This window comes from Scyliorhinus canicula, chromosome 5 (genome assembly GCF_902713615.1).
Source record: "Scyliorhinus canicula chromosome 5, sScyCan1.1, whole genome shotgun sequence".
NCBI classification, from domain to species: Eukaryota; Metazoa; Chordata; class Chondrichthyes; order Carcharhiniformes; family Scyliorhinidae; genus Scyliorhinus; species Scyliorhinus canicula.
The window spans coordinates 176642639-176714727 of record NC_052150.1 but is presented as its reverse complement, the minus strand read 5'-3'; the positions used below and the strand labels follow the sequence as shown (position 1 = coordinate 176714727).

The following is a 72089-nucleotide window of genomic DNA, read 5'->3' as shown; positions in this document are numbered from 1 at the left end:
TGCAAGTAGAGGTTATTCTACCATTGCATAATCACATTATTTTTCCTCACTTTGCTACCCAGTGACTTTTGCTGCAAAATGTGCAGGAGGAATAATATTTGAGGGCCTAGATCTTAAACACGAGCACCTGCAAGAACAGAAGTACCACCAGCGGTGCCTTGGCAAATTCTCCAAATCCAGTGACAAGAGAGGCTGTGCAACAGTATCAGCCTTTCTGAAGCCAAACTGCCCAACATCAAAGTGTCAGTCATTCAAATCCAGGGTCGGGATTCTCCCCTACCCGGAGGGGCGGGGAGTCCTGGCATGTCAGAGTGGCGTGAACCACTCCGGCGTCGGGCCGCCCCAAAGGTGCGGAATTCTCCACACGTTTTGGGGCTAAGCCCTCACATTGAGGGGCTAGGCCCGCGCCGGAGTGGTTCCCACGCCGCAGGCTGGCGTGAACGGCCTTTGGTGCCATGCCAGCCGGGGCCGAAAGGACTTCGCCGGCCATGAAGACCATGGCGAAGGCGGAAGAAAAAGAGTGCCCCCACAGCACAGGCCCACCCGCCGATCGGTGGGCCCCGATCGCGGGCCAGGCCACCGTAGGGGCACCCCCTGAGGTCAGATCTCCCCGCGCCCCCCCCCCCCCAGGACCCCGGAGCCCGCCTGCGCCGCCAATCCCGCCGGTCAGGTAGGTGGTTTAAACCACGCTGGCGGGAGAGGACTGTCAGCAGCGGGACTTCGGCCCATCACGACGCGGCGCGATTCCCTCCTCCGCCAAATCCCGGGGGGCGGAGAATTCGAGACACGGCGGGGGCGGGATTGACGCCGGCCCCGGGGGGTCGGAGAATCCCACCCCAGCTCCACCGGATGGGACGCGTTGTTCGTGTTCCTGACACCAGACTCTCCTGCGCTCTACTCGGACCTCGGTCACCGCAGGAGGCTCCCAGGAGGACAGCAGAAACGGTTTATGGACGTCCTCAAAGCAACCCTGAAGAAGTTAAACATTTGCACCTCCCCCCCCCCCCCCTCCCCAAAACTCCTGGGAGACCATGGCTTGTGACCGGCCAAAATGGAGAAGGCTCGTTCAGGAAAGCACCAAACACGTCGAGGGGCTTCGGCGGGATTGTGCAGAGAAGTCAAGTTATCAGAGAGAGCGCATAACCTCCAAACAACCCATCCACCAGACCTTTGAAGCACCACCTGCCCCACTTATGGCAGAGTACACAGATCACATAGAAGACTCAGAAGCCTTCACAGAACCCGTCGAACTGAAGTGGAGGCAAGTCATTCTCAATCCCAAGGTACTGCCAAAAGGAAGAGCAAGATTGTAGTAATCCACGGGAGGCAGGAGTTCCGTCACCACACCAATATTTATTTACAATAACGATATTACAGGAGCAGCTACAGACAGTGCTGCTAGCAGTCCAGTCAACTTAAGACTGGCTCACAAAGCCTACACAGGTGATTATATGGGCCCCCTCAATGAGCTATCATTGAGGGAGCTCATACTCCATTTAGCCAACCAATAAAGACAATTCGAGTTCATTACAAAGATGGTACAGAATGAAAGTTCCAACTGTATTGGCTTATTTTGCACAACTGCTGGCTATGTTCAACAAAATATGTTGTTTTACTTGCATCTATTACAGTGATCTCCAACCTTTTTAAGCACAAGATCAATTTTAGAATCTAAATGTAGCACAAGATCTACTCTTAAAAATACAATTTTACTAAAACCCCTAAAAATGTACACTGTGCATAACACTCACCCATTCTTAGTGTGACAGCTTGCACATGATCTGTGAGTGCTGTGAAGCCTGGGTCTTGGTTTGAGATGACCATTCTCATACTGTCCATCAGATGGGCATCTGTGAGACGAGTGCGATACTTGGACTTGATGATTTTATCTGGGAAAAAGCCACCTCACAGAGGTTTGTGGAACCAAAGTAGGCCTTCGCCTTGAGTGTGCAGGATGTCAGAAGAGGGAACGTCTCTCTTCTACAAGTCCTCAAAGACCTTTGTCTCTTGACCTAGCTTTGAATGTCGGCAACATTGCCCAGACGCTGGCCAATGTGGCACAGGCACAGAGGGAGGTGGCCCAGTCCCAGAGGGAGATGGCGCAGTCATTGGCTGATGTGACACAGATCCAGAAGATGCTGGCACAGTCACTGTGTGATGTGGCGTAGTCCCAGATGGAGATGGTTCACGCCCTGTGCTCCATGGCCAGGAGCATGCTGACCCTGGTCGAGACCAGAGCGGGCCTCCAGGACTGGCAGCGCCAGGTGATGGTGGGCCTTAAAGGATTGCTCAGCTCACACCCCCGTCCATTGGAGTAGCCTGGGGGCCACCAGGCAGCCCAAGAGAGGAGGAGGTGATGGGGTCTGTGTCGGTGACTCCGCAGGGGAGGTGCCGGAACACTGCAGCACCTTGGACTCTCCCCCACTGTCCCTGGGCAGAATGAGGCAGCACCACGCAACCCAGGACATCCGAGGAGCGGCCGGGCCCATCCAGGCTCGGTCACCTCAGAAGGCAGCCGCCAACGGGGACCCAGATCTCAGGGCAGGAGTCACAGCAGGCCGCCTCCTCTCCAGCTGTACTGCCTGGGGATCCACCTAGACATAGTGCTAAGGCCAGAAAGCTAGACACTAGTTAAGTTTGCACAGGTGCAGGGCACAGGTTTGTTATAGGGGCTAGGGCACAACTCTGTAAATATGTTGCCACATTAAAGACCTGTTCACCCTGTTACAACCTGTCTTGGTGCTCTGTCAGATGGCTGTGAGGGGTGGGCTGCTCTGTGCTGACCAAAGAGGGGGTGCAGGGCGGGGAGGTGGGGGGGCGTTAATGGGCGGACATTGTGGATTGTGGATAGCCTGGTCTCCCCACCCTCCCCCTTCGATCGTCCACACCACTGTCACTCCAGGGATTCAATGGGACGTGTGATGGCATGAGCAGCTCTCATGCAGGGATCACCCAGCTGGACTGTGGAAAGTTCTACCATGGGCAGGAGTCAGACGTTGTCAAATGATGCGGAGTACCAGAGGTCATCATAGAGCGGGTTGTCATCATCCTCCATCCAATGGACTAGACCCGGCGTTACTGCCAACCCAGGGCCCACACCCTATTGTGCAGCACGTATGTATCCCAGAGGGGGTCATCCTCCTCATCAGAGGAGGTCTGGCATTCATCCTCCTCCTCCAGCACATCGCCCCTCTGTTGTGTGATGATGTGGAAGACGCAGCAGACCGCCATAATGCGGGCGACCCTCTCAGCATCAAACTAGAGGTCGCCTCCGGAGTGGTCCAGGCACCTGAAGCACATCTTTAGGAGGCCAAAGCACTGCTCGAACACACTGCTGATCGCTGTATGAGCATCGTTATAGCGGGTCTCCACATCGGCCTGTGGCCCCCAGGTAGGTGACACCAGCCACGACTGCAGTGAATAACCCCTGTGGCCCAGGAGCCAAATCCCCAGCCGGGGGGCATCTCAAACATTTCAGGAATTGTCGAGTGTGCAGGATGAAGGCGTTGTGCACCCTGCCCGGGTATTGAACGCAGACATTTATGATGCGCAGCTGATGGTCACATAGCAGCTGGACGTTCATCAAGTGGATTCCCTTTCAGTTTGTGTTGAGCGACCTGTCATCTGCAGATGCCCGTAGAGGGACACACATCTCATCGATCATCCCCTGGTCCCAGGGCATGTTGGCAATGGCTGTGAACCCCACTGCTCAGGCATCATGGTGGGCTCGATCTACATTGAAATGGTTGTATTGAGCCGACTGGACATATAGGGCCTCCAGGTTGACACGGCTGCACCTGTGCACCGAGGTCTGTGAGATTCCAGACTCGCCGTCTGGAAGGACCCCGTCGCATAAAAGTTTAGGGTGACCGTTATCTTGACAACCACCAGGATCGGGTGTCCTCCTCCATACCCCCCGCGGTGCCAGGTATGCCATGATCTGGCAGATATGTTGCACTGTCTCCCTGCTCAGCCGGAGTCTTCGAATGCCCGGTCCAGTAAGTCCTTGAATGGCGGGCGTTGCCAATGCGCACGAAACATCATGCGGAGCTTCCTTTGCACCTCCTCCTCCTCGGCCTGTAGGATGGCCAGCTGTCCATCCTGGGCGGCTGCCTCCTGTTCCTCTGGGGCAGGCTCTGCTGCTGCAGCTTCCTCCTCCTCCTCGGCCTGTAGGATGGCCAGCTGTCCATCCTGGGCGGCTGCCTCCTGTTCCTCTGGGGCAGGCTCTGCTGCTGCAGCTTCCTCCTCCTCCTCGGCCTGTAGGACGGCCAGCTGTCCATCCTGGGCGGCTGCCTCCTGTTCCTCTGGGGCAGGCTCTGCTGCTGCAGCTTCCTCCTCCTCCTCGGCCTGTAGGACGGCCAGCTGTCCATCCTGGGCGGCTGCCTCCTGTTCCTCTGGGGCAGGCTCTGCTGCTGCAGCTTCCTCCTCCTCCTCGAGCAGCTCCAGCTCAAACAGCCGCAGGGCATCCCTCAGGGCTGTGGCGACCAGCAGGAAGGCCACCATTGCTGGTTGAATTCCAATATCCATTGTCTGCAGGAAGGTGAAAGGCCAACATGTTAGTATGGTGCATACCCCCATGCCCAACCAGGTCCACGGGGCTACATGGTGGCCTTGGTTGGAACCACGGGCTCTGCCCCCACATGTCCTCCTCACATCTCCTCACCCTTGACCTCATCAATACCCAGCACCATCTGGCCCTGGCGCCCATCCAGTTGGCCAGAGGTACTGTCGGCTGGCATTGCCTTTGCCATGGGTACACTCCGTGGCCCCCGCCCACCGCCCCCCCCATAGGGGCTACAGTGGGCACTGCCCTTGATTGGCCACCTGATGCCCTACCGGAGGGTGGCAGCCTGGTTGGATGGGTGGGGGGTGGGGCACCCATATGGCCAGTGTCACTCTGCAGAACTAGGGGCCAAGGTGGGTGGTCAGTGGGGTGACCTTGGTGGCTGCCTTGAAGACCGCGGCAATAGCACTCCATGCCTGGACACCGCCCCAGTCCTGTAGAGGGTATAATGTTCTTGTTGGATGGCCTGATTTATATTACACGAACACTTGTAGCTAAAGCTATAAACACTTTATTAATATTAGATGTTGGTTACATGGAGGCTGGATACGACTCTCATGGCCGATAATGCATTCTGCGAGCGGATAATACAGACCATAGGTGGGTACGTTACCAACAACCAGAATGGGGAGGTCTCACCCTCCACTTTCTGGGAGGCATTGAAGGCAGTGATAAAGGGGGAAATTATTGCGCACAAGGCGTGCAAAGAAAGGAAGGAGAGAGCGATGAGGCAAGAACTGGTCACCTCCATGCTGGAGGTAGACTGGCAGTACTCCACTGCCCCAACCGTGGAGCTACTGGTGGAGGGGAAGAAGCTGCAAATGGACTTTGGCATGCTCTCCACAGGGAAAGCAGTGTACCAACTCCGTCAGACATGTGGAGCCTTCTACAAGCACAGAGACAAAGTCAGCTGCCTGCTGGCTCAGCAGCTGAGAGAGCAGGCAACCATGAGCGAAATAGCTTAGGTTAGGGAGAGCAATGACAGACTAGTTGCCATGCTGGAAAGTGTCAACGAGGCCTTTGCGGCTTTCAACCAGGGGCTGTACACCTCCAAGGCCCCCCAGGGAGACTAAGGGATGAAACAGTTCCTTGACGGACTGGACATGCTTGTCATGGGGGAAGATAAGAGATGGGGCCTGGAAGCACCATTAGAACTGGGAGAAGTCATGGAGAGTATCAACTCCACGCAGGCAGGGAAGGTGCTGGGGAAGTGAAAAATAGGAGGAAGAACTAGGCATAGAAGTAGGGAAAGGACTCTGGATCGAAACACTACACAGGGTGAACTCCACCTCCACATGGACAGGGTTTAGCCTAATGCAGTTAAAGGTGGTGTAAGGAGCGCACTTAACCAGAACCCGAATGAGCAGGTTCTTTCCAGAGGTGGAGGACGAATGTGAATGATGCCAGGGAGGGCCAGCCGACCACGCCCACATGTTCTGGGCCTGCCCCAGACTTGTCGGGTACAGGACGACCTTCTTTGAGGCGATGCCCAGGGTTGTGGGAGTGAGAGTGAAGCCATGCCCAAAAGTGGAGGTCTTTGGGGTGGGGGGGAACAGATCGCTAGCCACTACCTCCCTGATCATCCTGCTCGGCTGGCGAACGGCAGCATCACCCAAAGCTGCAGACTGACTGTCCGACCTGGTGGACTTTCTCAAGCCGGAGAAGAGAGCTTCCACAGGACCAATTTGTTCCAAGATCTGTTCGTAGTCAGCAACCAGTAGAGTAAGGGGCTGGAGGTTAGAGGGGGTGGGGCAGGGGAGACTCAAACGGTCCAGGGGACAAGGTGGGGGAACCGGGGAGGGGGGGGGGGGGGGGGGGGGGAGGAAGGAGCGAAGGCACGCAAAGAAAATGAGAGACTGGGGGCAACACCACAAGAGATTGGTCTGAGGGCAAGCTTAAGCCCGTATTAAACTATAAATAGACTATAAATAGACAATAAATAAAGTATAGTAAATACGTGCTGTGGCCACACTGGGGACTATAACAGATGTAGGCTGACTAAAGGGAATGCACGGTCACAGTGGGAGGGAAGACAAATGGCTAAAATATGTGTGCTGATTTCTGTTTGTCGTATTTTGCTCGTTTATTTTTCCCTTGTGTAGTTATGCCGTGTGTAACTTGTGAACTGTGAAATATAAGATATAAAACCCAATAAAAACACTTTTAAAAAATGTTTCACCAGCAGATGACCAATAGGAAAGGGAACCTCTTTACTGGCCTTGCCTTTAGGTTTTAAAAAGAGTGGCTGTTGTTGAGCTTTCTAAATTCCCTTCGACTCCCTAACTTTTTTTGTCCCATTGATGCAGTTTAAAGGGAAATGTTCTTGGAATTTTGCATAAATTGTCTTGTGATGCCATTTCAAATTACCTCTTTTACTCAAGGCTATGCTGTGTTGGCAAATGAAACAAATGATCTTGCCTTTGACATTCATAAAGAGGAATTTGTTTTCCCATCCCTAGTGGAAATGGTAGGCTTTTTGCCCTCTTGAAGGTCCCAGGCTATCCGTTCATCAATTTGTCTTCAGCCAGCTTATTATAGGGTTTGGTGCCTGCAAAGGTCTCACTGCACGAGTCTCACAGAGTCTCCCCCGCAGGGTCGGAGAATGACCCGGGGCCAGCGTAAATCCCACCCCCGCCGTGGCCAGAATTCTCCGCAACCCGGGAATCGGCGGGAGCGGGAAACGCGCTGCGCCGATCGCGATGGGGCAAAGTCCCGCCACTGAGAGGCCTCTCCCGCCGACGTGGTTTCAACCACCTCTGGTGGTGGCGGGATTGGTGGCGCGAGCGGGCACCGGGGTCCTGGGGGGGGGCGCAGGGCGATCGGACCCTGGGGGGTGCCCCCCACGGTGGCCTGGCCAACGATCGGGGCCCACCGATCAGCGGGCGGGCCAGTGCCGTGGGGGCATTCTTTTTCTTCCGCCGCCGCCATGGCCTCCACCATGGTGGAGGCAGAAGAGACCCCCTCCTACCGCCATGCGCCGGTGGTGACGTCAGCGGCCGCTGACGCACGGCGCATGCGCGAACCGGCGAAGGTCTTTCGGCCAGCTCCGACGCCAGCCGGCGGGCGTCAAAGGCCGTTGGCGCCAATTGCCGCCAACCACTCCGGCGCGGGCTTAGCCCCTAAAGGTGCGTAACTCCGCACCTTTGGGGAGGCCCGACGCCGGAGTGGTTGGCGCCACTCCACTACGCCGGGACCCCCCGCCCCGCCGGGTAGGGGAGAATCCCGGCCCTGATCTATTCTCAAATCCATAGTTGGACAGGAGGAGTTTCAATTCTACATTTAATTAATCATATTTTGCAAACCATTATTCTTACTTGGTCCCATGATTTTATGATTTCTTGGGCCCTGACAATATCATGAATACAAAAACCTCCTCGGAAGGCACGGTTGCACAGTGGTTAGCACAATTGCTTCACAGCTCCAGGGTCCCAGGTTCGATTCCCGGCTTGGGTCACTGTCTGGCCTCCCTCTGCGCTGTAAATACTGTGATTCTACATGAAACCAACTTCTCTGTTACAGTAAATGTAATCTAAAGATCATCTGAAAAGATGCCTCATTCTGGTAGCACAATAGCGCAATGGTCCACACTGCTGCCTCACAGCTCCAGGGACCGGGGTTCAATTCCGGCTACGGGTGGCTGTGCGGAGTCTGCAAGTTCTCCCTGTGCCTGCGTGGGTTTCCTCCAGGTGCTCCGGTTTCCTCCCACTGTCCAAAGATGTGCAGGTTAAGTGGATTGCCATGCTAAATTGTTCCTCAGTGTCCAACAGGTCAGGTGGGGTTACTGGGTTATGGGGATAGGGTGGAGGCGTGGGCTTAAGTAGGGTGCTCTTTCCAAGGGCTGGTGCAGACTCGATGGGCCGAATGGCCTCTTTCTGCACTGTAAAGTCTATGATTTGGGGCAGCACGGTAGCATAGTGGTTAGCACAAATGCTTCACAGCTCCAGGGTCCCAGGTTCGATTCCCGGCTTGGGTCACTGTCTGTGTGGAGACTGCACGTTCTCTCCATGTGTGCATGGGTTTCCTCCGGGTGCTCCGGTTCCTCCAGCAGTCCGAAGATGTGCAGGTTAGGTGGATTGGCCATGCTAAATTGCCCTTAGGGTCCAAATTGCCCTTAGTGTGAGGTGGGGCTACTGGGATATGGGGATAGGGTGGAGGTATGGGCTTGGGTAGGGTGCTCTTTCCAAGAGCTGGTGCAGACTCGATGGGCCGAATGGCCTCCTTCTGCACTGTAAATTCTATGAAATTTGACTTTCAAATAATGCTGACTGCACCCATCACATCCCCACCCACCCTGCAACCACCAGCCCCTGGTCCTCCAAGTGTTGCAGGATAGCACAATGGTGCAAGTGGTGAAGCACATCAGTCCTGGACCACTGCTAAAGTTTTGAACTTAGCAGGGTTGTTCAAGTAATTTAAGCATTTAAGCACCTTTAGTCGGCTAAAGGCAAAACTGAAGAGACAGGTTCGGGGCAAAAATAGGAGGTTCTGGGCAGTCCTGAGAAAAATGTTGCAGCTGCCCACTATGTATACAGACTGTCATTGAGTCATTATTACATTGAATTCCATCGAGTGTACAACACAAAAAAGGGCCATTTGGTCTGATGTGACCATCAATTCACTCGGAACACGATTGGAAGTAAACTGTGGTTTAATAGACTTACAACTGAGCCTGCCTGCGACCAGAAGAACTGAGGGCAGGCTCACACGGCTGCAGCACTTTATACTTCCGGTAGTGGGAGGGGCCATGGGCGGAGCCATGGGCGGAGCCGAGGGTGGAGCCCTGTACAAGCTCCTCATCTCCCCCTGTGGGCAGAGCCGCGCAACAGCTCACCGGCAGAGCCCACAAGGACACAATACAATACAGTGTGAATTACATTCACCACATGGTCCAACTGCTTTCTTCCAGCATCCGGGAAGAAGTCTTTACCCTGAAGACTGCCCTGCAATTCAATTATTATCCTAAATATCGCTCCCTGTTTATCATGTTGTTGTTTGCTTGATGCTGTTTATTTTTCCTACAGGGAAGTGTGTGTTATGGGAGTGATGGCCTGTACCATTGATAACCCTGATTCACGTTTAGTCAAATATGGAAAGTGGAATTTGTACATAGTTTTAATTCTAAAGGTAATCAATGCTTTATTGCTCCTTATTGTCCTTGTGCTTCAGGGTGGGGAGGAGTGGGCTGTTCTTTATCTTCACCCTCCTGTCTCGTTTAGTGGGAAGTTGAGTGGAGCCGGAGCCGGGAGAGGGGTGGCAGATTGGCGTCGGTAGGGTTGGTTCATCCTCGCTGTGATTGAAGAACTAATCCATTTCTAGGGTTTTTTCTCACTTGTTTCTTTTTGATTTTAACTTAAGAATCCACGCTTTTATCCTTCATTTCGCAGTCCTGGGGAGAACTGGCTTCTGTCTGACTCTTCCCTCAGATCTTTTTTCCTCACACGGGTCTTCTCTTTATCTGTTTTTCAGTACTATCGAAGCTGATAGTGTGTCTTACCTGTTATTAGAGCAGTCTGTGTTGGAATCTTTATCCACGGATGGGGGGTGATAGTGCCCCTCCATTGTATGGAGGAGGCTTCGTCAAATTGGTTTTGGTGCCCACTATACTGGGATTTTTCATTTATTCTTTTCTCTAGGTAAGGATGATGCTCGTCCTGTTTTGGGGTATGGCCTGGTGGAATGGGGTGGGGGAGCTGCTCTTGGGGGAGGGGGACCAACCCTTCCTCCCAGGGCGCCCAATTGGTGGGTGCCTTGACAGTTCTTCTTCCTCCTGGCTAGGATGGAGTGCTAGCCTTCCTTTCCTTGTGTGAATGTGTCTGGTGCCCAGCCTTAGATGGGGCTGGATAGGTGGAGGCTCGGCGAAGTATAGGTTTGGGGTTGTGTGAGACTTCCTGCGGTATAATTTCATTTGTTTTTTGTCACCTTGCTGGGGTAGGCCAAGCACAAGGCACGACACTGTGTTCGGTGTCCTGGGGTCCCCAGAGATCGGGGTTGCCCTCTTCTGGGAGGGTGGTCTGGTGGGCGAGGTTCGACCCGTTGGGTGTGTGGGAAATTGGTTGGGCTGAATGCTGCACTGAGTTGACATCCTGCTTTTTTCCTGGGGGTAGGTGAGATACCCTCTTTTTGACAGAGTGGCATGGGTTGTGTAATTGCCCGAGATGTGTGGGGTTTGGATTGGCTGCTGTTTCCCTGCTTTCCCTGTGGTTTGCTCTGATGGACCTTACTTTTTAGTCATAGAGTCCTACAGCACAGAAAAGACCCTTCAGCCCATCACGTCTGCATTGATCAAATTGTCCAGCAGTTGGCCCATACCCGTGTATGCCTTGGCATCGCAAGTGTACAACTAAATGCTTCTTAAATGTTATGAGGGTCTCTGCCTCCACCACCCTCTCAGGCAGTGAGTTCCAAACCCCCACCACCCTCTGGGTAAAAAACTTTGTCCTCAGATCCCTCTAAACCTCCTGCCCCTTACCTTAAATCTATGGCCCCTTGGTCATTGATCCCTTCACCAAGGGGAAATGTTTCTTCCTGTCTACTCTATCTATGCCCCTTATAATTTTATACTTCTTAACCCCCCTCAGTCTCCTCTGCTCCAAGGAAAATAACCCCAGTCTATTCAATCTCTCTTCATAACTAAAACTCTCCAGCCCAGCCAACATCCTGGGAAATCTCCTCTGCACCCTTTCCAGTGTTTTCACAACCCTCGAATAACATGGATTCCTGAATTGTGCACAATGCTCTAGCTGTGGCCTAACCAACATTTCGTACAGTCCCAGCATAACCTCCCTGCTCTTAAACTCTATGCCTCGGCTAATAAAGGCAAGTATACCATATGCCTTCTTAACCACTGTATCCTTGGATCCCATGGACTCTTACCTTCACTGTCAGTCTCCCATGTGGGACCTTATCAAAAGCCTTGCTAAAGTCCAAGTAGACCACACCAAATGCATTTTCTCACCTACAAACCCGGTCACCTCTTCGAAAAATTCAATCGAGTTGCTCAGACATGACCTCTCCTTAACAAAACCATGCTGACTGTTCGTGATTAATCCCTGCCTCTCCAAATGCAGATTAATTCTATCTCTCACAATTGCTTCCAATAGTTTATCCACTTTTGAAGTTAGACTGACTGGTCTATAGTTTCCTGGTTTATCGCTTCCTTCCTTTTTGAATAATGCTACCACCTTGGCTATCCTCCAGTCCTTCAGCACCTCTCCTGTGGCCAGAGAGAAATCAACATTTATTGCCAGCACCTCTTCTATTTCCTCCCTTACCTCCCTCAACGGCCTGGGATACATTTCATCTGGCCCTGGAGATTTGTTTACTTTTAAGCCTGCCACACAACTCGGAACCTCCTCTCTGAATGTTAATTCCTATTTTCTTCCTTATCCTCCTTTCTTCTTTATTTTCTCGTCTTGGATATCTCGAAGGCCGAGCCCTCCTCTGCGTCTCTCACTTTGCCTTTGCTTTCCCCTTGAGCTATTGGGAGGTGCAGCTCAATCCTGGCTGAATTTCGGTGTTCGGAGTGTCTCGGAGTGGTTCACCTTGAATGTTCCATTTTAGGTGATGTTGGCTTTTCTCCTAGTTGATGGGGTGGGTTGCCTGGTGCGAGTGGGGGGGAAGGGGGGGGGGGGGGGCTTGGTCAGCCCTCTGGTCAGCTCTCCCTCGCATGGCATCCTTTTGAGGGGTGTCTTGACAGACCCCCTTCTCCCCGAGGCATGGCCCCCCTTTTGACTGGGCTCAGAATTATTATCCTTTCTTAAGTTATGGGCTTTGTGTGTATCTTGTTGTTCCCCTTGGGAGCGCGTTGTCTGCTTGTCAGTTGAGTAGTCAATTCCCATTTAGCTTATGGCCCCTCCACAAGTACTGTTATGAGTCAGGACCTTGGCTGGTTCCTGAGCTCTTATTATCCGGAGGGTCGGTACTGGTAGCTCTGGGCTTTTCTCGCTTCTTCTTCTGTGGGAGACCCGGTGTCTGAGCATTACTGGGACTTGTTGCTGCCGGTTGTCCCTTCAATATTTGTTAACTGTATGATTGATATTAATACTCTCTTGGGCCTGGGTGCTGGCTTGATTGCATTTTGGATGCGCATGTAACTTCCCCCTAGAGCTGGAATTTTCACAAACTTTATTTTGCTGTGCAGGGCATGATGTGTCTTCTTGGTTTTTGCACGGGTGCAGTTGGGTCTGATATCCGAGAGAGATGGCTGGGTTGGGTTGCTGATACCTGTGGTGCAGTCGGAACTGGCTGCGAGTAGTGAGGTGTGGGAGGGTGTGTACCACCCTGCCATGTCATGTCTTTATGACTTCAATCTATTCCTCCCTTAGGGCGAAATTCTCTGACCCCCACAACGGGTCGGAGAATAGCGGGAGGGCCTTCCCGACATTTTTCCCGCCCTCCCGCTATTCTCCCCCCGCCCCCGCCCAACTCCCGACACGAATCGCTGCTGCCGTTTTTTTACGGCCGGCAGCGATTCACTGCTGTTCGATGGGCCGAAGTCCCAGCCCTTTACGCTGTTTTTACGAACGGCAAACAGACCTGGTCTGGCCGTTCGTAAAAACGGCGGGAACAACTCGCTTTTTATAACCATGGCACCGATTGGCACGGCAGTACCACGGCCGTGCCAAGGGTGCCATGGGCCCGCGATCAGTGGGCACCGATCGCGGGCAGCGGGCCCGATGCCCGCGCACTATTTGTCCTTCCGCCGCTCCGCAGTATCCATTCGTGGGGCGGCTGAGGGGCATCCCGGCCCGCGCATGCGCGGGTTTCGCGCAAATACGCGATGACGTCATCCGCGCATGCGCGGGTTGGAGTCTTCCAATCCGCGCATGCGCGGCTGACGTCATATGACGCGTCAGCCGGCGCTAACTCCGGCAAGCGAGCTTAACGAAATTCGTTAAGCCCGTGATGCCGGAGCTTGCGGCGTCGGGCTGCTAGCCCCGACCGGGGACCAGAATCGGTTCCCGGTCGGGAAGGGGCGCGCTGGCGTCAAACCCGCCCGGGTTTGACGCCAGCCTTACGATTTCTCCCGTTTTGGGAGAATCGCGCCCTTAGTCTTTGGGAATATCCGGTTTTGCTCAGTGATTGTACTGAGCCAATTGTGACGTTCTCCTATTCCATTTTGTCCCCATGATTGTTGAGCCTTTTATTCTGCTCTCCTCGTGTATAGTATCATTTTGTAATTATGTCACGTCTGTTTCTAAAATGTAAAATTACAATAGATACACATTTTTCAAAATGCACCACCTAACATTTAATTATATTGATGTTAATTTTCCAATTACATGCCCATTCTGCAAGTTTATTATCTTTCTGTGCTTTGTCACATTCTCCTTTATAATAACTGCACTCCCCAGTATGGTAGCATCTGCACCTTTTGAAATTGTGCTTCCAGTTTCTGGGTCCCAATCCATAATGTGAATGATGAAGAGTTTGAACAACACTACTTCCTCCACTGTGCCAGTCTGAGTAACTATATTTAACCCATACACTCTGTTTTCTGTTGTGTAGCTAGCTTGCTATCCATTCTGCTTGTCCTTGGACTACACATGCCCTGACCTCCTAATGCTGTACCTTATTGAAGGCCTTTTTAAACATCCAGTCTCAAAACACGAGGAATCTTCTGATGAATGGTCACTAACTTGAAATGAAATGAAATGAAATGAAAATCGCTTATTGTCACGAGTAGGCTTCAATGAAGTTACTGTGAAAAGCCCCTAGTCGCCACATTCTGGTGCCTGTCCGGGGAGGCTGGTACGGGAATCGAACCGTGCTGCTGGCCTGCTTGGTCTGCTTTAAAAGCCAGCGATTTAGCCAAGTGAGCTAAACCAGCCCCTGTTGGAGCATCGGGTGCGATTCAGTGACCGTGCTGTGCCCTGCATGGATCCGAGGGCAACAGGTGAATCGCGCAAGAGTCCCAAACGCCGGATTCACCCAGCGCCCAGGAGTCAATGGCTCCACCTGCAAGACCTCGCCGAGGCGCCATCTAGTACTGATTTACACAAACGTGAGCAGGTACATCATCACCTCAGGGGGTCTCACGAACCATTAGATACCCCCTAGTGGTCAGGGAAAGGCCAGAGCAGCACTGCCAGGGTGGCTGTGTGGCACTGTCAGGGTGCCGGACTACCCTGGTACCAGGGTGGCACTGCAAGGGTTCGGACGCAGGGGGGAGGCCTTGCCCATTGGAGGGGCCTCGCCAAGATTGGTGGGGGGGGTGTGAAGAGGGTGTCAATAAATTCGGGAGGGGGCCTTAAAGGTGGAGGGGTGACATCAAAATGGCCATTCAAAATCGATGTTCAAAATGGCGCTCCGATCTGCGAGCAGCCTTTCCCGCTGGTGAGATCAGCTCGCCAACAGGAAATCTCTCTGTGGCCTTGGCGGGGCGAAACTCCCCCAAGGTCAAAACAAATGGCAAGGTGCCGGTGAAAAGTGGGGTGAATCTCGGCGCTGCAGCAGCCGAGAAACACCCCAAACACGCCCAAAAGCAGACTTAAACATTTGTCCACTGAATCGGGCCCATCAACTCGGTTTTTCCTCTCTGCACCGGTGCTTTCAGGCCTGCTGAGTATTTTCAGGTTTAAACATCTCACTTGAAATATAGCACTTCTAACAAAGTACCACTCCCTAATCCCTACGATGGAGTTTCAACCTACATTATGTGCTGAAGTCTGAAGCAGAGAGCTAAAGCCTGACTCAGAGATAAGGTTGTTGCTCAACAGGACCAAAGTGGAAGTCTGCGCCGCCACAGTGAAAACCGATATGGCCAGCTTTCTTAAGGGATCTGGTATTATAATGGTTAAAAGACTGATGTAGCTCTCCAGAAAGTGTGAGGTCAAAACCCACCTGGTAATTTAAAAAAAATTAGTTAAACCAGTAATTTGTAGAGTGACATCATAAAAAATGGTTATGAAAACAGCCAGAAAGATATGACATCCATAGTGAAAAAGAGACTGTTAGGGTCAGAAATGTGGAACTGATTAAAGCTGCAAAGTTCATCACCAGAGCAGTGCATATAGATCGGAAGTGACTGGACAAGAGGAGAAAAGAAGTAATGTCCAGATGAGAGGAAACAAGTTCCATGAGTCAGGAATAGGCTGAAAGAATAGATCTACAAAGTTGGTCTTGTTTATTCACATTGGGTAGGAGGTCGAAGCAGGCTGCCTGGCCTTTGGGGTCTATGAGGTTGTGCATCATGGTGAGGAGACTCCAGAAGAGATAAGGGGCGCGATTCTCCCAACGGGAGACAAATGCGACGAGTCGTAAAGGCTGCCATGAAACTGGCTGTGTTTCACGACAGCCTCCGCGCCCCCTCCCAGGACCCGATTCTCCCCCCCCCCCCCGGGCGGGGCTAGCAGCGCGGCCCCGTGAAGCACGGCATCGCGGGCTTAGCGACCATCGCTAAGTCCGTGCGCCAAGCGTCACGGCGGCTGACACGCACGATTATGTCAGCCGTGCATGCGCGGGTTGGACGGCTCCAACCCACGCATGCGCGGATGACGTCATCACGCAGATGCGTCAAACCCGCGCATGCGCGGGCCGTCATGCCCCTCAGCCGCCCCCTGATCCTGCGGGGCGGTGGAAGAACAAATAGTGCGCGGGTATCGGACCCGCTGCCCGTGATCGGTAGCCACCGATCGCAGGCCCATGCCACCCTTGGCACGGCCGTGGTGCGGCCGTGCCAATCGGTGCCATGGTTGTCCGGGACGGCACTTTGCGGCTATTTTCACGAACGGTGAGAGCAGGTGTTATTGCGTTCGTGAAAACGGCCGTAAAGGCCTGGGAACTCGGCCTATCGGCCTGGGGAGAATCGCTGTTCGGCGTAAAAAACGGCAAGCAGCGATTCGTGTCGTGGGGCGGGTGTGGGGGGGGGAGAATAGCGGGAGGGCGGGAAAATTGTCGGGAAGGCCCTCCCGCTAGTCTCCAACCCATCGTGGGCAGCGGAGAATCGCGCCCTAAGTGCCGACGCCGGAGTGAAACCTGGAGTGTAACCCGGAGTGTTACCCGGCAGGGCTAGGAGCGGCGGCGCGTGAATTCCAAACGGCCGGCCTTGACGCTTGCGTCAAAGCGGCACGCCGGGAATGACACGGCCGGCGGCGCCGAAGTGACGTCAGCCGCGCATGCGCAGGTTGGCCGGCGCCAACCCGTGCATGCGCGGTTGCCATCTTCCCCTCCGCTGACCTGCAAGACATGGCGGCTTGATCTTGCGGGGCGGCGGAGGGAAAAGAGTGCGTCTTTTAGAGACGCCGGCCCGACGATCGGTAGGCACCGATCACGGGCCAGACATCTGCTGAGCACGCCCGTGGTGCTCGATCCTCCCTCCGCCCCCCCCACAGGCCCCACACTCACCGGTTGCCCGCTGTTCACGCCGGCAGCGACCAGGTGTGGTTGGCACCGGCGTGAACCGGTCGGGTTCGGCAGGCCGCTCGGCCCATCCAGGCCGGAGAATCGCCGGTCGCCGTGAGAAACGGCGAGCGGCGTTTCTCCGAGCGGCCTGTCGAAAAACGCGACCTGCCATTTTTGGGGAGTTGGGAGAATCGCGGGGGGTGCCAGGGCGGCGTGGCATGGTTCGCCCGGCCCTCACACGATTCTCCCACCCGGCGTGGGGTGCGGAGAATCGCGCCCAAGGTCGTGACTCTCTGCAAGGTGATTGCTTGATGCTTAGTCCTTAAATCAGGGCCAGGAGGAGTTGTAAAAAAAGTTCACAATTAATCTTGTCAGAGTACAGTTGTTTTTATTACACAACAGCACTTTCCAATCTTGTCAACGAGGTTGTTAACAATGTCAGGCTTGGACCTTGTCACAACTGGTCCTAGGGCAGGAAAAGCAGAGGGTAGCCAGGGGCAGCATTGGCAGGTTTTCGTGTGGTACTTTTAAACTAATGAAGAAAATAAATGTAAGGGGCAGGTCCCACTGCTTAGCTCTCCTTCCCTCCAACCATGCACTCCCCCTCCTCCCACCATGGAGGTTCCCCCTCCCCCACCATGGAACCCTGCCCCCCCAAAGAAACTAATACCAACTAATGCCCACGACCTGAATACAATTAATATACCATTAACAATAGAGACCTAGAAAAGATTCAAATGAGAGCCACTTGATTAACACCTTGTTTAAAAACCCTTAATTATCACAGTGTGCTCAGGGAGCTGGAACCTCTGACCCTTCCTAAGTGTGGACTTCAGGGAGACTTTGATGGTTTAAAATGATGAAGGCGCTGGAATGTGAACACATAGAGCAATTATCTACACTAGATACACGAGGGAGAACAAGGGTCCAAATGTACAAACTCTGTAACCTAGGTTTTACTTTTCCCAGATGAATCATGGGCCTTTCAAATAGATTGTCAGCTTGTGAAACAGGTCCAGCAATTGCTACAAATATTCAAAATGGAACTGGACACGTTTCTGGAGGAGGCTGATATCACATCCCCCAAATACACAGCTACACCAGGCAATCTTGATCCATCCAATACACAAAACTGACAGACAATCCTGAACCTCCCAATACTCAAACACCAGGCAGTTCTAATCTGTCACACACCCACTGATGGCAGGTTGTCCCAATAGCTAATACTCATGAATGCTGTGTGACCCCCCCTCATGCCCACATAAGCCGGGTTTTATATTTCTTCCTAAGAATTAGTACACTATTATTTTCTTGTAGGCAATTATTTGCTCCTATCTTTAGATTACATTCACAGAAGATATAAACATTTATCTTAAGCATAAAATTGCAGTCAGAGTGACCTTTGATTCTCAACCAATAAGCAATAAAGGTTCTGTAGATTAATGAAAAACACACCAAACTGAGTACAACAGGGAGTTAAAGCATGGTCCTCTTCCGTTTGGGAGAGTGGCTGGAATCCAGATTAGCCAAGGGTTGAAAGTCTTTTCTTTCTTTTAATTATTGAGGGGTGAAATAAAATGAATCGGATCTACTGCAATCAGAAATGATTTCACACCACAAGAGCTGACTTCATATTTTACAACAGTTAGCACTGTCCAACTATCCTTTGAGCAATAGCATGATTCTAACACCATTGGGCGGCATGATAGCACAGTGCTAAGCACTGTTGCTTCACAGCCCCAGATTCGATTCCGGCTTGAGTCACTGTCTGTGCAGAGTCTACACGTTCCCCCTGTGTCTGCCTGGGTTTCCTCCGGGTGCTCCAGTTTCCTCTCACAAGTCCCGAATGACATGGGGCTGGATTCTCCAATTCTGAGGCTATGTCCCCACACCGGTGTGGGAACGGTGGCAGGAAAACTGGCGTAAAACGGCCACCAATTCCCCATTTTGCTGGGGGGCTAAAGTAGATGGCAGAGTAGAGCACACGGCTCTAGCTGCCAATACATCCCCGAGAATTGCCGGGTCCATGGCATGACTGCGGCCTGCAGCGGCCGTGCCGTGCTTCATGGCAGAGGCCGCTCGTGGACCCCGCCCGCGAAATAGTCCCCCCCTTCGGCCGTCTTGTGCGCCCCGGACTGCCGCACCACAGTGTCCCCAGCCCCGAATAATGTCCCCCCGACCCGCGGATCGGCCCTCCCCCGACTGTGGTGGTGCTGGACTGAGTCCGGTCGGTCAGGGGCGGAGCATCGGGGTGCGGGCCTCAGGCAATGGCCTGAGGCCCTCGATACGGCATGCGGCGCTTTGGAGGGGGTAGAGCATCGCGAAAGTGGCGCCGCCCCGATTCGATCAGGAAATGTGATTCTCCGGCCATTTGCCGAACGCGGTTTGGGCATCAGCAACTGGAGAATCTAGCCCGTGCTGTTGGTAATTTGGACATTCCAAATTCTCACTCTGTGTACCTGAACAGGTGCCAGAATGTGGAAACTCAGAACTTTTCACAGTAACTTCATTGCAGTGTTAATGTAAGCCTACTTGTTACAAAAAAAATTATTATTATAAGATATATGGGCAGAATTAGGTGGTGCTATGTATTTTTGTCCGACGTCATTTCGTCCAACGACACTTCGTCCACGTCTTTTGGTCCAACGTCTTTTTGTCCGCCCGTCTTTTGGTCCAACGTCATTTTGTCCGATGATTTTTTTCGTCAAAGACTTTTTGTGACTTGTTACGTTTTTTTGTCGGATGATTTTTTTTGTCAAAGACTTTTTGTAACTTGACTTATATTGCCAGAGTTGATCTCTGCGTGGATTATTGAAATAGGGATTATATAAACAGAACATTTAATCAGTCTAAATTTGATCCGGCTCTGTAGCTAGCAGTGGGGACATCACTGAAAACCGATGCTGCAATTTGTCATAATCACGCCATTCCTTGTGATACACCTTTCGTATGTGTTTTCTACAAGAGGGGTGTTTGCACTTTACCTAGCAGAGGGTTGAAATCTTATATTGAATAATGTATATTCCGATCATGTACGGATTGATTCAGATTTTGCTGTGTTAGTGTACTTAAGGGAACCGAGTTCCTTCCGACAATCAGTTTAATATCTGCGAATCGCAAAGCTGTCATTTCACATTTTGCAAAGACCTTTGCATTAAAATATGCCAGGCGCCAGTGCCCCAAATGATGGATATATTTTAAAATGTCAATCACCGGAATTGACATTTCGGTGTCACCCTGCATATGCCTCCCTTAATGAACTATCAAACGTTCATTTAACAGAAGTTCACAGGCGTGAGTGACAACGCTCTGCATGTCCCTCGCAGATTTTTTAAAATAAATTAAATCGGCTACATTTTATGAAGTTTTGTGGGAAAGGGTTGGTCCCGTTGATCAGACATTGGCCTTTCACCTAAACGCAACCCCAGTGCTGTCAGATGTAATGAGCTTGTAAGGGGCCAGGCTAAAGAGAGTTTGGGCAGTCTCCATTCAGTATCCAGTTGGCACGGACGTGTACCACAAAACTGTCTCTAATTGGGCACTAATTGGCAGCTCATTCCGAGAAGCCATGAATTTTAGTGTGGGAAATGGAGAAACTAATAATCTTCGTGCAAATACTTTCTAGTTTCATGCACTTAACAGTCAAATAAGAGCATTCGAACTCTAAACAAGTATTTCTAACAATGTTTGCAATGTTTTCCATATTGTCTGTGTTACTGCACTACATCGAAGATAATTTGCAGTTATTTCTAGTTAAGAAAAATCACCAGGTAAGTCCAGCTAAATTTGTAATTGGATAATTGGACAAAAAGACGTTGGACCAAAAGACGTGCGGACAAAAAGACGTTGGACCAAAAGACGTGGACGAAGTGTCGTTGGACGAAGTGATGTCGGACGAAAAGACGCGACACGGAATTAGACATTTGGGCCCATCGAGTCTGCTCTGCTATTCATTCATGGCTGATATGTTCCTTAGCCCATTCCCCTGCCATCTCCCCATAATCCTGATTTCCTTATTAATCAAGAAATCCCCTTATTAATCAAGAACACCAGATTTGTGATTACGATGCTGTTACCTACAGGGCTACAGACCAAGAGATGGAAGCTGGAATTAGACAGAATAGTTATTTCTTAGAACATAAGAACTAGTAGCAGGTGAAGGCAATTTAGCCTCTGGAGCATGCCCCACCATTCTCCGTAACTCTTTAACCCATTACGAATGAAAAACGTGTCTAACCCCTTAAATTTATTCCTGTCCCAGCATCCACCGCACTCTGGGGTAGCGAATTCTACAGATTTGTGACCATTTGGGAGAAGTAGATACTCCTCATCTCTGTTTTAAATTTGCTATCTCTTATCCTTAAACTATGACCTCTTGTTCTAGAATGCCCCACAAGAGGAAGCATCCACTCCACGTCTACTTCATCCATACCTTTTAATCATCTTATCTAACTCAATATGATCTCCCCTCATTCTTGTAAACTCTAGAGAGTAATGGCCTAAACTGCTCAATCTCGCTTCATAAGCCTCATCTCTGGAATCAATCTGATGAACCTCCTCTGAACTACATCTTTCCTCAAATAAGGGGACCAACCTGTGCACAATACTCCAGATGCGATCTCACCAATGTCTTGTATAGTTGTAACAACACTTCCTTACCCTTATACTCTATTCTTTTAGGTATAAATGCCAACATTCCATTTGTTTTCCTTATTATCTGCTGTACCTGCATGCATTTTCTCTGACTTATGCTCGAGGACACCCAGATCCATCATCATCAGAACACCCGAAGTCTCTCCCCATTTAGATAATAAGTTGCCTTTTCATTTTTCCGACTAAAATGGATGACCTCACATTTATCCATGCTGAACTCCATCTGCCACATTTTGGCCCACTCACCTAATCTATCTATATTCATTTGTAAGGTTCTTATTTCCTCATTGCTACTTACTGTCCCACCTATTTTAATGCCATCTGAAGATTTGGCTATAGAATGTTCTATCCCTGTATCCAAGTAATTGATATAGATTGTAAATAGTTGGGACTCATGGACCGAACCCTGTGGTACCCCAGTAGTTACATTTATCCCAACTCTCTGTCCATCAGCCAATCTTCCACCCAAGCCAGTAAATTACCCCTAACCCTATGTGATCTGACCTTGTGAATTAACCTTCTGTGTGGCACATTATCAAATGCCTTCTGGAAGTCCAGGGGCGGCATTCTCCCCTACCCGGCGTGACGGAGGGTCCCGGAGTAGGGGAGTGGCGCCAACCACTCAGGGGTCGGGCCTCCCCAAAGGTGGGGAATTCTCCCCACCTTTGGGGGCTAGCCCCGCGCCGGAGCGGTTGGCACCAGAAGACTGGCGCAAAAAACCGGCGCCCCCGGCAGCGGGGCTGGCCGAAAGGCTTTCGCCAGTCCGCGCATGCGCCGGCAGTGACGTCAGCGGCAGCTGGCCGCTGACGTCATTGCCGGCGCATGCGCGATGTGGGGTTCTCTTCCGCTTCCACCATGGCGGAGGCCGTGGCGGCCGCGGAAGAAAATAGAGCAGCCAGGGCACTGGCCCGGAGTCTGAGCGGGGGGCCCCGATCGCGGGCCAGGCCACCGTGGGGGCACCCCCCGGGTTTTGATCGCCCCCTGCCCCCCCAGGACCCCGGGGGCCTGCTTGCGCCGCTGAGCCCGCCGTTCCAGAGGTGGTTTAAACCTCGACAGCGGGAGAGGCCTCCCAGTGGCGGGACTTCGGCCCATCCGGGCCGGAGAATCGCCACAGTGGCCTCTCCGATTGGAGTGGCGAGATTCCGCCGTCGCCACTTCCCGGGTGGTGGAGAATCTCTGCCATGGCGGGGGCGGGATTTTAGGCGCCCCCAGGCGATTCTCCGACCCTGCTGGGGGTCGGAGAATTTCTCCCATGATATATTACATTTGCAGGATCCCCATTATCCACTTGGCTTGTTACATCTTCGAAGAACTCGAGCAAATTAGTCAAAAAATTTACCCTTCATAAAACCATGCTGACTCTGATGGATTGCATTTTGACTTCCTTAATAATGGATTCTAACAATTTCCCAACAACTGATGTTAAACTAACTGGTCTGTAATTTTTTGAATAAGGTCATTTTGGGCGCGATTCTCCGCAAATGCGGAGAGTCGTAAAGGCTGCCGTGAAACTGGCCATGTTTCACGGCAGCCTCCGCGCCCCCTCCCGGCACCCGATTCTCCCCCCCGGGCGGGGCTAGCAGCGCGGCCCCGCGAAACACGGCATCGCGGGCTTAGCGACCGTCGCTAGCGAGCTTAGCGACCGCCGCGCACGATGACGTCAGCCGCGCATGCGCGGGTTGGGCGGCTCCAACCCGCGCATGCGCGGATGACGTCATCACGCATATGCATCAAACCTGCGCATGCGCGGGCCGTCATGCCCCTCAGCCGCCCCGCGGACTGATCCTGCAGGGCGGCGGAGGAACAAAGAGTGCGCGGGTACCGGACCCGCTGCCCGCGATCGGTGCCCACCGATCGCGGGCCCATGCCACCCTTGGCACGGGCAAATTTGAGCCTTTTTTCAATCCACTGCAACCTTTTCTGTGTCCAGGGAATTTTGGAATATTATAACCAATGGATCCAATATCTCCGCTGTCACTTCCTTTGACACCCGAGGATGTAGGCCATCAGTTCTGGGACACTTGTCTGCCTTCAATTCCAAAGGTTTGTTGAGTACTGCTTCCCTGTTGATGCTGATTGTTCCAAGTTCCACCCTTTCTATTACCTCTGAATTACCCGTTCCTGTAGGAATGGTACTAGTGTGCTCCAGCATGAAAACAGGCAAAATATTGATTTAGCATCTCTGCCATTTCTATGTTCCCCACTATTACCTCTTCAGTTTCATCTTCCAAGGGACCAACATTCACTTTCGTGACTCTCTTCCCTTTTATGTACTTATATACTTACAAAGGAAGATGGTTGTGGTGGTCGGAGGTCAATCATCTCAGCTCCAGGTCATCACTGCAGGAGTTCCTTAGGGTAGCTTTTGCTATCCTCCAGCCTGCCATTGGCCTTTGCAACATGGCATATCTTTGTTTTTGTCTTTATAGTGTCTTTTTAAAAATAAATTTAGAATACCCAATTATTTTTTTCCAATTAAGGCAATTTAACTTGGCAAATCCACCTAGCCTGCACATCTCTGGGTTGTAGGGGTGAAACCCATGCAAATACGGGGAGAATGTGCAAACTCCACAGGGACAGTGACCCAAAGCCCGGATTGAACCCGCGTCCTCGGGGCCGTAGGCAGCAGTACTAACCACTGTGCCACCATGCCGCCCGTCGTTATATTGTCCTTAACTTCCTTGCTTAGCCATGGATACCCCTCTTACCACCGTTCTTCCTCTTTGGAATATATTTTAGTTGTGAGGAATTGAGTATCTCCTTAAACAACAGCCACTGCTCATTAGCTGTCCTACTCTTCAGCCTTTCTACCCATGTTTGGTTCACAATGGGAAAACTCCCCACTGTTTGGAGTCATACTTGGAACAAAGGAAGATGGTTGTGGTGGTCAGAGGTCAATCATCTCAGCTTCAGGTCATCATTGCAGGAGTTTCTTAGGATAGCGTCCTAGGCCCAACCATCTTGTGCTGCTTCATCAATGACCACCCTTCCATCATAAGGTCAGAAGGGGTAAGTTCACAGATGACTACACAATGTTTAGCACCATTCCCGACTCCTCAGATAATGAAGCAGTCCATGTCCAAATGCAGCAAGACCTGGACAATATCTAGGCTTGGGCTGATAAGTGGCAAATTGCCTTTGTGCCACACAAGTGGCAGGCAATTACCATCTCAGGCAATGACAAGAGAGGATTGAACCATCACCCCTTGACATTACCAATGCTGAATCCCCCAATATCAACATCGTGGGGGTTACCACTGATCAGAAACTGAGCTGAACTAGCAATATTAATACTGTGCCTACGGGGCAAATTAAAGGCATCATATGGCGAGTAACTCATCTCCTGACAACCCCCCCCCCCCCCCTCCCCCCAACGTCTGTCCACCATCTATAAGGCACAAGTCACGAGTGTAATAGAACACTGTCCACTTGCCTGGATGAGTGCAGCTCCAATAACACTCAGGAAGCTCAACACCATCCAAGACAAAGCAGCCTTCTTGATTGGTCCCCCTTCCACAAACATTTAAATCCTCCACCGATGAACAGTGGCAGCCATGTGTACCATCTACAAGGTGCACTGCAGTAACTCACCAAGGTTCCTTAGACAACAACTTCCAAACCCACGACCATGACCATCTAGAAGGACAAGAGCAGCAGATACCTGGGAACCCCACCACCTGGAGGTTCCCCTCCAAGTCACTCACCACCCTGACTTGGAAATATATCGCCGTTCCTTCACTGTCGCTGGGGCAACTACCTGGAAATCCCTCCCTAACAGCACAGTGGGTGTACCTACACCTCAGGGGCTGCAGCGATTCAAGAAGGCAACTTACCACCATCTTCTGAAGCACAACTAGGGATGAACAATAATTGCTGACCTAACCAGCGACGCCGACATCTCTTAAATTAATTTTTAAAAACTCTACATGGGCCAAATCTGTTTCCATTCCTAGATAGTTATCTTTGTCTATTTCCAGAATGCTAGTGTGAGACTCCAGTTTCTTGCCCCCCAAACTGAATTTTCTAGGTTTGCCGCTAATTGTAGTATGTTTCAACAGCAATTATCTGGCACATTAAGTCCACTTCATCTTCTTGATCATGATCACAGAACACAAAAATACACCATAATCGCTAAAAACATTGATGAAAAGCAATTGCTAGTACAATAGTAGGTATCATTCACAAAAAAAGCTTGCTGCTTTGTTCTTTTCCAGCATTAAAATGGCCTTAAGAAAACAAGTTTAATACAATGCACCCCCTTCCGTTGTATTGATGCTTGCAAAATATTTAAATTTTTGTGAAGAAAGGTTGTGCTGTCAAGTTTCATTATCCTATACTGTAACTTGTGTGCATTTGAAATCCTTTTGGATTGGATTGGATTTGTTTATTGTCACGTGTACCGAGGTACAGTGAAAAGTATTTTTCTGCAAGCAGCTCAACAGATCATTCAGTACATGGGAAGAAAAGGGAATTAAACAGAATTCAAGAAAATACATGAGAATACATAATAGGGCAACACAATATATACAATGTAACTACATAAGCATTGGCATCGGATGAAGCATACACGGGTGTAGTGTTAATGAGGTCAGTCCATAAGAGGGTCATTTAGGAGTCTGGTGACAGTGGGGAAGAAGCTGTTTTTGAGTCTGTTCATGCGTGTTCTCAGACTTGTATCTCCTGCCCGATGGAAGAAGTTGGAAAAGTGAGTAAGCCGGGTGGGAGGGATCCTTGATTATGCTGCCTGCTTTCCCCCGGCAGCGGGAGGTGTAGATGGAATCAATGGATGGGAGGCAGGTTCGTGTGATGGACTGGGCGGTATTCACGACTCTCTGAAGTTCCTTGCGGTCCTGGGCCGAGCAGTTGCCATACCAGGCTGTGATGCAGCCCGATAGGATGCTCTCTATAGTGCATCTGTAAAAGTTGGTAAGGGTTAATGTGGACATGCCGAATTTCCTTAGTTTCCTGAGGAAGTAAAGGCGCTGTTGTGCTTTCTTGGTGATAGCGTCCACATGAGTGGACCAGGATAGATTTTTGGTGATGTGCACCCCTAGGAATTTGAAACTGCTCACCATCTCTACCTCGGCTCCGTTGATGCTGACAGGGGTGTGCACAGTACTTTGCTTCCTGAAGTCGATGACCAGCTCTTTAGTTTTGCTGGCATTAAGGGAGAGATTGTTGTCGCTGCACCACTCCACTAGGTTCTCTATCTCCCTCCTGTATTCGGACTCGTCGTTATTCGAGATCCGGCCCACGATGGTCGTATCGTCAGCAAACTTGTAGATGGAGTTGGAACTAAGTTTTGCCATGCAGTCGTGTGTGTACAGGGAGTAGAGTAGGGGGCTAAGTACATAGCCTTGTGGGGCACCGGTATTGAGGACTATTGTGGAGGAGGTGTTGGTGTTCATTCTTACTGACTGTGGTCTGTTGGTCAGAAAGTCAAGGATCCAGTTGCAGAGTGGAGAGCCAAGTCCTAGGTTTTGGAGCTTTGATATGAGCTTGGCTGGGATTATGGTGTTGAAGGCGGAGCTGTAGTCAATAAATAGGAGTCTGATGTAGGAGTCCTTGTTTTCGAGATGCTCTAGGGATGAGTGTAGGGCCAGGGAAATGGCGTCTGATGTGGACTGGTTGCGACGGTATGCGAATTGAAGTGGGTCAAGGCGTTCCGGGAGTATGGAGGTGATGCGCTTCATGATCAGCCTCTCGAAGCACTTCATTACAACTGATGGCAGGGCCACCGGGCGGTAGTCATTGAGGCACGTTGCCTGGTTCTTCTTTGGTACCGGTATGATGGTGGTCTTCTTGAAGCAGGTGGGGACCTCGGAGTGGAGTAGGGATAGGTTAAAGATGTCTGTGAAAACCTCTGCCAGCTGGTCCGCGCAGGCTCTGAGTGCACGACCGGGGATCCCGTCCGGGCCCATCGCCTTCCGTGGGTTCACTTTCAGGAAGGCCGATCTGACTTCGGAAACTGTGATGGTGGGTATGGGTGAATTATGGGTTGCTGGGGCACTCGATAGCGGGTTGTTGGTTACCTGCTCAAACCGAGCATAGAATGCATTAAGTTCATCGGGGAGGGGTGCACTGCTGCCAGAGATACTGCTCGGCTTCGCTTTGTAGCCCGTTATGTTGCTTAGTCCTTGCCACAACCGCCGAGAGTCTGTCTGTGACTCCAGTTTAGTTTGATATTCTCTCTTGGCATCTCGCATGGCTTTGCGGAGGTCGTACCTGGATTTCTTGTATAGGACAGGGTCGTCTGCCTTGAATGCCTCAGATCTGTCCTTCAGCAGGGAGTCAATCTCGCGGTTGAGCCATGGTTTCCGGTTGGGGAACATACGTACTGCTTTCTTTGGCACGCAGTCGTCTACACATTTGCTGATGAAGTCTGTGACGGTGGTGACATACTCATTTAAGTTAGTCGCTGAGTTCTTAAATATGGACCAGTCCACTGTCTCCAAGCAGTCACGTAAGAGCTCTTCTGTCTCCTCAGACCAGCACTGCACAACCTTCTTAGCTGGATTCTCCCGCTTGAGTTTCTGCTTGTAAGCCGGGAGAAGGAGCACAGTCTTATGGTCTGATTTCCCAAAGTGCGGTCGGGGGATGGAACGGTAGGCGCCCTTGATTTTTGAGTAGCAGTGGTCAAGAGTGTTGTCGCCCCTGGTGGTACAGGAAATGCGCTGGTGGAATTTTGGCAGTACACTCTTGAGGTTGGCTTTGTTGAAGTCTCCGGCCACAATGAACAGGGTCTCCGGGTGTTCTGTTTCATAGTTGTTTATGACTGTGTACAGTTCATCCAGCGCCTTCCTCACTTCTGCCTGGGGTGGGATGTAGACCGCTGTGATAATGGCTGAAGTGAACTCACGTGGAAGATAGTATGGGCGGCACTTTACGGTCAAGTATTCCAGGTCTGGGGAGCAGTAGGTCGCCAGGGTCACCACATCCAAGCACCAGGAGGAGTTGATGAGGAGGCAAACCCCTCCACCCTTCGCTTTGCCTGAAGATGCCGTGCGGTCCGCCCGGTGAATAGAGAAGCCTTCAGGTTGTATGGCACAGTCCGGTGAGGCGGGGGTGAGCCATGTCTCTGTGAAACAGAGCACACAGCAGTCTCTTACTTCCCTCTGAGAGGTAAGTCTGGCGTTAAGTTCATCCAGCTTGTTTTCAATCGCTTGGATGTTTGCCAGGAGTATGCTGGGGAGAGGGGCCTTGAAACCGCGTTCCTTCAGTCTAACCTGCAGACCGCTGCGTTTCCCTCGCTTTCTCGGTCGGCGGCTGCTGCTGGATGATCCTGGGATCCGATGGGAGACGTCCGCCCTTGTGGAAGGTAGGTGGTTGAGCTCCGAGGCCCGGGTCGGCTCCAAATCGAGGTCGGGGCTTCACTTCCGGTTTGGGCCCGATCTTCTTCCAGGTCGGGTCAGGTCACAAGGTCTCCAAGGGACTCGGAGGATCTTCAAGCCTGCAAGAGAACATAAGAGAGAGAGGTTAGTAATAATGTTAGCTTTAGAATTAATTTTTAAAAGGTTAGAACGAGTATAAATAAAGTTAAAAGTGGATCTGTTGGGGAGAGCTTGCAGAGAGTCGCCTCGCTCCGGCGCCATCATCTTGCATCCTTTTTCTTATGCAATCCTTTTTTTATGCAATTGAAAATTTAAGTAACAGTGGACGCAGTTCATTTGAAGGACCAAAGGCATGAATATAATTTAATTTTGTAATTATGTAACATTTATGAACAATTTAGGAATTGGCATCTGCAAAGAGATTTATTGGTAAAACCAGAACCCTGAAGGTGAGACAGCACTGAGTGCCAAAAATTTCCAGAAACTAAAAGAATGGCATCTGATATATATTCTGTATTTGATCGTTCCAAATAATTGAATTTCAAGTTGGGTAAGCAAATGAACATTGTCAATTATGCAAGTTTTCCAAATAAGATTGACTGGTCACACTTGCGACTAGCCATTATAAGAACATAAGAACTAGGAGCAGGAGTATGGCCATATGGCCCTTCGTGTCTGCTCCGCCATTCAATGAGATTGTGGCTAATCTTTTGTCCCGCCCGAGCACCATAACCCTTTATTCCATTGTCCTTCAAAACATTATCTATCTTTATCTTGAAAACATTTAGTGAAGGAGCCTCAACTGCTTCACTGGGCAAGGAATTCCATAGATTCACAACCCTTTGGGTGAAAAACTTCCTCCTAAACTCAGTCCTAAATCTACTTCACCTTATTTTTGAGGCTATGCCCCCTAGTTCTGCTTTCACCCGCCAGTGGAAACAATCTGCCCGCATTTATCCTATCTATTCCCTTCATAATTTTATATGTTCCTATAAGATCCCCCCTCATCCTTCTAAATTCCAACGAGTACAGTCCCAGTCTACTCAACCTCTCCTCATAATCAAACCCCCCTCAACTCTGGGATTAACCTAGTGAATCTCCTCTGCACACCCTCCTGTGCCAGTACATCCTTTCTCAGGTAATTATGATAATCATAGACAAAAAACACTGCAAGTGGAACAATTCAGCGGTCTCAAGTTGAAGTCTGCTGAACAGCGCGTTTAACAGGGTGCATCTCGGCGGCTGCAGTGGCAAGAAGCATCCCGCTATCCAATGGCACTTTGCCATTCTTTTTGGCCTTGCAGAGTTTCTCCCCAGTAAGGCCACACTTAGAGGGAGATCAAGGCAGATGCAGATCAAGACCGCATTTTGAAAGACTGCCCCTATCTCCCCCCCTCAGGCCCCGACCTGGACCTTTGACCTCCACTTACCCACCAACCTTGGGGAGGCCCCCAGGAAACTTCCCCCCTCATCTCCCCCAGGCTCTAACACTGGTAATGCCAACCTGACACCTGGGCACCCTGGCATTGCCAGCCTGGCACCCTGGTAGTGCCCCTGTCACCATGGCAGTGCCAGCCCAATTTGGGGCTCGTCCACGATTCACCCATTGCGCTCGGTTCCGGACCAGGGTCTCTGAATCGTGCCAAATATTACTTATACGTTGTGAATGCATTTACCAGAATTTGTCATTGTTCCCTTGTGTTAATCTGAAAATAATTGGCCTTTTCAGTTGTTTTAAGATTTTGGGGGAAGGGCTTCCTCTGCTATTCATTTTGTGCTGTCACTAAAAACAGATTATCAGATCATATATTCTTTATGGAACCTTGCCGTGTGCAACTTGGCTTCTGCCTTTCCCTATGTGGCAACAGTAATTACACATCAAAACATGAGTCCTACCTTCGCAATGAAGTGTTTTGGGATATCCCAAGTTTACTATTGCAGACTATTTGCAACCAGAGAAATAGATCATTCAGCCCTACAAGTTTATGAGGTGTTTATGCTGCTTATGAACCTATTCCCACCCCACTATGTTATCTCTCTATTGGGTTTCCTATCTCACCATTAGTTTAGGACCTTAAAGAATGTAAAACATTTATTTCAAAGTTTTTTTATCTATATATACATTTTGGTGTCACTCATGACACAACTGTGAGAGAAATGAAGTATTTTTATCCTAGATTGAGTTTGATACGGCTTTGTACTGCACAGTACATGGGGATTAAAAATCAACCTCCAAAAAGCCTCAGACTAACATGACACAGTTGTCCACCAATCAGTCAATTTGTCTGGGGCAGATTAAGAGAAGGGCTAAGTAATCAATTCAAATACAAATCTCTTTCGGGATTTATTTAACTATCTTTTATGTTTTTTGAGCTTAACAGCTTTTTATTTAAATTCATTCAGTTCTCTCCTCTCTTTAGCACATGAGTGAGTCTGTTTGCAGCCTTCCAAAATAGATAGCTCATTCATTCAGCTTCCACTGATGCTGAGAAAAGGAGAGGACCTGCTGGTGTAAATTGTTTAATCGCTCAACATAGTAGTTGTGAACAATTTATTATTTACTACTACATGAGGAGCCAATTAAGCTTAACATTTATTTGACATTTATAGTAAAAAGGTATACTGTGTTACTGCTACTCTTTGCGTGTTTGATTTAGACTTAATTCCTCCAGACCTACGCAGGACAATAGGTTCCACCATCAGCCCCGGTCCATTGCAATTTCTTTCAATCCAGTCTCGGTAGCATCCTTTTCTTGACGATCTTCCTTAAATGATCTTCAACAGGTCCCATCTTCTTTTTCCACCGGGTCGTAACCATCCTACTTGGCTTCTGTCCTTCTCTATTTTGCAACAGTAATTACACTTCAAAACACGAGTACTACGTTAGTTATGTTAGTGTTAGCTATGCACTGTGGCTGCCATGAAGCACCATATTAAACGCACTGTTCAGCGGACTTTAACATGAGTCCGCTGAATCATTCCACTTGTGATGCCAGTAGGTGAAATACGTGTCCTGCCTGCCTCATTCGTCACTCCATCACAATGTCCTACAGGTGTTTCTGATCAGTCATCTGCAGCACTTATTCATTGGTGATGCTCTTCCTCTTATGTTATGCAAAAAATCTTGCATTGAAAACGTTGGTTAAAGACATCCAACTTATGTGACACCTTTGCCATTCTCTTCCACATCTCGCTGAATTATAATTGGTTCTACTATGAACATGAAAAGTCACAGCTTCATGGCATGTTGATGGTGCTGGATGTCCAGAACATGTGGAGCTGTTGGAAGACAGATATTGCTTTGCCCATCCTTGAGTGGATGTCGATCTCCACATCGCACTCGCTGGAGATGTTACTTCCTAGGTAAGGGAAGTGATCAACATGCTCAATCTGCTTCAAGAAGATGGCCATCATCCCTGTACCAAAGAAAAGCCAAGCAGTGTGCCTTAATGACTATCATCCAGTGGCTCTGACATCCATCATTATGAAATGCTTTGAAAGGTTAGTCATGGCACGATTCAACTCCAGCCTCCCGGAGGCAGCAATGCTAACCACTGTGCCACTCTGCTGCCCCTTGTAGTTATATCTTGAAGTACTCACACTTCGTTGACCATCAAGGAGATGTTGACTGTGTAATTCTGGTCCGTCAACCAATAGTATTGCCATGGGATGCAAACGTCTGCAGCCACCATCACCTCCCTCATAATGAAATGGATAACCAAGTGGAAAAGAAATGGGAGAGTATGCAGCCATACTCTCTTGATGGTGTTGAAGGAGCCTGTGGTGCTGTGCTGGTCTTGAGACGTGAACTGGAGTCATGGTATAAGGCTTTGAAGATGTTAATATACCGCTTTAGGATGCTGTACTGTCTTGTGATGTACTGGAGTGACTGCTGATGGATGCTATTGAAAGTCTTCTTGAAATCAATGAAGTTGATAACAAGCGACTTCTGATTCTCTGCTCCATGATGTTCCAGAGTGTAAAGATCTGCTCACAACATGATCGACCTCCCCAGAAAGCTGCCTGTTCTTCGCAAAGGGTACCGTCTCTGTCTGCTGTCAATCTGTTGAGGAGAACCATACTGAAGACTTAGCCAGTTACTAACAGTTAGGTATGTCCTGAAAACTCCAACAAGTAGTCTATCAGCATATGATGGCAAAGAAGGGACAGCACATGCGAAGATGCGCATATGATGGGATTGGATGTAAACCAAAAGGAAGTCATATCCTTGACAAGCCCAATCTTCAATTCCATCATCAGAATCAGCACCTGGAGCATCTAACCACAATTCCACTGTGCCAAGATGTTCCAGGTGCTGTGAAAAATGAAAATGTATCGACTTGACATCTTAGCTATTAGCAAGATTTGATGGACAGGATAAGGATAAAAGAGCAGTGAAGGTGCAGTGATCCTGTTCTCCAGGCAAGAAAAACACTACACCCATGGAATTGGCCTCATACTCAGCAGATGCTCAGCACAAGCATTAGGAGGGTGGCAGTGAGTAATCCATTGTAACATCACAGCCACATTCCATACAAGACATGCCAAAGTCACTCTAACTCTGCTGAGGCCAGTCCTGAGCCTGGTTGGAGAAGGACGAAGGTTGGGTGTGGTTTCGGCACCCTCAACCTGTAAAAATCCATCATTACTACAGAAACAGCTTGTCCGTTTACTGTTTAACAAATTTATCTTGTATTTAAATCCTAAGTCACAGTGTAGTTTAGTGTTACTTAGCTGCCTTCCAACGATAAGAAGGGTCATGTGATTTGAAAAGAGCTGAGTATTCTCAGTTCCATCCCTTAGAAGGCTACAGATTATGCTATGTATTTGGACAAGTGTTTGGCAAGGATTTTTCACTGGTGTTAGACTAATTCCCTAATATAATTCCAGAAGACCACAGAATTCTTTGGAAGCCATGCCAAGTGCTTCTCATGATTCAAAAACACTTGTGGGCTTCTCTGCTGTAAATGGCAGGAATACAGAAAATCTCCATACTGGTACGAGTGGGCACATTCAAAGGTAATCTAAATTATAGGAATATATCATCCAAAATATTTGCTATCATTTATACTCTCATGACATTGGGTGCTCAGAACACCCGTGTATTTCTGATATCCAACATTGTTATGGTCTGTGAATTGGGGACAGATTTTAAACTACCGGCAATAGATTTAGCAAACATGAGGTGATAGATTTGACTCTCCAAAACTGCAAAATGTAAATTAACAAAACGTTTAACATTGCCTTCAGTTTCCATGGAGACAGGTAGCCAACATAAGCTGTGACAGTCCATCCTGATCAGCTAGTATGATTTTCCATCCTCCCTTCCTCATCCACCCCCTGGAACAAACACAAATCCCTTAACCTAACCACCTTTGGACACTAAAGGGCACAGAGGCCAATCCACCTAACCTGCACATCTTTGGACCAAGGGAGGAAACCGGAGCACCTGGAGGAAACCAACACAGACACAGGGAGAAATTACAAACTCCACACAGAATTAAACATGGGTCCCTAGTGCTGTGAGGCAGCAGTGCCAACCATTGTGCCACTGTGCTGCCCTTTAGTGCCCAAAGATGGTTAGTTAAGGGAGTATTGGGATAGGGCGGGAGGAGTGGGCATGTGTGGCATGCTCTTTCAGAGAGCCGGAGTAGAATCAATGCGCCAAATGGCCTACTCCTGCATTCTAGGGATTCTATGATTCTTTGTGAGACTTGGAGGGCATCTTGCAGGTGGTGGTGTTCCATATGTCTGCTGCCCTTGGCGTTTTAGATGGCAGCAGTTGTGGGTTTGAAAGATGCCACCTGAGGAGTCTCGGTGAGTTCCTGCAGTGCATCTTATAGATGGTACACACTGCTGCCGGTGTTTGCCGGTGGTGAGGGGTTTGAATATTTGTGGAAGGGGTGCCAATCAAGTGGGTTGCTTAATCCTGGATGGTGTCGAGCTTCTTGAGTGTTGTGCTGCATTCATCCAGGCAAGTGGAGAGTATTCCATAACACTCCTGCTTTGTTCCTTATAGATGGTAGACAGGCTTTGGAGCAGCTAAGGAGGATCAGCCATAGGATTACTAGTCTCTGGCCTGCTCTTGTGGCCACAATATTTACATGGCTAGTCCAGTTCAGTTTCTGTTCAATGGTAACCCTCAGGATATTGATAGTGCGGGATTCAGTGATGGTAATGTCACTGAATGTCAAGGGGCGATGGTTAGATCGTCTCTTGTTGAAGATGAGCATTGCCTAGCACTTGGGAGCCGCAAATGTTATTTGCCACTTGTCAAAGGTGGCAAAGTAGCACAGTGGTTAGCACTGTTGCTTCACAGCTCCAAGGACCTGGGTTCGATTCCCAGCTTGGGTCACTGTCTGTGCGGAGTCTACACGTTCTCCCTGTGTCTGCGTGGGTTTCCTCCGGGTGCTCTGGTTTCCTCCCACAAGTCCCGAAAGACATACTTGTTGGGAGAATTGGACATTCTAAATTCTTCCTTAGTGTTCCCAAACAGGCGCCGGAGTGTGGCAACTATGCGATTTTCACAGTAACTTCATTGCAGTGTTTATTTAGCCTATTTGTGATATTAATAAAGATTTTTTTTAAACCCAAGCCTGGGTATTGTCCAGGTCTTGCTCTACTTGGACAGAGATTGCTTCAATATCTGGGGGGTCGTGAATGGTGCTAAACATAGTGCAATCATTAAAGAACATCTCCACTTTTGTCTTATGATGGTAGGAAGGTAATTGATGAAGCACTTAGGGTAGTGTGATGTCCTAGGTCTATACATCCTTCCCACCAGGTTGCCCTGCCTCTCCTTTTCCTCCATTTCCTTTTTCCTGGTGGATGTGCGGCACTTTCTCCTTCCTGACCTTCTGGCCTCCAATTACTTGCGCTGACTATCTTCCAAGGCTTCTATGTGGAAGGTGCATGCCCATCTTCTGTCAAAAATTTCCTCTGGTTATCCAAAGAAATACATTAGGTTTAGACCTGTTCTTATCAGGTCTACTCTTCACACTTTGGGTTTCCCACAATAGGCACGATGTAACCAAATGGGAACGATGTCCCATAGCGAGCACATTTAGCCATGTGTTTCCCCGCGCTCGCAGCTCCGAGAAACACAACACTATCTAACGTGACTCCGATTAGATATGGGGCCTCAGCGAGGAACGCGCGGCCAAGGCCGCACTTAGTCAGATTTCCTGCACTGCGGAGCCCTGCCAGCTGAAACTCCTCAGTGCAGGGAGAGATTGGGGCACCATTTTTAAATGTTGTCCCGAGCCCCCGCCACAACGCCTGTACCTCCCCAAGCCCAATCCACTGTAAGGGATTAGCCCCTTATTGAAATTAGCCAATACTATATTTTATGAAGACATTGAGAGCCCACACAGAGTTGTAATGAAAGAAACAAAGGTTTATTTACAAGGTTCACTGCTCCCGGTGGTACCAACCACATGTCTGAGTCGGCCGGTACCGAACTGCCCGACCTAAGTTACAATGTTAATTGAGCTTCCCCACCCTCTTAGCAAGGAAGCCCGTATTCCGCAAGGGACATGGGGAATACAATCGTTCCCACCCCGTAAGTCCCATGCGGGTGCAAGTTATGACACGATAGAAACATTAAAGAATAAGCAACCCTGACTGACCTAACCTGGTACCCAGGGCTGGTCCATTGAACATTGATAAATAATGCATTTTAAAAATCAGAGAAAATGTGTATGAATTTGTATGATGTCCAAGCAGGCAGTTTTGGAATTCATTTTCATAACATCCTCACTATTTATATTAGGGTGTCAAACTGCCCTGCTGTTCAGCTTCTATGCTTATACTGCATCCCACACACACAATAATTCCCCTCTCGAAAATCATAGATCATTTACCTTGTTAATAGGCAATAGCATTTCCAAACAATCATACACACAGCTACTGGCTTGGTAATTGTAGCATTTCTAATGCCGCAAACCTATATTTAGAAACTGGTAAAGCTCCAAACACGATTGTTCAGTTGATTTGATACATGCACTATAGTCGATTCTGGGTGTTGTGCGGCCACTAGAAACATAATCAACAGCTGAAGATCCCGCCACCACTTTGTTACGTTTCCTTCTCCAAAAGCCAAAGCATTTTAATCCAGTGTTTACATCTGCTGCGTCATTGGGATGTTTTGTTACTGTTATCAATTCTGGATAAAATATCAAATGCTTTATGCCCCTTCCAATTGAATTTAATTTTTCTTGCTTATCCTCCTACTCCTAATAAAAATACCATAGGCTTACAGATTTTAATCAAGAAGCAGAAGTTCTAATTAATATAACGATCCCAAGGAGGATAGCTTGGAAATTATTAGTGGAAGAAAAGAATTGGCTGTGCCACTTTTGTTTGGTTTCCCCATTAAAAGTAATTAGACGGGAGTGCAGCGGTAATGTACTGATGAGACAGAAGCTTGCTTTTCATTCCTGGAAGTTTAATTATGGAGGTGGGTGAACCAGCCATTGTCTAGGTCAAACCAAGCACAAGCTGAGCCCAGAGTCTGGTTTGGCTTTCACAGTCAACACTTGTGCTGGGCCAATTAAAAAAAAAACAAAGAAAAAGCAAATCCCTCTGGTAAAGAGGCTGTACTGAGGCTCGGGTTGGCCATGTAGAATCATGACTCATTTCTGGTGGGTAGGAACTATTAACCCTTTGAGAACAGCAGCACCACCCAACGTGACAAAATGAGAAACACAATCATCAAGCTGCAAACAGTTGATGAGTCAAGGACAGAGTAAGTGAGGAATCGCTGATAAGACCACACAAAAAAAAGTGCGGGGTGTGTGGGGTAGGGGTGGGGGTGAGGAAAAGCATGACAGCTGGAAGATAAACACATTTGTGTGTTTTTCAATCACTCTGGGTGGAAATCTTTTGTGAAACTAATGTATATTGATTCTTAACCACGATTAATTATGGGATATTGAAGTCCCTTCAAACATTTCTTCAGAGTTTGAGTATTAATATTTTACTATAAAGCACCTTGCACAGCATATTCTCTTTTAGCCAGGATGTTAGGACAGTCTTCGTTGTAGATTTGCACTGTGTTGTCAGCAGACATCAAGGTAATTGAGCAATGTCATGCTTTTGTGTAGAAATGCTGTTATGCAAGTGAGGAATTATACATGCTTCATGCGTTTTTTACGACCCGTGATGTTTGCCTTGGGAACCACAATTTTATTCAGGCTATAGGTTGACATCCCACCTCGGCAGGTCATATGGTTTTCAAATTGTTGGCTTGTCCGAGCCGCCACCACCTGACAAGCCTTCACCATCTGATAGGCATTGCAGGACACTATTTGCCTGACCAATAATAACAACTGAATCATTACCTAACGTGCTACATATTTACTTGCAGTTTGACAGGACTACATTTCTGTATTAGTGGTGCCTGCTTTTGAAGTGGGTATTTGCCCTCCTGATTTTGGGCTTATATCTATTGCCCAATTCAAAATAATTCACATTCAACTGTCCTTATAATTTGTGCCCCAAAATGCCTCATCATAAAGGAACCCTTTGCCTGGAGGTGCAAATGATCGGTTTTGAGCCAATCGTTCAATCTACCTAAGCCAAAATGTCTTCAGCTGTGACTTGTTAACAATTAGGTTCTTGTTAACAAACAAAGGGTTTGCTTTTGGCATGGTTGGGGAATTATATTTTCTCTTCCACTCTCTTGCAGGGCGACACGGTGGCACAGTGGTTAGCGCTGCTGCCTCACATCGCCAGGGACCCAGGTTTGATTGCAACTTTGGGTGACTGACTGTCTGTGCAGAGTCTGCACATTCTCCCTGTGCCTTCGTGGGTTTCCTCCGGATTCTCCAGTTTCCTCCCACAATCCAAAGGTGTGGAGGTTAGGTGGGTTTTCCATGATAAATTGCCCCATAGTGTCTGAAGTTAGGTGGATAGTGGGTGTAATGAACTCCAATTGGCTTTATTGGTTGGCCAATTGGAGTATGAGCTCCCTCAATGATAGCTCATTGAGGGGGCCCATATAATCACCTGTGTAGGCTTTGTGAGCCAGTCTTAAGTTGACTGGACTGCTAGCAGCAATGTTTGTAGCTGCTCCTGTAATATCGTTATTGTAAATAAATATTGGTGTGGTGACGGAACTCCTGCCTCCCGTGGATTACTACAGTGGGGTTACGGGGATGGAAAGTAGGAGTGGGCCCAGGTTAATTGCCCTTTCTGGGGTTCGGTGAAGACTCGATGGGCCGAATGGTTTCCTTCTACACTGTAGGAATTCTATGTCTGTGTTCTATCAAGGCAGAATTTTCATTTCCACATACTACTTTAAATAGTCACCTAACTGAGAGACCTGTTGTTGGATGACAGACAATTTTAAGACTTGAGCTTGCAACTGCTCAGTTGAAATTCAACGCAGAACCCCTGAGTTGAAGAATTTGGCAACTTTTTTAAGGAACTGTGTGACTTATTATCTGCAGAGCCCTTTAAAGAATATGGCCGTAGTGGTTCAGTAGCATATGCCTGTCAACTTTACCCACAGTAGCGCAAAGCTTTGACTGCACTGAAATCCAAATACTGAAAGCATGTAGTAAAGAATGAAGATTGTCCCCAAACTATTCAAAAGGTGAAATGCTTGCACAAGTAACAAAAATAAATAAATTTAAGTGGAAAACAAATTGAAGAATAACACGCAACTAGTGGAAAAGAAAAATTGGTGCAAAGGAACTGGAATAATAACAGTATACTTGATTTTTCATGTGCCATCTACTTCTATAGTTGCCTTTTTCTCAGTTTCTCTCGACCTGCATTTGCAGATTTCTCCTTTGCTTCCTTTCTCTTTCTCTTTTTCTTTCTCCTCAGATTTTGAAAATACGACATGCACAGATGTTGCTGGCAAAACTTGCAAAACAAGCGGAGTTGGCTGATTCACAATAAATCATCTGAGACAGAGTCAGCTTCTGTCACTGGCTAACACCAACAGCACAAGATAAAAAGTCGATTATGTGCATACAATGGATGAAATCTTTTTTTTAAATTAGAGTCCCCAAATCTTTTATTTCCATTTAAGTGGAAATTTAGCGTGGCCAATTCACCTACCCTGCACTTTTTTTTTGGTTGTGGGGGCGAGACCCACGTAGACATGGGGAGAACGTGCAAACTCTACACGGGCAATTACCCGGGGCCGGGATCGAACCCTGGTCTTCGGTGCCGTGAGGCAGCAGTGCTAACCATTGTGGCACCGTGCTGCCCTACAATGGACAAAACCTAATATGCATTCCATAAATGGATTTTAGTAAGGCATTTGATAAGGTTCCCCATTGTAGGTTTGTGCAGAAAGTAAGGAGGCATGGGATAGTGGGAAATCTGGCCAGTTGGATAACAAACTGGCTAACCGATAGAAGACAGAGAGTGGTGGTGGATGGCAAATATTCAGCCTGGAGCCCAGTTATCAGTGGCGTACCGTAGGGATCAGTTCTGGGTCCTCTGCTGTTTGTGATTTTCATTAACGACTTGGATGAGGGAGTTGAAGGGTGGGTCAGTAAATTTGCAGATGATACGAAGATTGGTGGAGTTGTGGATAGTGAGGAGGGCTGTTGTCGGCTTCAAAGAGACATAGATAGGATGCAGAGCTGGGCTGAGAAGGGGCAGATGGAGTTTAACCCTGACAAGTGTGAGGTTGTCCATTTTGGAAGGACAAATATGAATGCGGAATACAGGGTTAACGGTAGGGTTCTTGGCAATGTGGAGGAGCAGAGAGATCTTGGGGTCTATGTTCATAGATCTTTTAAAGTTGCCACTCAAGTGGATAGAGCTGTGAAGAAGGCCTATGGTGTGTTAGCGTTCATTAGCAGAGGGATTGAATTTAAGAGCCATGAGGTGATGATGCAGCTGTACAAAACCTTGGTCAGGCCACATTTGGAGTACTGTGTGCAGTTCTGGTCGCCTCATTTTAGGAAGGATGTGGAAGCTTTGGAAAAGGTACAAAGGAGATTTACCAGGATGTTGCCTGGAACGGAGAGTCGGTCAGACGAGGAAAGGTTGAGGGTGCTAGGCCTTTTCTCATTAGAACGGAGAAGGATGAGGGGCGACTTGATAGAGGTTTATAAGATGATCAGGGGAATAGATAGAGTAGACAGTCAGAGACTTTTTCCCCGGGTGGAACACACCATTACAAGGGGACATAAATTTAAGATAAATGGTGGAAGATATAGAGGGGATGTCAGAGGTAGGTTCTTTACCCAGAGAGTAGTGGGGGCATGGAATGCACTGCCTGTGGAAGTAGTTGAGTCGGAAACGTTAGGGACCTTCAAGCGGCTATTGGATAGGTACATGGATTAGGGTAGAATAATGGAGTGTAGATTAACTTCTTCTTAAGGGCAGCACGGTAGCATTGTGGATAGCACAATTGCTTCACAGCTCCAGGGTCCCAAGTTCGATTTCGACTTGGGTCACTGTCTGTGTGGAGTCTGCACATCCTCCCCGTGTGTGCATGGGTTTCCTCCGGGTACTCTGGTTTCCTCCCACAGTCCAAAGATGTGCAGGTTGGGTGGATTGGCCATGAAAAATTGCCCTTAGTGTCCAAATTTCTATGATTAACCTAGGACAAAAGTTCGGCACAACATCGTGGGCCGAAGGGCCTGTTCTGTGCTGTATTTCTCTATAAAGCTAATGTTAAATTAAAAAAAAAACAAATATTTGTTTTTGATATTGCAAATTATTACTTTTAAATTTGGTTTTGTTGATCTTCAATTCCACACCTGATACGAGTCTCAAGTATTGCATTGGAATAGTGCCTTTCTAACACATTAAAATATCCCAAGATACTTCCGAGAATCCTTACAGGCCAAGCTGTACATCGAGCTAGAATCTTAGAATCCCTACAATGTAGAAGGAGGCCATTTGGCCCATCTAGTCTACACTGGCCCTCTGAATGAGCACCCCACGCAGGCCCCATCCTCGTAACCCCATAACCCCACCTAATATTTTGGACACTTAGCGGTAATTTAGCATTGTCAATCCACCTAGCCTGCACATCTTTGGACTGTGGGAGGAAACTGGAGCACCCGGAGGAAACCCGCGCATACAGGTAAGAATGTGCAAACTTGAGGAGGTAACAAAACTGATTGACAAGGGATGGGCTGGGGATGTTGTCTACATGGACTTTAGTAAAGCATTTGATAAGGTCCCTCATGGCTGGCTGGTGTAAAAGGTTAGGTCACATGGGGTCAGTGGTGAACCAGTTGGATGGATCCAGAACTGGCTTGGCCATAGAAGACAGACGGTAGCAGTGGAAGGTGTTTTCCCGAATGGAGGTCTGTAACTAGTGGTGTTCAGCAGGGATCAGTACTGGGACCTCTGATCTTTGTAATATATATAAATGACTTGGAAGAAAACATAGCGGGTCTGAATGGCAAGTTTGCGGATGATACAGGAGTTGCAGATAGTGATGAAGATTGTCAGAGAATACAACAGGATATGGATAGGCTGAAAAATTGGGCAGAGAAATGGCAGATAGAATTTAACCCGGACAAATGCGAGGTGATGCATTTGGTGCATTTGGTAGATCCAATTCAGGTGGGAGCTGTAAAATAAATGGCAAAACCATCAGGTGCATAGAGTCTCAGAGAGATCTGGGCATGCAGGTCTACAGATCCTAAAAAGTGGCAGTACAGGTAGAAATGGTGATCATTGATTGATTGATTGATTGATTGATATTTATTGTCACATGTACCGAAGTACAGTGCAAAGTATTTTTCTGCAGCCAAGAGAACATACACAGTACGTACACAGTAGACAAAATAATAATCGACAGAGTACATTGACAGTGATGCATCAACAAATGGATTGGTTACAGTGCGTAACAAGGCCAAACAAGAGCAACATCAGGCATATGGCAGGATATTGAGTATAAAAGCTCGACAATTATACAGAACATTGGTTAGGCCACATTTCGAATACTGTGTCCAATTCTGGTCACCGCACTACCAGTAAGGACATGGAGGCTTTGGAGAGGGTACAGAAAAGGTTTACCAGGATGTTGCCTGGTATGGAGGGTATTAGCTATGATAAGAGGTTGAATAAACTGGGATTGTTCTCCCTTGAGAGATGGAGGATGAGGGGCGACCAGATAGAAGTTTATACAATTATTAGGGGTATAGATAGGGTTAATAGTTGAAGGCTTTTCCCCAGGGCGGAAATAACAATGACAAGATGGCACAAGTTCAAGGTGAGGGGGGAAAGGTTCAGTGGAGATGTGCATGGGATGTTTTTTACACAGAGGGTGGTGTTGGCCTGGAATGCACTGTCAGGTCACGTGGTTGAGGCAGATACATTAGCGACCTTTAAGACTTATCTGGATAGGCACATGAACAGACGGGGTATAGAAGGATATAGGCGGTTGGTCTAGGTAGGACATGTGATTGGCGCAGGCTTGGAGAGCCGAAGGGCCTGTTCCTGTGCTGTATTGTTCTTTGTTCAACAGACAGTCACCCAAGCTACATAAGGCAATCACAGAGTTTATGACCAAATATTTGGTCAAATAAGTATTTTTTAAGGAGCATTTTAAGGGGGGAAAGCAATTTAGAGAGGTAGAAAGGTTTAAGGAACGATATCCGGAACTTAGGGCTTTGACAGCTGAAGGCATGGATACCAATATTGGAGCAATTAAAATCACTCCAATCCCGTGACAGAGTGTCCACGCCATTGTAAACGCCATTGCGTTTTACGACAGCGTGAACGGGCCGCTCCCACGACTAATTCTGGCCCCTACAGGGGGCCACACGGCACTGGAGTGGTTTGCGCCGCTCCAGCTGCCGATCCCGGTGCGAACTGTGCGTTGCGAGATCCGCGCATGCGCAGTTGCGCTGGCGCCAATGAGGACATGCACAGTGGCGCTGGCGCCAACGCACACATGCGCAGTGGCTTCCTTCAATGCGCCAGCCCCGACGCAACATAGCGCAGGACTACAGGGGCCAGGGCGTAGGAAAGGAGGCCCCCAGCCACAGAGCCCGGCCCGCCGATCGGTGAGCCCTTATTGCTGGCCAGGCGACATCGGAGGCCCCCCCTCCGGGGTCGGACCCCCCCCCCCCACAGGCGCCACCCGACTCTTCCACACCAAGGTCCCGCCGGTCCAGAGCAGGTTAGAACGGCACCAGCGGAACTCGACTCTTTTCTTACGGCCGCTCGGCCCATCCGGGCCGGAGAATCAGCGGGCCGGCTGCATAGAGCGGCCCGCGACCTGCGCCGCGCCAACCATGCCGGCGTCGGGGCGGCGTGCCCATTCGCATGGATTCTCCGGCCCGGCGCAGGGCTGGGAGAATTCCACCCTATACACTTACAGCCAGATTAAAATGCAATGAGGTGTTATAATATGCAAATTATTGTTTTATTGGTTGCATAATTAGAACATAGAACATAGAACGATACAGCGCAGTACAGGCCCTTCGGCCCTCGATGTTGCACCGACATGGAAAAAAAACTAAAGGCCATCTAACCTACACTATGCCCTTATCATCCATATGCTTATCCAATAAACTTTTAAATGCCCTCAATGTTGGCGAGTTCACTACTGTTGCAGGTAGGGCATTCCACGGCCTCACCACTCTTTGCGTAAAAAACCCACCTCTGACCTCTGTCTTATATCTATTACCCCTCAATTTAAGGCTATGTCCCCTCGTGCTAGCCACCTCCATCCGTGGGAGAAGGCTCTTGCTGTCCACCCTATCTAACCCACTGATCATTTTGTATGCCTCTATTAAGTCACCTCTTAACCTTCTTCTCTCTAACGAAAACAACCTCAAGTTGCAGAATAATTAAAATAAAACCAATATATACCTCAAATTAAGAGCTGTATTTTTACATTCTGGTCACCAAAAATACCTTTACAAATGCAGGGGCAAGAGTTTTACAAATTGAAAGAAAACCAGTGACTTTACTGAGTCTACACAATACAGCTGTTTGAGTTATACTGGATCAACTCTGTGTCACTTGACAACAGCTGCAGGAACACTGAAGTCATGCACAATTTAAATCATGTGTAATGCCCTGTTCACACTGTCCTTTGCAAACTGGAGTTCTTCCCGCTTCCGGCATAAGGCAGTTTGTGGTAAATATGTGGACTCTTCACAAAGCGGTCTGTGAGACCACTTTTTCTTGTTTTTTTTGGAAGAAATAAACTGAACTGACACTGGTTATTGTTTTCTGCATTTTGATTTGCAGCTGGATATTTTAGTTTTAAATTAAAAGTAGTAACTGAAATATGTTTTTTTATATTATACTTGTGTAAAATAATTGTCACCCCAATCTGCTCCCTCTTTTTGAAAGCTGATTGGTGGTGATTTAAACTGAGGGTCACCACACCTCAGGCAATGGGGAGAAGGCGAGCCCTTCATGAATAACCTTAGCCGGGCCAGGAATTGAACCTGCACTGTTTGGTTTGCTTTATTGTCACGTGTACCCAGGTACAGTGAAAAGAATTGTTCTGCATGCAGATCACTCCGTACATGAAAAGAAAATACATAATAGGACAAACATAAAATACACAATGTAAATACATAGACACTGGCATCGGGTGAAGCATGCAAAGTGTAGTACTACTCAGCAGAGAAAATGCGTGACGAGATCAGATCAGTCCATAAGAGGGTCATTTAGGAGTCTGATAACAGCCAGGAAGAAGCTGTTTTTGAATCTGATTGTGCGTGTTCTCAGACTTTTGTATCTCCTGCCCAATAGAAGAAGTTGCAAGAGTGAATAAGGCGGTTGGGAGGGGTCCTCGATTATGCTGCCTGCTTTCCCAAGGCAGCGGGAGGTGTAGACAGAGTTAATGGTTGGGAGGCGGGTTCGCGTGATAGACTGGGCTGTGTTCACGACTCTCTGTAGTTTCTTCTTGGGCCGAGCAGTTGCCATACCAGGCTGTGATGCAGCAAGATAGGATGCTTTCTATGGTGCACCTGTAAAAGTTGGTAAGAGTCTGTGTGGATATGCTGAATTACCTTCATTTTCAGAGGAAGTATAGACGCTGTTGTGCTTTCTTGGTCGTACCATCGATGTGGGTGGACCTAGGAATTTAAAGCTGTCAACCATCTCCACCTCAGCCCATTGGTGCAGACAGAGGTGTGTATAATATTTTGCTTCCTGAAGTCAATGACCAGCTCTTTAGATTTGCTGACATTGAGGGAGAGATTGTTGTCATTACACCCTTCCACTAGGTTCTCTGTCTCCCTCCTGTATTCTGACTTGAGATCTGGCCCACTATGGTCACGTCATCAGCAACTTGTAGATGGAGTTGGAGTCAAATTTTGCCACAGAGTCGTGTGTGAATAGGGAGTATAATAGGGGGCTAAGGACAGAGCCTTGCGGGCTCCAGTATTGAGGACTATCATGGACTACCTTTGCAGATGACACAAAGGTAGGTGGAATTGCGGATAGCGATGAGGGCTGTCAGAGGATACAGCAGGATTTAGATTGTTTGGAGAATTGGGCGGAGAGATGACAGATGGAGTTTAATCTGGACAGGCGAAGGGCCTGTTCCTGTGCTGTACTTTTCTTTGTTCTTTGTATGCTTGATGTCATGTTATTGCTGTTTATTGTTGCTCTCCTAATGGCTGTATGTATGCCAGTTGCAGCCCCTCCTTCTTCTTTGGTCGACAATTGGCAACCTGCCTGCACTGATAAAGGGGAGAGGTGTTCTCTCTCTCTCTCTCTCTCTTTTGCCTTGCTGTGCCATTGGGCACCTTTCCACTGATGTCAGACTGCGACTGGAGTAGTGGGGTATGGGGAGGGAGCGTGCTCAGGTTCAGATGGTGGTGGCTTTGTTTCCTTATTGATGGTTTATTGGTTTTGTTCATGATGTACTGTTGGTATTTTCATTGTACTGTTGCCTATTTTGTGGTTTCTATATTTGCTCTGTATTTTGCCTTAACTTTTGTACAATGGCATTGTTCTTGGACTGAACTGTGCCCCCTTTTGTGTGTGGGGGGTGTTTTCTCTCTCTCTTCTGCCCTGCCCCGTCTCAGTGTGTCCTTTACCGGTGGACTGTGATGCTCGTTGTCACACATGCAAACTCTTACAGGCATGCACATGCAGACTTTCATATGCTCCTTCACAGACTCACTGTCACCGACATGCACGCACTGCTTTCTAAACATGTGCTTTCCTATATATGCATTGGACGCCTTTCCACTGATGTGGAGCTGCTGTTGGGGGTGGGGGAGGCAGGGTTGTTTCTGGTTGATTGTTTATTGTTTTGTGTCCATGGTTTATGGTGGGTAATTTCAGTATATTGCTGCTTGCCCTGCTTTGTCTTTTTGTATTATGAAACTGTTAGTATACTAGAATATGCCCAAGTGGATACCCTTGGGCACAGCTCCCATGAAGCATGTGGTTGTTAAAGCCTGGCATCCCAATCAGCCTGTGAGGCCTGGACACTCTGCCCGAACAGCAGCCAACATTGTTCGGGGGTGGGGGATGGGGGGGCTGCATGGCTAGATGCCAACTGGCAACAGTGGCGACCATGTTGTCCTTGGTACCTGGTTGCGGAGTGGGGGGGGGGGCGTATATGCAATGATGATATGTCGTCTACCCCCCACCCCCTGCAGACTGTTATGTTTGGCCATCACCCAGCGATGTTGGCCGCCGTGGCGGGGGCCGCTGCCCTGCATGTAGCCCTATGGGAGCTGGAGCAGGGGCATATCAGGGAGGCGGTGGAGCCTGCTGCAGAGGAGCGTGCTGCAGAGGGGCAGGTGGCAGTTGCCCAGGCTGGAGTGCCACTCGCCCAACAGGACAAGGAGGAGGAGGAGGCGGTGCTACGGCGCTGGTGGCGTTCGATGAGGTCTAGTGTGTACCGGCGCCGCATGTCCTTCCAGGACCTCTCGGATAGGGCATGCAGGAGGAGACTCCGGATGAGCCGGGAAATCGTCGCCCATATCTGCCACCTGATGGCACACCTGGCACCGCGTGGGACTGGGGGTGGGCATCCGGTGGCTGTCAAAGTGATGGCCACCCTGAACCTCCGCGGGACTGGGTCATTCCTGTCGCCGAGTGGGGACCTGTCCGGCATTTCCCAGACGTCGGTGCACAGCTGCATCCGTGCAGTGACTGACACCCTGTACGACATCGCGGAGTGCTGCATCCAGTTCCCTGTGGACCATGCCCACCAGGATGCCCGGGCAACGGGCTTTGCCACGGTTGCCAGTATTCCCATGGTCCAGGGGCGATCGATGGGGTGCACGTTGCCATGCGCCCACCATTGGACGGCAGGGCCGTGTTCATAAACAGGAAGGGGGCCTATTCCATGAACATGCAGGTGGTCTGTGACCACCGGATGAGGATCTTGCACGTCTGCACCCGTTACCCGGGCAGTGTTCATGATTCGTTCATATTGGCACAATCGTTCATCCCCGCCATGTTCGAGGGACACCCCCCTCCCCACCCCCGGGTGATGGGTTGGTTGCTGGGCGACAAGGGTTACCTGTTGTGGTTGTGGCTGATGACGCCTATACGGAGGCCACAGACTGACGCGGTGACCCGCTACAACGATGCCCATGCAGCGACCAGGGTGTGGTCGAGAGGTGCTTTGGGCTGCTAAAGATGTGCTATAGGTGCCTGGACCGTGCTAGTGGGGCCCTCCAGTACCCGTCGGAGATGGTCGGCCGCATCGTTGTGGTATGCACAATATAGGCTTGCAGAGGGGCGATGTGCTAGAGGCAGAGGAGGAGGAGGAGGAGGAGGAGTGGGGGGAGGAGGAGGATCATGCCAAAGGGCACACCTCCCCAGATGAGGAGGATGTGGGTGGGGGGTGGGGCAATGTACGGGACATAAGGACTGGATAGGGACGGGAGGCTGCCCAACGATACCGGCTGGGCCAGCTGGCAAGGGACGGGTTGATAGCCGCATGGTTCACAGACTAGGGGAGGGGGGATTCGCTGAGCATGGGCATGGACATCACAGTACGGCACCACCCCACCACACTCAGGCGGGGCTGAGGAGGTGGTGGGAGGAGGGGGGAGGGGTGGTGGGAGGAGGTGGGAGGGGTGGTGGGAAGAGGGAGGGAAGGCAGGGGGGTCTCACTTGGTGGTGCGCCCCCGATCTCAGCATCTGCAACCTCCCGGTCCTCGGGTCTGCCTGCGAGGTCCAAGGTCCTCTGTTCATGCATGGTGAGGGAGCGCAATTCAGGTGGACCCCCTCCGATCGTGGCACCCTCCTGGTTGTTGTGGGCATGCTTGTCCTGGGGGGAGGGGGGACACAAAAAGATCAACAATGTTAGGCGGCCATATACTTGCAGCCCGGCGGTTGGGTTTATGTTGGCATAGGTTCACAGGCCATCCTGCCAATGCAGCTTGCATGAGTGGGTACAGCCATGTGCTGCTCAGCTAGGGTTGTACCGCCCCCACCCCCCCTGTCCATGTGGAGGTGGGGCGGGGCCATATGTGTGGGCCGTTGGTGCCATGGGCACAGTGGGGGGTACTCACCCTGGCTGCCCTGACTATGTCATTGACCTTCTTGTGACACTGGCTGCCTGTCCTGGGTGTTCTGCCCACAGCACTGACAGCTTCTCCCACCTCCCTCCACAGGCATCGGCTGGTGTTGGCTGTGACCCTGAGCCGTGTCTGGGGTATAGGGCCTCCCTCCTTTGCTCCACAGCGTCCAGGAGCATCTCCATGTCACGGTCCTGGAACCTCGGCACAGCACGGCAGGCGGCCATCTTCCCACGTTTGCCTGCGTCTGTGCTGGTGGCATCTATTTAACAGTGGCGCGGCGTCAATTACATCGCGTGCGTCTGTGACGCTATTCCAGGCCATGCCGTCGCGCTTCCCGTGACGCCCGTGTTGACCCCTTCCGTGGCGCAGAATATGCGCACTTTTGCTCAGCTCGACACCGGATTCTCTCCCGCAGGTTTTGACGCCGGCGTCAGATCTTGGCCGCGATATTGGAGAATCCCGCCCATGTATCTCAGGAGGCTCCGTCTCAACAAGGTGACGGCCCTGTAGGTCCAGATTCACATGTAGGCCAGACCAGGAGCGGAATTCTTCGCAAGGCCCGACGCCGTCGTGAAACCTGGAGAGGTTCACGACGGCGTCGGAAGCCTCTCCCGGACCCTATTCTCCCCTACCCGGGGGGATAGGTGGGCCGTACCGGGAAACTCGGCGGCCGGGCCTTGTCCCTGGCTTCAAGGCCCGGCGCACCAAGAATGACGCCGCGGCGGAGCCTAATGGTGTCAGCCGCGCATGCGCATGTTTGACAGCTCAAACCCGCGCATGCGCGGTTGCCGTCTTTCCCCTCAGCCGCCCCGCAAGACGTGGCAGCTTGATCTTGTGGGGCGGCGGAGGGGAAAGAGTGCATCCCCTTGAGACGCCAGTCCGACGATCTGTGGGCACCGATCGCGGGCCAGTCCCCTCCCGAGCACGGTCATGGTGCTCGATCCCCGATCCGCCCCCCCCCCCCCTAGGCCCCACACTTACCTGGCGCGCCATGTTCACGATGGCAGCGACCAGGTGTGGTTACTGCCATGGTGAACAGGTCGGGAACGGCAGGCCGCTTGGCCCATCCGGGTCGGAGAATCGCGGGCCGCCGTGAAAAACAGAAAGTCGTTGAGGCCAAAATGTTGTGTAATTTCAAGAAGAAATTAGATTTTAGCTCTTGGGGCTAAAAGGATCAATGGATATGGAGGAAGGCACGATTAGGGTATTCAACCTGATGATCAGCCATGATCATAATGAATGGCGGAGCAGGCTCTAAGGACCGTATGGCCTCCTCCTGCTTCTACTTTCCAGGTTTCTATGTGGTACCTGTGCCATGTCCTTGTGGAGCTGGCACCACGTGTAGGAGGAGGATACCCACTCCCAGTAAGCCATCAAGGTCACTGCAGCCCTGAACGTCTATGCCTTGAGATCATTCCAGGGTTCGAGCGGGGACTTATGCGGCCAACAGCCCACACATCTGAAGTCACAGATGCCCTGTTTGCCTGGGCAGCCAACGCCATAACCTTTGACATAGACAAAGCCCAACAGGATGCCCGGGCAGCAGGATTCTCCGCCATTGCCTTGCGCGCACCAGGTGGTCCGGGAGCCCCCTTCATTAACTGGAAAGGGTTCTCCCTGAACGTCCAACTTGTGTGTGACCACCATCTCAGGATTATGCATGTATTTGGTTAGATCATGCTCAAGAACATGAGAACACATTTTTTTAAAGTACCAATTTTAATAATATTATCATGAGTATAGTAATGGACCAAATAAATTTAAAACATTTTCCTTCTGTGCTGTAACCACTCTATAGATTCGCAGGGTTAGGAAAAAAAGGCAGGGGAGCGTGACAAGCTGAGAGCAGGCATCGGCACGATGGCTGAATGACTTCTTTCTGTGCTGTAACAAGTCTATAATGGACTTTTAGTTCCACACCATATTTTGTGAATATGCCTTAGAACTATGACACAATGAGTATTTAAAAGTCCCTGTGATAAACAAGATTCCATGACTCGTGAATCATAGATACAAGATTATATCATTCAGGAAATAATTATTTTTCAGCATAGCCTTTGGAGCAGTGATAATATGTTACATTTCAAGACAAAAATGTCTGCATTACGCATGTTGTAGATGTTCTAGGGTGTCATAATTCTGTTTTTTCCTCAGAGGAAGTGAGCAAAATCATAAGTTTATGCCAAAGATGTCTGATTATGCCTCTGTGAAAATGAATGTGAAAAACCACCATGTGTTGAATCCTTGCTGGAAACAAGAATCTCACAACCAATCTGTAAGAAGCAAATGTGTTTCCACAACAACAAAAATTATTGGAATTTTACCGAAGAAAACTAAGCTTTGATGTTATTTTTTAATAAGGGTACTTTCAAGTTATTTTCTCTCCCTGAATCGGGCACCATATCTGGTGGAGCACTGATCTAACCCTATGTCAATGCCGCTTTGAGTCAGACACCAGGAGATGGCCAGAAATGGCACTCTCTGTGATTGTCCTTCACAACATTGAGGAGCACCTGGCATCTACCCATAATGACTGAGATCAGGAACTTATACATTTTTGATGCTCTAAGTTAATGCATCACTGGCTTTATTTTGTGAAAAATAGCAAGAGGTGCGTTCTTGCCTGAAATGTGAGATGTGGTGGAATTGTGCAAGGAAAAGTACTCATGTCGAATTGCAGAAAGAGATGATTATTGTACCGAATCGCAAAACAAAAAGACACATTTACCATAATAACGAGAAAGTGATCATTTTGCGTAAAAAAGAAAACACTGGGGAAATCAACGTACTTACTTTATGATCTGGAAAATTGCGGTAAGAATTTGTATTGTGATGAATGAGTATGAAAATCAGAGTATTGCTACAATTAGCCAGTAAAAAGAGACATTATTTATAACAAGAAATTAGCCAGTCAGATGGAAAGTACATAAGAAATGAACAAATTTTGATGATTGGTCTCATACAAGAGGACTCCATTTACTCTCCATGAGTGTGGGATACATGCAAACTGCAACAAACCAGTGTAAGAGATCAATTCAAATTGCTAAAACAACATGGTGAATATTTTAGGATACTGAGAAATAAGTTATGCATAAATGATACAAATTTTCCAAAAAAAACCAAAGCCTGGTGACAGTTCTGTGTGAGAAAGAAGGAGGCATGAGAAAATCTTCCTCCCTTGCACCTTTCTCTGCTCCAGCGCTGATTTTTTAACCGCCCCGCTGCTGGTCCAGGCCATCCACCGGCAGGGAAACGTTGCTGAAGTCTCCCCACACCGGGAAAGGCCCGTCCAGTGCCGTTACAGGCCCTAAGAAGAGCCCAAAAGTCCGAAAATAGCGGGAGCAGCCGAACGTGCTGCTTAACTCCGCATCACCGCAACCGGAAGTCAAGGCATGAGAAAATGACTTCAAAATAATCAAACATCAAAGATGTGCGGGTTAGGTGGATTGGCCTAGCTAAAATCGCGCCTTAGTGTCTCAAGATGTACGGGTTAGGCGGGGTTACAGGGATAGGGTGGCGGGTGGCCTAGGTAGGGAGCTCTTTCTGAGGGTCCATGCAGACTCGATGGGCTGAACGGCCTCCTTCTGCACTGTAGGGATTCCATGGGATTCTATGGAATCACATTATTAATTGGTGCAGAGACTTGTAAGGGAGCAGACACTTCTGAGAAATTAAAGTGTGGTCATTCTTTTTGAGGAATAATGTGGCTGGTTTAGCTCACTGGGCTAAATCGCTGGCTTTTAAAGCAGGCCAGCAGCACGGTTCGATTCCCGTACCAGCCTCCCCGGATAGGCGCCGGAATGTGGCAACTAGGGGCTTTTCACAGTAACTTCATTGAAGCCTACTCGTGACAATAAACAATTTTCATTTTCATTTTCATGTTCACTATGAAACTCAGAAAAGAATACAATTGTTACATCAAATCACTCCAGCCGTGACACACACCCTCCTGTAATGTGCAGGAGAGGGTTGGGGAAAAAAATTAAAACCAACAACCAAAATGTATTTCCAGCCTATTTTACTCCATTCAACGGCGTTTTCTAAGGCAGCAGATTTCTTGGCCTATGAGTGTCCTTCTGTTGAGAAGCCAAATGTTTCATATGGTAAACATTGGGAGCTTGATTAAAATTCAACAGTTGCCACTTCGGTTTCTGCAGCTAGCTTTTCTATTAGCCTCTCAGTCTGGCCTGCTGCTGGGTGGAAATACAGGAGATAAATGTTAAGGATGTCCTCCCATTAAATTCAACCTGGAATCATTTCCAGGTTCCCCCAACAAACACATGCCCCTGTTCCCTCCCTGTAAATATCAGGGCAGTTATCTCTCTCTTCAAAGGTACTCTGGCTTGCAGGTTCTTTGCCGGACTTTCAGTTTTTATTTTGCATTTCCAGCTTTGCAGTGTTTGCTTTTGTTGAAAAAACTAGAGAACTGAATAAGTGAGATGATCATCAAAACAAAAAGTAGTTGTCATTTTAGGAAACCAACCACCTCAAGTTCCAGGACATTGCTGCATAAGTTCCTTAGGTTAGTGCCCTCATTCCATGCTGCTTCATAAATGACTTTCCCTCCATTAAAATATCAAAAGAGTGATGTTTGATGACGAATGCACTGTCTTAAGAACTATTTGTGACTTCTAAAATACTGAAGCAGCCCACGTGCAGTTAGCCTTGGACACCATTTATGCTTGGTCTGATAAATGGCAAGTAACACTTGTAACACCTGTGCTGGGCATTGACAACCTCCAATGAGAGAGGGTCTAACCATCTCCTCTTGACACTCAATTGCATTGCCATCACTGGATCCCCCACCATCAACGTCCATTGTCCAGAAACTTAACTGGACCTGCCACATAAATATTGTGGCGACAAGAGCAGGTCAGGGGCTGGTTATTCTATAGCGGGTAACTCATGTCCTGAGTCCCCAACGTCTGTCCATTGGGTGGTAGGAGGATTTGGGGGAGGGAGAATGTTGGTTTGTTGGGTGATTAGGAGTGTCGGGTGGCCATGGGCATGGTTGGGTGGTTGGGTAGTCAGTGGGGGAAGTCTGTCGGGGGTCAGGTGATTGAGGGTGGTCAGTACAGGGTATTGGGTGGTCAATGGGGGCTGTGGGGAGAGTAGTCAGGGGTTGGGGATAGTCAGGTGGGGTGGGATGGGGAGGGCATTTTGCTGGGAAGAGTGTGATCGAGGGGTGTGGGGTAGTCGGGAGGTCCCATCAGGAGTCAATACTATAGTTACCCAGGAGTTAGAAATGGTTTTAATTTTTCTAACTTTATCTGGGTAAGTTTGAGCTTACCAGATTTCCCCCACCAAAGGGGAAACATTTTGTCTTCTCTACTCTATCTATTATCCTCAGAGAGCCCTGGTTTGCCCTCAGCTGGAGTATTGCATCCATCTCTGGACACCACCCTTTAGGAAAGATGTGGGCCGGAATAATCTGGCTGATCGTTGGCAGCGGGATTCTCTGGTCCCATTGGCAGCATAACCCTGCCCGTGGATTTCCCAGCGGTGTGGATTGTTTCATGGGAATTCCCATTGACAGCAGCGGAAGAAGAGAATCCCGCCACCAGCAGACGGGGCACCGACGAGAAACAAGGGGCTGAGAGGCGGAGAATACCACCCCTGAAGGCATTAAAGAGAGTGCAGAAAAGATTCACGATGTCCAGGGATGTGGAACTGCAGACACATTGACAAGTTGGAGAAGCCAGGACTGATTTCCTCGGAGAAGAGAAGGTTGAGAAGAGGTATTCAAAATCGTGAGAGATCTGGACAGAGCAGATAGGGAGAAACCATTCCCATTTGAACAGATTTAAGATAGTTGTCAAAAGAAGCAATGGAGACATGGGGCTAGATTTTCAGGGCTTGTTTGCTGCAGGTGCAAAATCCATTATGACCAACACTTCTGAGGCCATAAGAGAGTTTGCACCAGTGAGGTTTCCAAGAACGATGTTCCCGGGCCCTCCCAAATAAATGAAATTTATTTCAATAAATTAAAATACATTCAACCGTCAATATGGCTTGCTGCCGTATCTTCAGGTAACGTCAGATGCTCCCGCCACCACCGCCGCCGATGTGATGTCATAACGGCGGGAATCATTACGGGTTTCCAAAAACAGAAAAATCAGTCGTGAATACCGCACCAGGGGCACAGTGTTAATATACTCCTAGTCCGTGATTACCATTCCTGGGGCATGGATGTTAGTATAGCCCCAGGCGTGATTACCACACCTGGGGTGTGAATGTTAGTATAGCCCCCATCATGATTCCCACGCCGGGGCACAGATGTTAATACAGCCCCAGTCATGATTACCATACCTGGGGTGTGAATGTTAGTATAGCCCCAGGGTGTGGGGACATGGCTGGGCAATGCCAGCTTTTCATATGCCAATTCTAAGTTATCCTGCCCCCACTACCACCATGCAGGCATAACCACCCACCCCCCCCCCCCCCCCACCCCACCATCACCCCACCCTCCCACTGGAGTTCCTGATAGGCCCTATCCCTGGCTCTGCCCCCTGACAGTGACAACCAGTGCATGATGGTGAGGGGAGAGAGGGAGATGATGCTAGCGAGAATGGTCAGGTCATCCTGACACCTGAGTGGTGTTGGGGGGGTGATGCAAGCATTGAGTGGTGGGGGGAGGAGGTTGGCTCTCTGTGTTAAAAGGTTAGGGATGTTCGCCGTATCTGTCAGGGGTCCTGCTATCCGATGGGGGGGGTTGGCACGTTTTATTTTACTTTGAGATCAGGGTGCCATTTCGCTGAATCCCAGCTTTGCTGGTGAGTTTGGTCCCTGCCCCCAGCTGCATTTGTAATCCTCGCCAGCACTTTGAAATTGCAGACTGCCTTTGATCTGGCTAGATAAGGCAGTGTAGAACCAATTTGTTTCTGACTGCTTTTCTCGTCTGATCTAGCACTCTGTGCAATTTTTGGAACCTCCGCACATACTGAGAAACTTTTACACAGCCAGTAGTTAGGATCAGGAATGCACTGCCTGAGTGTGTGGTAGAAGTAGGTTTAATCAAGGCATTCATGAGGGAATTAGATCATTATCTGAAAAGGAAGATTATGCAGGGCTACAGAGAGAAGGCGAGGAAATGGTATTAGGTAAATTGCTCTTTCTGGGAGCCAATGTGGACGTGACAGGGTGAGTGGTCTCCTGTACTGTGGCAATTCTGCAATTCAGCTTCTAAGACTTTTACTGTAACAAACAAACTGAAAGCAACATCAACTAATTGTATTTCAGTCGTCAGATTGTACTCTAAAGCACAGGAAAAAAAACCTTTAACTTTTAAAATGACTAAAAATCCCCTTCACGTTTATAAATTACTGGCCGGAGTTTTCCGATTCAAGTTCACCTCCGCCACCGCGGCCAGTGAGAAAGGAGAATTTGGCGTTCACCTAAAACTCCATTCACTGCAGCAGAACCAGTGAATTCCACCAGTGTGAACAGACGGAGAATTACGGCCACTCTGTCCCTTCATTCTCCATGAACCGGTCCAGAATTATTCTCAGATTCCAGTTGTACACTTCTTTTGCCTTTTCCAGTGTACAACCCCGAATCCCCCAACTGACTTTCATGGTGAGGGTTACCCTAGAGATTCCTCCCTTGAACCTTCCAGCCCTGTTTAAATACTCACCAACAGAGAAGAGAAGCCAATACGACCATGGCTTGGCTTGCTGTTCCCATTTCAAAGCCCATCTCCATGACAATGTGAATTAAATGGGCCTCAGGTGAATTAGTTATTCTTCAGAACCAATCACATCCACCATTTTTAAAAGTCCACAGAATCTCCACAAAATCTGGCCTTTATCTACCAGTGTCAACACAGATCCACTTGCTATTGTCTACAGGTGTGAATACCCTGCACCTTCTTTGAAAGACAACCTGGACATCCCTCTCTTTAATCTTTAACAACCAAGATACCCAAGCTCGTTATCGGGCAGAATTCGGAACAGGTCACACGACCCCATCAGTCCTTCATTTTACCTTAAGTTAAAGCGACAATTGCAAAACATAATGATCTTACAAACTCCATATTTGTGACAGATGTAAAAACACCCTTCAGCAGCGACCTCCAAATAGTCAATCGCGATCAACAGGTCGATCTTAGGGTCACAACCAATCGTTTGTTGTTGCCTGCCAAACCGTGTCAAATGACACGAGCCTCGCGATTTGTTGCAATGATGAGCGAATCACCTCATTGCCTGCTGAACAATGCCAAAAATCTGCGGGACTCGAGCAGTGAGATTCTCACAGGCAGCAAAACTTGGAATAGGCTGGTTCAAAACAAAATGATGAGCAAGGAGCCAGAGAGCACCAAGAGGGCAAAAAATACCCACCATTTCCACCAGGAATGGGAAAACAAATTTATTTTTAAGACTGTCAAAGGCAAGACCATTCGTTTGATTTGTTAACTGAGTGTAGCCTTAAGTAAAAGAGGTCATTTGGAACACCACCACAAAACAATGTTTGCAAAATTTCAAGATAATTTCTTTTAAACAGCACGATTCGGATAAACAAATTTGGGGAGTTGAAGAGAATTTTTTTCCCCACTAAAGGGGCAAATTAGCGTGGCCAATCCACCTACACTGCACATCTTTGGGTTGTTGGGGTGCGACCAATGCAGACACAGGGGAATGTGCAAACTCCACACGTACAGTAACCCGGGGCCGGGATTTAGCCCTGGTCCTCGGTGCCATGAAACAGCAGTGCTAACCATTGCTCCATAATCCCGCCCTAGATGGAAGGGAATTTTGAAAGTTCAACGATCAGTCTTTTCAAAACTTGTGGCTCAAAGCAAGCAAGCTGAGAGGTGCCTTTTCGCATTTGCCATTTTGCTGGCAAAACATAAGAAATCATTTAGCAATGGTGAAGTTATCAAGGCGGCTATGACAGTTGCTGCCAACACTTTGTTGTAAGACTTGAAAAACAAAGATGAAATTATGACAGCCATCAAGAGCATACCACTTTAACAGTAGCCAGAAGGGTTGAACTGTTGACTAAAGACATGTCTCAGCAAATACACCAAGACTTATCAGACTGAATATTTCTCACTGCAGTTTGATGAATCAGTAGACATGATGGATACGGCCCAGCTGATTCTTTCGTTCACATGTCACTCAAAGACTCAACAGCTAAGAAAAACTTTCTGACTCATTTGCTACTCAAAGAGAAGACAAGGGGCAAGGATGTCTGCAACAAATTCAAAAGGTATGTCACTGAGAAAAACATTCCCATCAGGAAACTGGTTTCAATCATAACCGATGGTGCACCATTAATGATGGCCGTCAATGCAGGCTTTGTTGCACTTTGCAGAACTGATCCTGAATTTTCTTCCTTTGCCAAATTCGTTCCACCTGGCCCAATCTGGATCATGCCTTTGATGAGTGAGTTCCTGATGGCATATTTAAGTGAGTCCAATGGCTCATTTAAAACCCAGATGCTAGATTCACCCAGCGCCCGGGACTCACTGGCCACGTCTGCGAGACCTTGCCAGGGGGTCGTTTAGTATTGGTCCACACAAATGTGAACCAGGTGTAACGGTGCCTCGGAGGGTCTTGCAGGCCTTTGGAGATCTCTTAGTGGTGGTGACAGGGCGGGGTGGTATCCTGGCACTCCTCCTGCCACCCGGACACCCATGCCTGGGTGCCAGGTTGGATTTGTCAGGGGTGGCACCCAGGGGCATTCCCAATTGCAGAGGGTTCCCACGGGCCTCGCCAAGGTTGGGGCTAAGGGGCAGGAAGATTGGAGCTGCCGATCAAAATGGTGTCCCGGTCTGAGAACAGATGTCCTTGCTGTCGAGATCAACTCACCGGCAGGAAATCCTTCTAAGTGCAGCCTTGGTGGGGAGAAACTCTCCAAAGCCAAAAAAATGGTCAAGTGCCCTTGAATAGCAGGGTAATTCTTGGCTCTGTAGCTGCCATGAATCTGCCAAACGTGCCCGACAGCAGACTTAGTTTTAATTCCACTGAATCGTGTCCTTCATTTCTTAAATACGAGTTCTCAAATGTAAATAAGGGCAACTCCAGAACAGTCAGCCAACCTGCATATCCACTGTTTAGCCATGGCTTGCTGTCCTTTACTGACCACCATCCTCCTTCTTGAAAAAGGTCATCGATGGGTGACATGAATTGAGCAGGTGAGCGGCTGCATTTTCACGAGCTTTTGTCCTGTTCATCGTTTAATACTTTTATTTCTTTTATTCCTTGTGCCCATTTCATAATTATTGTTTTTCAGGACATATACTTGGTAATATATCCCTAGATGATCCTGATTGGACTTTTGCAACGAGGAGCCGAGTTAAATCGTAAAGAATCCTTGTGTGGTTGAGGTGGCCAGAGTTGTCTGGGGTGGGCCCAGCTTGAAAGGGCGTTGTTGCTGATGTGCGGGCCTGCACCTCGGTGGTGCAGTGGACATCAAGCTGGTGGCCACCTCTGAGGGTGTCTTTCTGGATGATGATTTTGGCTCTGTGTTACAAGTCTTTGGTGCTCACCTTGAGGAACCGGGGGGTATCTATGATGGAGGAGCAGGAGAGAATCCATGAAATTGATTCATGGTAAGTCCTGCCTGTCGTGTTATGCACACTGAGAAAACACGGGCTGCAACTGGATGCAGCTTTAACTGAAAGATACTCCAGACCTTGAAGTTAGTTCAACCTGATTTATTGAACCTGTCACACAGTTAGCACAGTTATCTGTGAGTTCGACTCTCTGCTAACCTAAGTGTGATTACTCTGTCTTACTGAACCAGACGAGCTCTTAGCCACGTGCTGGAGGTGTTATGTGATATATACACCCTGACCCACTCTGTAGATGTCCCCAGTGGAAAGAAGCAGAGTGTGAGTGCCTTGTGCCTTTTATAGTGGGAAACCACCCCAAGTGTCCTGCCTGCTGAGTGGTTATGTCCTGTCCTCTGTGTTCAGTAGCTGCCTGTCTGTATCTCATTATGTGCATGTCTGCATATCATGACACTGCCTTCAGTTTGCTGAGATCCTGCTGCATGGTGTGCTGCATATCCTGACAGATTCAGGAGGTGGGGTGAGGCAAGGAGTGTCCAAGTATTTGGTATCTGACGGGAAGTGAAAGGCAAGTTCCTGGCTGAGTTTGAAGATTGGCTGCCCCATGCTTTAGTAATCCTGATTTGGAGTTTGGGCGTATCCGGTTCGAAGGAGCACAATGTATCTGGCCTTCGAGGTCTGTGGTCAGTTGTACCCCCAACCGCTGGCCTTACATTATCTTGTTAAGTGAAGGAGCTTAGTTGGTTAGAATCTTAGGGCAGTCCTGAGAAGTGTTCGATGATCCTGTCATGCCTTTAGCCTTTTCAAGTAAAATAGATGGTGTTAATATCCTGCAGTTCTCCAATAATCCTGGACATTACTCCCTTATGATTATGATGTTGTTGATGTCTATTCTCCTGAAAAAGCATGCGAAGTGTGAGCACGGGGATAAAAGTTGGCTGTTATCCTGTTACAGCAAAAACCATATTAAGTATGTGATATGTAGTCTGTGCAGTTTTCATAGAATTTACAGTGCAGAAGGAGGCCATTCAGCCCATCGAGTCTGCACCGGCTCTTGGAAAGAGCACTCTACCCAAGGTCAACAACTCCACCCCATCCCCATAACCCAGTAACCCCACCCAACACTAAGGGCAATTTTGGACACCAAGGGCAATTTATCATGGCCAATCCACCTAACCCACACATCTTTGGACTGTGGGAGGAAACCGGAGCACCCAGAGGAAACCCACGCAGACGCGGGGAGGATGTGCAGACTCCGCACAGACAGTGATCCAAGCCGGAATCGAACCTGGGACCCTGGAGCTGTGAAGCGATTGTGCTATCCACAATGCTACCGTGCTGTTCTTTCTTAGGTGCTGTTATCCTTGGGGTTACGGGAAAGGAAAGGAGTGTACTTTGGACAACCCCTATCTTGTTGAAATGAAATGAAAATCGCTTATTGTCACAAGTAGGCTTCAATGAAGTTACTGTGAAAAGCCCCTAGTCGCCACATTCCAGCACCTGTCCGGGGAGGCTGGCACGGGAATCGAACCGTGCTGCTGGCCTGCCTGGTCTGCTTTAAAAGCCAGAGATTTAGCCTTGTGGGCTAAATCAGATAGTGATGATGAATGTAACCATGGCAAGGTGATGGGTGGATGGTTGGTGTGGATGGTTGGTGTGGAGTTGGGTGGTAGAGTTACTATATTGAGGATAGCCCCCAGTTAGTTTTCATTGTGTTATTTTGAGTTGAAGAATCTGTGCCTTCCTCCATCGATGGCTTGGGCAGATTATGCACTCTGGGGAGGTCTTGGTCCCACCTGACCCCTCCTTAAAGTTGGTGTATTGGGGTCATGAGTGGCAGCACATCTCAAGGTTGACTGGGTTAATCCTTGATTATTCTTAGGTCAGCTTGGGCTTTTTCCCTTTAGGGTTTTTTTGTTCTTCTTCTCTTCAATAGGTGAGCAATGTTCTGTTATAAATTCTGGTTTGGTTCGGTGGTCCAATAAAGGGTTTCCTTTATTGTACCGGGAAGAAGAGTGTAGAGCACCCCCTCCCAGGACACCAAACTATTGGGTGTCTTGATGATTCCTCTTCTCTTCGGTGATGGGACTGGTTCCCCAGTTGGGGCTGGCGTAATCTTTTTTTTCAGTTGTTATCTAAGACACATCAGGCTAGTGTTCATATAAACAATGTGAGCACGGGATACTTTCAGTCACACAGGGGAATGAGGCAAGGGTGCCCTATGTCCTCCCTTTTGTTCACGTTGGCAATTGAGACATTGGCCATTGCCCCGAGGATGCCGGATAGGCGGCGAGGGATAGTAGGGGGGGGGGGGGGGTTATATAGAGGGTGTCCTTGTGCACTGGTGATCTTTTATATGTTACGGATCCGACCCCCACAGTGGGTGATATCATGGCACTGCTGAAGCGATTTGGGATGGACCAAGATTTGGTGGCCCGGGATTTGGCTCAGGTTCAGGAATTGAAATTTAATAGCCTGGAGAGCAGGTTAAAGCGCAGTCGAAGAGGTGGGACAGCCACCCTCTGTCCTTGGCTGGCAGAATTCAGTCTGTAAATTAACGTTCAGGGGCATTTTCTCTTTTTATTCAGTGCATGCCGGTTTTTTTTGCCAAAATCCTTTTTTTGACGAGTGGAAAGATTGATTTCGACATTTATTTGTGTGGGAAAAGTTACCAGGATTTGGAGGACAGTATTTCAGAGAGAATGGCAGTCGGAGGCTTGGCGTTACCAAGTCTGATATTTGGCAGCGAACGCTGGGGATCCTGAGGCTGTATGGATGCAGATGGAATCAGGTTTGTGGAGGGAGTCAGCGTTGAGCACATGGATGGCGGCTTCACTATCTTTTTCTCTGGGGAAGTACTGAGGGAATCCAATGGTGACTTCCATATTGAAAATATGGAGATAATTTCAGCAGCACTTCAACTTGGGGGCTGTATCAAAATTGGTGCCAGTCTGTGCAAATCATATGTTCGAGTTGGTGGGGCTTGACTCGAGGTTCCGGGGATGGGAGGAGTAGGGGTTTGTGGCAAAGAAGGATTTGTTTTTGGAGGGCCGGTTTGCGAGTTTTAAGGAGTTGGTGGAGAAATGTGGATTTTCATGGACATATAGTTTAAAATATTTTCAGGTGCTCAACTTCGTGAAGACCTTTCCAATTCCCGGTGGTGCCACCTTCCTCATTGCTGGAGAAGGTTTTGACATTGGCAGGAACAGAGGAGGGGTGTACCTCGGGGACTTAAGGGAGGCTGGTAGAAATTGACTTTTCTAATCAGCTCTAACCATGAGAGTAATGGAAGATGATAGAGGTAAAAGGGTTAAATGAGAACTCATTAAGAATAATTAACAATAATCATATCAAGCATTACTTGAATGCAACAATAGCTAGGAATCCACTAAGGGTAATCCAGATCATGCACTTTAATTTCTTTCTTAAACTGAGGTTTCACACCTGCAAGGTCAGTGACGTCAACTAGCTTAAAGCCCCCATTGTATTATAAGAACTGGTGCTGCTGTCCCAGTATGGGTAGTCCCATTTCTACGGCAACAGCCAGTCTAGGGTGATAATGGCTTAACAAAAACGGTGTTTTTCTAATTAATGTTAGATGCAGGTGTGGATAATTGGCAAGCGATGGAATGGGAAATTTGCACCAATACATTTAAATACAGATATCTCTTAAATTGATGGACAGACATTTTGGCCGAATTGAGTAAATTATAACTTAGTTAAAGCCAATCAGAAGTAAAAAGAAGACTAGACCTTAAGATAATAATCTCCTTAAGAATCACCTACCGGGATGGAAAAACTCATCCTGGGATCACCCCATCTATATTTCTGAAACCTATTTCCTTTGCTGCTTGCTTTTGCTAATCACCATCTTTCTTTTGTTTAAATTACTTAGTTATTTTATCCTGTGTAATATGATTTGAAGAATTACAATGATCTGTCATTGAATGAAAACTCAACCACTGTATTCACTAAATTCATTCACCTGAGGAAGGAGCAGTGCTCCCAAAGCTAGTGTTTGAAACAAACATGTTGGACTTTAACCTGGTGTTGTAAGACTTCTTACTGTATTCACTAAAGACAATCAATCTAGGGGCTGGTTTAGCTCACTGGGCTAAATCGCTGGCTTTTAAAGCAGACCAAGCAAGTCAGCAGCACGGTTCGATTCCCGTACCAGCCTCCCCGGACAGGCAGCAGAATGTGGCAACTACTACTACTGGGCTTTTCACAGTAACTTCATTGAAGTCTGCTCGTAACAATAAAGCAATTTTCATTTTCATTTTTCATTTCATCTGACTAGCTTGCAGCAGGGCTAGTTGAAAACTATCTAAATTTTATATTGAAAATAAGTTTATCTGTGGCACAGCTGACAAATAAAGTACAAATGTTCTTTGCCAAAAAGCACAGACTTGACCTTTGTTATTTGGGAACTGAGAAGGGATAACGGATATCCAGGGTTCCGAATAGACACAGAGGTCCATAAGAGGCTTATAGCAGAGGCGGTTGTATCCTTGGAGGGGGTTAAGGCCAAGTGGGAGAAGCAATTGGGGTTCGAGATGGTGGAGGGAGTGTGGTGTGTGATTCTGCATATCATCATGGCAGCCCAATAGCATAGTGGTTAGCATTGTGGCTTCCAGGGTCCCAGGTTTGATTCCCTGCTGGATCACTGTCTGTGCAGAGTCTGCACGTTTTCCCTGTGTCTGCGTGGGTTTCCTCCGGGTGCTCCGGTTTCCTCCCACAGTCCAAAGACATGCAGGTTAGGTGGATTGGCCATGCTAAATTGCCCTCAGTGTCCAAAAAGGTTAGGTAGGATTATTGGGCTAGGGGGATAGGGTGGAAGTGAGGGCTAAGTGGGTCGGTGCAGACTCGATGGGCCGAATGGCCTCCTTCTGCACTGTATGCTCTATGTTCTATGTTTTACGTGCGAGGTTAGGGCTGATACAGTTGAAGATAGTACACTGGGCCATTTGACCAAATCCAAGATGAGCAGGTTATTTGCGGGTGTGGAGCATTGTGGGAAGGGTTCATCTAACCATATACATATGGGCTGGTCATGTCCTAAGCTCGTGGGGTTCTGGGTCTCCTTCTTTGGCCCATGTCGGCGATCCTACAAATTGAACTGAAGCTTTCTCCCCTCGGGGCCATATTTGAGATATTGGACCTGCCGGAGCTACAGGCCGGGGCGTGGGCTGATGTTTTGATCTTCGCTCGTTGATTACCCGAGCTGGTGGGTTAGAGGTCAGCTTCTCCACCCAGTGCATCGGTGTGCCTGGGGGATTAAAAAAAAAATTTGGAGTACCCAATTTTTTTTTCCAATTAAGATGAAATTCAGCGTGGCCAATCCACCTAGCCTGCACATCTTTGGGTTGTGGGGGCGAAACCCACGCAGACATGGGGAGAATGTGAAACTCCACACGGACAGTGACCCAGAGCCGAGATCAAACCCGGGTCCTCAGCGTCATGGGTAACCGTGCTAACCACTGCGCCACCCTGCTGTCCTGGCTGGGGGATCTTATGGAGTTTTTGTATCTCGAGAACATTATGTACACCGTGAGGGGTGCAATTGAAGGGTTTCAAAGGTGGCAGCCGTTGATTTTGTACTTTAAGGAGCTGATCACCATCAGTTGCTAGGGAGAGGGTGGGGGTGTGTTTGCTTTGGTTTATTGGGCGAAGGGGGTGTTTCGGGGGTGGGGAGAGATTTGTTATTACCCGTTATTGTTTTTGTTTTGTACAGAATTGAAAAAGTTGAATAAAAATATTTTAAAATAAAATAAAGCCCGAGGCTGAATATCCTTTGTTCAGGCTTGGAGTCCCTACTTCTGACCCTGATCAGGTAAAATACACACACTTACTTTCCTCCTATCTTCTAGGGCAACCTATCGATAGAGGATCCTGCAGAGTTCAGTCAGTGCAGGAAACCTCGGAGGGAGCAGCAGAGAGACTCATGCAGATACCACGCCCCCTTTTTCTGGTACTGGCAGCCAGATTCTGGTAAGTAAAAAGTTTAAATGTCCCAAAGCTTCTTTGAAAAGCTACAGAGAGAAGGTGAGCTGGATAAGGGGGTAAGATGGATAAAGTACGGGTGGGTGAGGGAATAGGATGGGCAGGGCAAAGGATTTGGGTGGTACGGTGGCACATTGGTTAGCACTGCTGCCTCAAAGTGCCAAGAACCCAGATTCAATTCCAGCCTTGGATGACGGTCGATGAGGAGTTTGCACTTTCTCCCTGTGTCTGGGTGGGTTTCCTCCAGGTGCTCCGGTTTCATCCCACAGTCCAAAGATGTGTAGGTTAGGTGGGGTTACGGGGCTAGGGCAGAGGAGTCGGCGAGGTAGGGTGATCTTTCAGAGGCTTGGGGCAGACTCCACATGGTCTCCTTATGCACTGTAGGGATGCTATGGTTCTAAGGTGGGTAAAGGTGTAGAGTAGTAGTTGGGTAGGCTGGTGAGGCCGGATGGGTCGGATTAGGGGGAATTGAGAGGGGTTGAGGGGATAGTAAGGTGGAGGGTTTCGGTCAGGTTCAATTGGGGAGAGTTGGTGGTGGAAGCCAGTCGGGTTGGGTCGGGGCTCGTCAGGTCGGTCGGGGGAGTAGGAGAGCGGGGGGAGTTGGGTGGAGGCCAGGGGGGAGTTGGGTAATTGAAAGGGGAGATGTGGGGAGGGGGGGGGGGGGGGGTGTCAGTGTGAGTGACTGGGAGTCAGTTCTGTAATTACCCAGGTATTTAGTTTAGGTTTTAATCTGTCTAACATTTCCTGGCTAACCATCCAGGTAAGAAAGTTAGAACCATCCAAAGTCTGTGACTCTACCTCAGACTTGGAGACTTTTATGGAGGATTTTGGACAGCAGGCTAATTGCCCATCAGAAGTTCAAAATTTCCAATGGAGTGACTGCATTGAGAATTCCAAGGGGTCCCATATCTTTGGGGGTGGGGTGTGTCCAGACGCACTGTGCGGACATTGCAAGATTTGGTCAAATCATCCATATCTTCCTTGAACCATTTCCTTTTTAAAAAAAAATAATTTATATTGAAATTTTTACAAAATATAAACAACTCAACTCTATTAACAAAACAACCGTGGTAATACCCCAAGAACAATACCCACCCAACTTCAAAAGCAACTACAAACAAAAGAAAAAAACAAATGAACACCCAAACAACAAAAGGGAAAGAGATAACACCCGCCACATCCGTCAAACCCATGTACACAGTTCTCCCTCCCAACAATCCAAACCCCCACTCTCCCCCCCCTCGCACGTTCGTATTCAACTGCCTTCCCCTCACAAACCCCGTCTGGTCCTCATGAATGACCCCGGGCACGCAATTCTCTATTCTAGTGGCCAGGATCTTTGCCAGCAGCTTAGCGTCGGCGTTCAGCAGCGAAATCGGCCTATATGACCCGCACTGCAGAGGGTCCTTGTCCCGCTTCAGGATAAAGGAAATCAGCGCCCATGACATACTTGGGGGCAAAGCCCCCCCCCCCCCCCCCCCCCCCTCCCTTGCCTCGTTAAAGGTCCGGACCAACAGGGGGCCCAACAGGTCCAAATACCTTTTATCAAATTCCGCCGGAAACCCGTCCGGCCCCGGCGCCTTCCCTGACTGCATGCTCCCTATCCCTTTGACCACCTCCTCCAGCTCGATCGGCGCCCCCAGTCCCTCCACCTGCTCCTCCTCCACCCTCGGGAATCGCAGCTTGTCCAAGAAGCGCCCCATTCCACCCCCCTCCACCGGGGGCTCCGACCGGTACAGTTCCCCATAGAAGTCTCTGAAGACCCCATTAACATCTACTCCTCTCCGCACCACCTTCCCAGACTTATCCGTCACTCCCCCAATCTCCCTGGCCGCGTCCCACTTTCGGAGCTGGTGTGCCAGCATCCTGCTCGCCTTCTCCCCATACTCATACACCGCCCCCTGTGCTTTCCTCCACTGAGCTTCCGCCTTTCTGGTAGTCAATAGGTCGAATCTGGCCTGAAGGCTACGCCTCTCCCCCAGCAATCCCTCCTCTGGAGCCTCCGCATATCTCCTATCCACCCGCACCATCTCCCCTATCAGTCTCTCCCTCTCCCTCTGCTCCCCCCTCTCCCTATGGGTTCGGATGGAGATCAATTCCCCACTCATCACCACCTTCAATGCCTCCCAGACCGTCCCCACTCGGACCTCCCCGTTGTCATTGGCCTCAAGGTACCTCTCGATACACCTCCGAACCCTCTCAGCCACCTCCTCATCTGCCAGCAGCCCCACCTCCAAGCGCCAGAGCAGACGTTGGTCCCTCTCTTCCCCCAGCCCGAGATCCACCCAGTGCGGGGCATGATCTGAAATGGCAATGGCAGAGTATTCAGCATCCTCCACCCTCGAAACCAACCCCCTACTCAGGACAAAAAAAATCAATCCTCGAGTAGGCCTTATGTACGTGGGAGAAAAACGAGTATTCCCTGGCCCTTGGCCTTGCAAACCTCCAGGGATCCCCCCCCCCCCCCATCTGGTCCATAAATCCCCTCAGCACCTTAGCTGTCGCCGGCCGCCTACCCGTCCGGGACTTGGATCGATCCAATGGGGGATCCAGTACCGTGTTGAAGTCCCCCCCCATGATCAGGCCCCCCACTTCCAGGTCCGGAATGCGGCCCAACATACGCCGCATAAACCCCGCATCGTCCCAATTTGGGGCGTAAACATTCACCAACACCACCCGCTCCCCCTGCAGCTTGCCACTCACCATCACATATCTCCCGCCACTGTCAGCCACCACATTTAATGCCTCAAACGACACCTTCTTCCCCACCAGGATCGCCACCCCCCTACTCTTCTCATCCAGCCCTGAGTGAAATACTTGGCCCACCCATCCCTTCCTCAGCCGAACCTGGTCCACCACTCTCAGGTGTGTCTCCTGGAGCATGGCCACATCTGCCTTCAGCCCCTTCAGGTGCGCAAATACCCGGGCCCGTTTGACCGGCCCATTCAGCCCCCTCACATTCCAGGTTATCAGCCGAATCAGAGGGCTCCCTGCCCCCCCTCCCCTGCCGATTAGCCATACCCCATCCCTTGCCCACACCCGGCCAGCGTCCCCCGCTCTGCCAGTTACCCACGGCGGCAACTCCCCCCTCCAGCACCCCCTGCGTCCTCCAGCTCCTTCCTGACCGTTTCAGCAGCAACCCGGTACCCCCCACCCCCTCCCCCCAGGCTAGGACCCCTCCTAGCCGCGCCCCTCCCTCCATAGCACTCCCGTGAGCCAGCTAACCTCTGCTGACCCCGGCGACTCCCGCCCTACCTCCGACTCCTCCCCACGTGGGACTACCCCTCCTTCATCGTACCCGTCAACGGGTCCTCCCCCCCCCCCCCCCCCCCCCGGGCTCTTGCGTGGGAAAAGAAAACAGCCAGCAACGACCCGCCCCCACCATCTCCCAGCGCGGGAAACCCGCAGAAAGCCCGCACTTTCGCCCTGCCCGGCCCCGCCTCCTCCAGGGCTACTCCCATTGTCAGTCCCCCCCACCAGCTCCCCAAACTCCCCGTTTACCCCTCTGCCCGTCCACCCGACCACTGCAGAAAAACCCATATAGAAAAGACAAATCGACATCACCCAACCCACCCTAAGGCCAACCCACATCTTACATTAAACCAAGCAAATACAAATACAGTATTATACAGCATCCCCCATCTTAGTCCCTCAGTTTGAGTCCAATTTCTCGGCCTGCACAAAGGCCCACGCCTCCTCCGGGGACTCAAAATAATGGTGCCGATCCTTATAGGTGACCCACAGATGCGCCGGCTGCAACATGCTGAACTTCACACTCCATCTATGGAGTACCGCCTTCGTCCGGTTAAACCCGGCACTCCGCCTCGCCACCTCCGCAATCCAGTCCTGGAAGATCTGCACCTCCGTGTTCTCCCACTTGCTACTCCGCTCCTTCTTGGCCCACCGGAGCACACACTCACGATCCACGAACCGATGAAACCGCACCAACACCGCCCGCAGCGGCTCGTTCGGCTTGGGCCTCCTAGCCAGAATTCTGTGGGCCCCCTCTAACTCCAGGGGCCCCTGGAAGGACCCAGTCCCCATCAGCGAGTTTAACATAGTCACCACATAGGCCGCTAGGTCCGACCCCTCCAGCCCCTTTGTGAGGCCCAGGATCCGCAAATTCTTCCTCCTCGACCGGTTGTCCAGCTCCTCGAACCGCTCCTGTCATCTTTTATGGAGCGCCTCGTACATCTCCACCTTCCCCGCAACGGCCACGACCTACTCCTCCCTTTCGGAGGCCTGCTGCTGCAGCTCCCGGATCGCAGCCCCCTGGGCTGTCTGGGTCTCCATCAGCTCCCTGTTGGTTACCTTCAGCGACTCCAGCAGCTCCAACTTAAGCTCCTGGAAGCAGCGCAGCAGAGTCGCCTGCTGCTCCTGGGCCCACTGCCTCAGCTCCTCAAGGCCTCCGCCGGCCGCCATTTTGTCTTCCTTACCCTGCTTTTTCAGGGGTGCTTTCTCCGGTTTTCTCCTTACCCCACTCCTGGTCCGGACCATAGGACCGTTGGGGTCGACTCCTGACCTCTTCCCACGTCGGGATTTGCCGCCACAGCTCCGTTGGGGGCCCTGAAAAGAGCCCCAAAGTCCGTTCTCAGCGGGAGCTGCTGAATATGCGGCTTAGCTCCTCATTGCCGCCACCGGAAGTCCCTTGAACCATTTCCAACACACCAGCATCAAAAATACATTAATTCTTGCAAGTTCACTTCCTCCTGTTGTCTTTACAAAATTAGAATAACTTACATACTTGCGATGGATCCAAAAATTTTATAGCGGAGCCTTGTCGCTTTTTTTTCTCATTTATTAAGGAAGTGCATTTAAGTTAGCAATTAAGATACTGCTACGAATGGACATTGATCTTCTCTCCATGAGGAAAGCAGTGCACTAACTCTGCCAGACAAGGCAGACCTTTTACGAGCATGCAGACAAAGCCAGCCACCTGCTGGTTCACCAGCTGAGGAAACAGGCAGCCACGAGGGAAATAGCGCTGGTTGAGGCCAACAATGGCAGTCTGATAGCCAAGCCGCAAAAGGTTAACGAGGCCTTTGAGGCCTTCTACTGGGGGCCGTACACCTCTGAGTCCCCCAAGGGGGACTCGGGGGTGAAGCAGTTCCTCGATGGAATGGACATGCCAGTCTTGGGGAAAGACAGGAGACAGGGCCTGAAAGCACCATTAGAACTGGGGGAAGTCATGGGGAGTATCAATTCCCTGCAGGCGGGGAAGGCGCTGGGGCCAGATGGATTCCCAGCAGACTTCTACAAAATATTTGCACCAGCAATGGCCCTGCATTTGTAGGGAATGTTCGCAGACTCGCTGGTAAGGGGCGCACTGCCACCAACACTAGCAGAAGACACAATTGCGCTGATACCCAAAAAGCCAAAGGTCCGACTGAGTGTGGGTCCTACAGACCCATCTCGCTGCTCAATGTAGATGGGAAAACCCTGGCAAAAGCCCTGGCTAGGCAGCTGGATAGCTGTGCGCCAGCGATGGTCACAGAGGACCAGACGGGCTTTGTGAAGGGCAGGCAGCTAACGTCAAACATCAGGCGCCTGCTGAACGTGATAATGACCCCATCTGGGGAGAGAACCAGGAATAATCATCTCCCTGGACATGGAAAATGCCTTCGACAGAGTTAAGTGGAAGTACCTCATCGAGGTACTAGAACGGTTTGGGCTTGGAACAGAGTTTACCACCTGGGTGAAACTACTGTACGTGGTGTTGGTTTTTGTTTTGTTTGTATAAAATTTTTTAAATGTTGAATAAAAATAGTTTTCAGAGGGTAGCACAGTGGCACAGTGGTTAGCACTGCTGCCTCATGGCTCCGAGGTCCCATGTTCGATCCTGGCTCTGGGTCACTGTCCTTGTGGAGTTTGCACATTCTCCCCGTGTTTGTGTGGGTTTGGCCCCACAATCCAAAGATGTGCAAGCTAAGTGGATTAGTGATGCAAAATTGCCCCTTAGTTGGAAAAATGAATTGGGTACTCCAACAAATTTAAAAAATATATATATATTTTTCAGAAAAAAAGATTCTTTTTTAAAAAATATTTTTTATTTTCCACCTTTTTCACATCTTCTCCCAAATTTAAACCTACCAACTTTAAACAATAATCAGTCACAAATATGACAATCCCCATATCAATAACAACAATCCCATCCTCCCAACAAACCCCAAACATTAGCCCGCATGTTCACATAAACAAATGACAAAAAGGAATCAGGAATCACCCATAGTAAC

At 49.3% G+C, this 72089-nt stretch overlaps 1 long non-coding RNA gene across 1 annotated transcript; it reads left to right on the top strand.

The window, feature by feature from the left end:
- The first annotated feature begins 37562 nt into the window (after positions 1-37562).
- Positions 37563-65844, top strand: LOC119965650. Its single transcript, XR_005460593.1, has 3 exons — positions 37563-37636; positions 58397-58547; positions 65724-65844. It is a non-coding gene; the product is annotated as an uncharacterized LOC119965650 (long non-coding RNA).
- Positions 65845-72089: the final 6245 nt, after the last annotated feature.